This window comes from Cupressus sempervirens, chromosome 9 (assembly GCF_028749045.1).
Source record: "Cupressus sempervirens isolate cs-2001-9-10 chromosome 9, ASM2874904v1, whole genome shotgun sequence".
Lineage (NCBI taxonomy): Eukaryota > Viridiplantae > Streptophyta > Pinopsida > Cupressales > Cupressaceae > Cupressus > Cupressus sempervirens.
The window spans coordinates 14,358,150-14,430,238 of NC_143126.1; the positions used below are offsets into that span (position 1 = coordinate 14,358,150).

The 72,089-nt window shown below is 35.6% G+C and overlaps 2 protein-coding genes across 5 annotated transcripts; both read left to right on the top strand.

Moving 5' to 3' along the window:
• The first annotated feature begins 12,115 nt into the window (after nucleotides 1–12,115).
• Nucleotides 12,116–14,672, top strand: LOC149537406 (histone H2AX). Its single transcript, XM_089802899.1, has 2 exons — nucleotides 12,116–12,481; nucleotides 14,205–14,672. Exons 1-2 carry the CDS (start codon nucleotides 12,287–12,289, stop codon nucleotides 14,424–14,426), a joined length of 417 nt encoding a protein of 138 aa, XP_089659025.1. The 5' UTR covers nucleotides 12,116–12,286; the 3' UTR covers nucleotides 14,427–14,672.
• A 13,663-nt stretch (nucleotides 14,673–28,335) lies between these two features.
• Nucleotides 28,336–46,321, top strand: LOC149537407 (pentatricopeptide repeat-containing protein At2g13600-like). 4 transcript variants are annotated; one of them, XM_089802902.1, is made up of 3 exons: nucleotides 28,377–28,784; nucleotides 28,884–29,448; nucleotides 30,260–32,032. In XM_089802902.1, the coding sequence occupies exons 1-3, from the start codon at nucleotides 28,665–28,667 to the stop codon at nucleotides 31,456–31,458; spliced, it is 1,884 nt and encodes a 627-aa protein (XP_089659028.1). In that variant the 5' UTR covers nucleotides 28,377–28,664; the 3' UTR covers nucleotides 31,459–32,032. The 4 variants fall into 4 exon arrangements, 2 of the variants coding, with proteins under 2 accessions (XP_089659027.1, XP_089659028.1); XR_016356570.1 differs by adding an exon at nucleotides 45,898–46,321 and having other exon boundaries at nucleotides 28,378–29,448; nucleotides 30,260–31,874; XR_016356571.1 differs by adding an exon at nucleotides 45,898–46,321 and having other exon boundaries at nucleotides 28,378–29,448; nucleotides 30,260–31,870.
• Nucleotides 46,322–72,089: the final 25,768 nt, after the last annotated feature.

Below are 72,089 nucleotides of genomic sequence, written 5' to 3' on the forward strand. Positions count from 1 at the left end.
GAATCATTGGCTACTACATGAGGTAAGACATGTTCCAAGGCTAAGTAGGGATTTAATTTCAGCAGGACAACTCGGTGATCAGGGTTGTGTAGTTAATTTTAATGATAAAAATTGGAAGGTTTCAAAAGGTTCCCTTGTAGTAGCAAAAGGTGTGAAAGTAGGCACCTCGTATCTTTGTATAGGTCATATTGTTCCTTCTACTTTGATTGTTTCAAAGAGAGATGAATATTCAGGAACAATTGTTGCAGTTGAGCATGGAGAACAGATAGCTATTGTAGATTCTGTTACAATGTTGTGGCACAACAGACTTGGGCACATGAGTGGGAAAGGTATGAAAGTACTTCATTCAAAGAAAGTTTTGCTAGGTCTGAAATGTGTTAATATGGATTTTTGTGAAAATTGTGTGTATGGAAAACAAAAGAGAGCGAGTTTTGTGAAGATTGGGAAGGAAAAGTAAAGTGAGAGATTAGAGTTTGTGGATACAAATTTATGGGGACCAACTCAAGTATCTTCCCTTGGTGGCTCTCATTATTATGTTACATTTATTGATAATGCAACTAGAAAAGTATGGGTTTATTTTCTTAGATAGAAATCTGATGTATTTTAGACTTTTAAGAAATCAAATTACTTGGTTGAAAATGAGACTGATAAGAAATTAAAATTTCTCAAATCTGATAATTGTGGTGAGTATTGTAATCATAAATTTGGAGATTATTGCTCCACTAATGGTATTTGTAGATAGAAAATTGTTCCAAGGATTCCATAGGAAAATAGAGTGGTTGAACACGTGAATAGGACTATGATGGAGCGTGCAAGGAGCATGAGGTTACATGTTGGGTTTCCCTTAAAACATATGGTAGAGGTTGCCAATACTATTGTATATTTGATTAATAGAGGTCCATCTACTCCTTTGGGTTGTGGTATTCCAAAGGAAGCATGAACTGGTAAGAAGGTGAGTTATTCTTTTCTCAAAACCTTTCGCTGTGAAGCATTTGGTCATATGGATTCTAAAAATAGAACCAAGTTGGAAGCTAAGTCAAAGAAATGTATATTTTTTGGATATGACATTGATGAATTTAGTTATAGGCTTTGGGATTTTGAAAATTGTAAAATTATAAGAAGTAGGGATGTCATATTCAATGAGAAAGTGTCATATAAAGATATGTTGCAGCAATATGAGAAGAAGGAAAATGATTATGTAGTGTTGGATGATACTCCAAAAGATGATGTTCCAACAATTTCTTATGATGTGCAACAACTACAACAATAAATACCACACACCCCAATGAATGTTAGATGATCAACAAGGCTAAGTATTCCTCTAGAAAGATTTGCTCCTTCCTTGTATTCTATTTTACTTATCGATGTTGGTGAACCTAAATGTTATGATGAAGTTGTGTAGGTGGATACCAAGATTGAGCGGGAGTATGCAATGAATGAAGAAATGGGCTCTTTGTTGAAAAATAAGATATGGGATTTAGGCAAGTTGGCTGCAGATAAAAGGGCTTTACAAAATAAATGGGTTTGAAAGAAGAGGATGGAGTTAAGAAACAATTTAAAGCCAGGTTAGTTGTAAAAGGATTTGCACAGAAAAGATGCATTTAATTTGATGAGATATTCTCTTCTGTTGTTAAAATGGCTTCTATTTGCATTGTTTTAATTATTGTGGCTACTAAAGATTTGCATTTGGAGTAGCTTGACATTAAAAAAAACTTTCTTCATGGATGAAGAGATATATATGGCACAACCATAGGGATTTGAGGTCAAAGGTAAGGACAACTTGGTGTGCAGATTGAAGAAAAGTTTATATGGTTTGAAGCAAGCACCTCAGCAATGGTATTTGAAATTTGACAGTTTTATGCATGAGCATGGATATAGCAGGTCTCACTCAAATCATTGTCTTTACTTTAAGAGGTTAGATGATGATAGCTACATTATTTTATGTTTATATGTTGATAATATGCATGTAGATGGGTTTAACATGGATCACATTGAGGGGTTGAAATGCCAGTTAGCATATGCATTTGCTATGAAGGATTCAGGGGTAGCAAAACAAATCTTTGGTATGAAGATTTGTAGAGATAGGAAAAACAGGAAATTGACATTATCTTAGGCTAATTATATTGAGAAGGTGTTGCAATGTTTCTCTATGGAGATGCTAACGTTGTCAACACACCTTTACCTAGTCATTTGAAGTTGACTAAGAAGATGTGTCCAAAGACACAAGAAGAGGAGGATAAGATGTCCACGGTACCTTATGCTTCAATTGTAGGAAGCTTGATGTATGTTATGGTATGTACACGGTCAGATATTGCACATGCAGTGAGAGTTGTTAGTAGGTATATGAGTCATCCAAGAATTGAGCATTGGAATGTAGTAAAATGGATTCTCAGATATCTAAGATGAACATCCAGTAAGTATTTATACTTTGGGGGCTCTACGATATGTTGACTAAGATTTGGCAAGGGATACTGATACCAGGTGGAGTACTAAAAGTTATGTATTTACTATTGGTGGGGCAACCGTGAGTTGGGTTTCTAGGTTACAGAAGGTTAATGTTTTATCCACTACAGAGGTAAAGTATGTTGCTGCTATAGAGGCAACCAAGGAGATGATATGGCTTCAATTCTTCCTAGAAGAATTGGGACACCCTTACAAGGATAATTATTTGTTTATAGATAGTCAGAGTGCCATTCATCTTGCAAAGAATTCAGCTCTGCATTCAAAGACAAAACACATACAGTTGCAGTACCATTTCATTTGGCCAGTTTTGGATGATGGACAGTTAAAGCTGGAGAAGATACATACAAATGACAATCTAGCAAATATGTTTACAAATGTAGTGACAAGGGAGAAGTAGAGTTTCTCTTTAGCTTCAATTGGTCTTCTCGACTAAATAGAATAAAAGAACAATGAAGTCCATGTTGATTTGATATTCTAGTGGGAGCTATAGGTTTAGTAGTGCTATGATCAGTCTCCAAGTGGGAGGTTATTATTTTGGAGCTTGATTAGTCTCCAAGTGGGAGATTATTGCGATGTGGAGCCTAATTAGACTAAGAGGTTTAGTTGGTGTGATTTTCTCCCCATATTATTTCTACAGGGGTTTGGAGGCAGCAACCCTAAGATAGAGTCAAAGGGCAGAGCCCTTGCGGGGTCCTGGGGCAGCACCCCAAGTGCCTACAAGGGTTTTTTGGGGTAGCATCCCTAAAGCCAAAAATGACCTTATATTGTAAAAGGTGTCAGCTACTATTTTTCTATTATTCTAGACTTAATTTTGTAAGCATCAAGAAAAGTTTGTATAGAAAGGCTTAGGGTTAAGGATTTTCATAAGGTGTGATGCAAAAATTGGTTCTTGTAGTAGTATTGAGTTGTAAGGGATTACAGATTGTAATTAGGTTGTAATCACTGGATCATAATAATATTGGACTTCATGTTGGTGGATGTAGCCCAGAGATTGGGCAAACCACATTAAATCTTGGCGTCTTGTGTTCTCTTTTATGCGATCTACTATTTTCTAGTATTGGTTATAATTGCATGTAACTATTATTTCTTTATGAGGTTAATCCTAACAATATTTTTTTAGAGATACATCAAAGTGCCTATTACTAGGTTTTCACTAAGATGATCATTTTTCAACACATTTTCTGATTTTTTGAATTTTTACAATATATCATTTTTATTTTTATTTTGAAATACATCATTTTTTTGGATTTTTTTCAAGATCAATAAATATATACAAAGGATGCCTACAGACAGAACGAACCTCATGGATAGAACTTCTTCAGGTGCAAGATATTGATAGGATCAAGAAGCTGCTCTCCCTCTTCTGTAGATAGTAAATAAGCATCGGACCCAAAATTTGTTCTAATGATGTAAGTTCCAAGTCAATTAGGTTTAAATTTCCCATTTTGATATCTTTGTTGTTGATTATTAGGATTTTCATGTGGGAAAAGATCTACCACCTGGAATTCTCTAGGGCAAACTTTTTTGTTGAAGGCTTTAGACATGTGTTTTTGATAAACCCTCATATGGTCAAATGATGCTTGAGGTTTCTCATCTAGAAGTTCTAACTCTTGAAGTCTCATGGCATGGTAGTCTTCATCTATAACTAAACCTTTGAGAGAAACTCTAGGTGAAGGAATCTCAACCTTAGGTAACACTGCTTCAGCACCATATGTGAAGGCAAAAGGAGTAGCCCCCATAGGAGTACGAATATTTTTTTTATAGGCCCACAAAGCTAGATTTATCTATAAATGCCAAACTCTGCCACTCTTATGAACTATACTATGTAGGATCTTCAGAATTACCTTATTTGATGCTTCTGCTTGACCATTTGCTTGTGGAGAGTAAATGGAGAACCAATGTTGTTTAATCTTGAATCTCTTGTAGAGTTGTTTAAGGTCCTTATTTTTTAACTGGCCTCCGTTGTTGGTAATAATCTCAGAAGGCACTCCATATTGACAGATGATATGGTTCAAAATGAATAGAGAGACTATTTTTCCCGAGGCAACTGAAAGTGGGACAACTTCTACCCATTTAGTAAAGTAATTAGTAGAAGGGATAATAAACTTGTGTCCACCTAATGAGTTGGGATGAATCTGCCCAACAAGATCAAAGGGCTAGTGTTGAAATGATCAATGAGAAATAGAAGGAATGAGCTCCCTACCTAGAGCATGTATTAGGTTACCATGTTTTTGACACTTTTCATGTGACTTTGCAAAAGCTATTGCATCAATTTGCATCGTGGGCCAATAGTATCCTACCCTAAGCAACCTTCAAGCCATGGAAAGACCATTGGAATTCCCCCCACAGATGCCCTCATGGATGTCAACTAATGCTTGATTAGATTGTTCATTTTCTAAGCATCTAAGAAGTTTTCCATCTAGATCCCACCTATACAAATCACCAGAAATAAGGGAATGGCAAGAGACATTTTGGATAAGTTTTTTGCATTCAAATTGGTTAAAGGTTTTTGGTATAATACTATCACGAAGTTATGAATAGAAGCCACCATAACTGGGTGACTCACAACCAACAAGGGTATAAATAACATGATTTTCTTGGGAATCATAGATAGGGTGATGTAGCTCTACTAACAGGAATTCAAATCTGGATACATGTTGCTCTAACTGAAGAAGTGAAGCAAGTGTACCCATGGTGTTAGCTGCTTTGTTTTTTGATCGAGGGATTTGCTGAAATGTGACAAATGTGAAGTATCATCTCAAGGAATCAACCATCTACTTCTAAGGTACCAATTTCTCATTTTTTGTTAAATATTCATCATTGACTTGGTTGATTATCAGTTGTGAATCCCCATAGATGTGTAACTCTATGATTCTCCATTCTACAACATCAAAAATATGTACTAAAATATTGACACACTTCTATTGGTCATTATCCAAGATTTCTGGAGAATGACGTCTCAAATGGTGACTTGTAGCTCTCTATTAATGGAGTGCAAGGGTTTGTAATGGAGGCCCTTAGTTTGACCTAGTTTGTGCCCATGCAAGTAACATCATAAAATAAGAGATTGAAAGAGGAAAATCAAGAGTGCTAGTTTCCATGATCATAAAATATGCATGCAAATAAAGATGCAAGCTAATCTAAATGACGACAATGCAAAGCAATGCAATAAAGGAAATCTACTCTATGAAAGGAAATAATAATGCAAGATTAATCTATGAAAGAAAATATGACTATAAGCTGATATGAAAATATGAGGATAAAGCATGATGATGGAAGCCATGGATGCATAAGAGAATAATGCAAGAAGAGAGAAGTTGCAATGAAGATCCAATGTCCAAATCCTATGGCTCAAACCCTAATGCTCAAAAGCCTCCAAAATCACTCTCCAAACCTGCAACATAACAATACTATAGCAACTAGCTATCCAAATGAGAAGGAGAGGGCTCCTTATATAGTCAATTGTGGAGGTGGGAGGCTTCTCACAACCAATATGGGATAATAGAGTTTGATCCATGTGAGACAAAATTCCACCAATGAGAAAAGAGGAGTGTTTGACAAGAAGGTGGAAAGAGGAAATTAAGGAATCCCACTTAGAAATATTTTTACGTGCATTCAAGTGTAGAGAAAAAGGATTTATTTATATTTAATTTATTTATTTTTTCATACAAGAGATATTTAAGTGAGGATTTTATTTAATCAAAAGGAAGCAAGCTCTTTTTAATTAAATAGGAGCTATTTTGTTTAATTGAAAGAGAAGTAAGTTCTTTTAATTAAATAGGAGCTATTTTATTTAATTAAAAGAGAAGTTTTCTTTTAATTAAATAGGACTTAGAATAAGATGATCAAACCTCGAGAAATTTTGAAATAACTAAAATAATTACAATTTGATCAACAACAATGATTTGAATTGATTCAATAAAATATTGTAATGCATTGATTTAGGAAATTGACAAATTGAAGAATGGGGGCCCATAGTCTAGGTGACCATTTTAGGGTGCATATGTAGGTGACACAAGCGAAGATGACACTGGTGGTACAGGTGATGCTGATGGAGTCGTCATATGTTGTGATGGTTGAGGTGCCATAGGTGATGATGATGGAGTTGTCACATGTTGTGATGACCTTGGCGCCATAGGTGATGATGATGGAGTTGTCACATGCTTTGATGACCCTAAAGGTGCATCTAATGATAGTCAGGGTGCCACAGGTGAAGGAAAACCACCTAACTATGAGCCATTTTGAATGATAACATTTGTCAATGATGCAATCACATTAAGAGTCTGTAAATGAATAGAATCCTTTACAACTGATGAGCACAACATGATGCATGGTTTTTCATGTTGTATGTCTCCTCTCATGTTGTGGTACCACCCTATGAGCCCCAGGTCTATCTTGCACAAAGCCTCTCCCTCTACCCTAGAATTGATGGATGTAAAAGTAATTTGGCTTCTTGCCAATATAAATTTCTCAAAGGATGAACTCACAATATAGCTCTCTCAAAAAATATAGAGACATCTCATAATTATTACATGGTGGTAGATCAAATACCATATACCACCTATCCCAAAAACATGATCTCATCCTAGCATGAATGCACCAACGAATAGGAAAAGTTTTGGTTGTGTAATAGGGGGTTGCTGGATATAGGATCGATGAAAAGAGAACATATAGTACGTTTCTTTTTGTCTTTATCTCTCACTTGTTGATATGATAACCCATCGGTATAAAATCCATGACACCATCCCTCCATGTACCCCATCTAGTAACCTCCCTAGACACCTCATTTACATTTTGGGCCATTTTTTCAAGTGTATTTGCTAGGGTTGAGTGGTAATCAAGTGTAGATGACCGCAACCTATTGACCATTTGGGTAATGTTAACACTATTTTGTGAGACACAGTTTATGAGGTCCTCTTGTGTAGTAGTTAAATGATGTAATTATATGCATGAAGGGTTTATAGGAGGTGTTGATTATTGAACAAGAACATTGAGTGGAGGGTTTTGTGGTTGTGTCACTACGGGTGGAGGGTTTTGTGGTTGTGTCACAACGGGGTGAGTGTTTTGTGGTTGTGTCATGACGGGTGGAGGGTTTGATTATGCAGGAGGTGGTCTTTCTTCTCTCCCTCGTTTTCTTGGATTCCTTGATGCATCTATATTTTAAAAAAATAAAAATATATATATCTTTTTTAAATTACAAAATTTGATAAAAAATACATAAACGAAAAATAGAATGAAGACTTACCTTGTTTGTGGGGCACCATGGATGGAGATGCAATCGAAAATCATTTTTGATGGTAAACTTGATCAGGTTTTGGTGTTCTCCTGTGCAATTCACACTGCTTATGTTGTTTGAGGGTATACAAATGCTCTCAAATGCATATAGTAGTAAAAATATAAACTTTACAAAACTCAATTAGGTTTTGTAAAGTATAATGGCCAGGCTTGGATAACAAGCCTAGCTAACATTTCACTTTTAAATAATTCAATCAAATTTTCAAAAACCTGATTGGGTTATTGAAAATTTTGCTCTTTTTTTTTGGGGGGGGGGAGGGGTGTCCAGTTTTTTGTACACCATCTTGGTGCACTCACCCACAAAGTAGTCAATCATCAAATGGATCCTAAATCAACAGTGTTAATCGAGTGGTTAATCCCAGTATTAGCCAAGTATCAACATATTACACTTGTTAATTAAATGATTAATCGAGGCCAACTAGTTGGATGTTTAATGATTATTGGAAAAGGTATTCAAGCCAACTTGGAAAAGTTTATAATATACAAGAGAGATCAAGAATTGTAATGAAAAGTGTGTGAGATAAAAAAACAAAGAATATTCTGATCATCAAGGATCCAAAGGTCAAGCCAAATAGAGACCTAAATTTGCAAAAGAAGTTGCTTCATAAATCAGGTCAAATTACTTTACCTTCTAACCATTGTAGCAGTGAAGAAATCTTCTAACAGAGTCGACTTAACAGTCAAATTGTAAATCCTCTAACAAGGTGACATTTCAAGATTGAAGTGTTTGAAGATCTCTAACCAGGCCACTCCTAACAGTGTGAACTAAATCCTCTAATAAGGTCATACTTAACAATATGTATTGTAACCTTTAACGAGGTTGGCTTCTAACAGGGCTCACTTCAGAAGAGTGAAAAATATTGTAACTAGTTACATGGTGGTTTTCCCAAATTGGGTTTCCACGTTAAATCTTGGTGTCATATGTGTTCATGTTATTTTCTTTATGCTTTATGTTTTTGCAACTAAGTTACTAAAGGTTGCGTAAGATAAAAAACAAAGAATATTCTGATCATCAAGGATCCAAAGGTCAAGCCAGATAGAGACTTGAATCTACAAAAGAAGTTGCTTCATAAATTAGGTCAAATTATTGTTACCTTCTAACCATTTTAGTAGTGAAGAATTCTTCTAACAGAGTCGACTTAAGAATTAGATTGTAAATCCTCTAACAAGGTGACATTTCAAGATTGAAGTGTTTGAAGATCTCTAACTAGGCCACTCTTAACAACGTGAATTAAATCCTCTAACAAGGTCATACTTAACAATATGTATTGTAACCTTTAATGAGGTTGGCTCCTAACAAGGCTCACTTCAGAAGAGTGCAAAATAGTGTAACTAGTTACATGGTGGTTTTCCCAAATTGGGTTTCCACGTTAAATCTTGGTGTCATATGTGTTCATGTTATTTTCTTTATGCTTTATGTTTCTGCAACTAAGTTACTAAAGGTTGTGTAAGATAAAAAAACCAAAGAATATTCTAATCATCAAGGATCCAAAGGTCAAGCCAAATAGAGACCTGAATCTACAAAAGAAGTTGCTTCATAAATTAGGTCAAAGTACTGTTACCTTCTAACCATTGTAGCAGTGAAGAATTCTTCTAACAGAGTCGACTTAACAGTCAGATTGTAATCCTCTAACAAGGTGACATTTCAAGATTGAAGTGTTTGAAGATCTCTAACTAGGCCACTCCTAACAACGTGAACTAAATCCTCTAACAAGGTCATACTTAACAATATAAATTGTAACCTTTAACGAGGTTGGCTCCTAACAGGGCTCACTTCAGAAGAGTGAAAAATATTGTAACTAGTTATATGGTGGTTTTCCCAAATTGGGTTTCCACGTTAAATCTTGGTGTCATATGTGTTCATGTTATTTTCTCTATGCTTTGTGTTTCTACAACTAAGTTACTAAAGGTTAAAACAAATTAACAATCTTAAGACTACTTTGTTAACTGAGTTACAACAAGAACTTAGTTTTAACTGAGCTTCATAAAGTATTGCATTGTTAGTGAAAAGTTTAATTTGACATCCAGGGACAGGGAATTTTTTGGTAGTAATTGATTCACTCCTCCCCTCTCAGTTACTCTCTTCATTTCCAACATGTTGAACCAAGAGGGACATAAAGTACTTGAGCAGATATCATATGATAAACATATCACCAGAGCTAAGGTCAAGGCAAATAATAAAAAACCCAAGCAATGAGATGCACCTAATTGGGTTCATGTGGTAGCACCAGTTATTGATCCACCTCTAGGCACATTTGAGACATACCCCACTGGAGTTAGCAACAATATTGTGGGTTCATGGGACTATTAAACAAAGCTCTTTGCTTTTGCTTTTGTTTTATATAATCTTGGTCATATACTTGCAATGTAATGTAATTTATGCTATTGATGGTCTAGTTCTTGATTATACCCATTGAAATAGTTCATTGAGATTTTTTCTATAGATCTCGATGGTTAAGACAACTAATAGAAAAAATATATTAGTATGGTAGTTAATGTAATGCCTGCTCACAATTTTCCTTTTTGATGAATATTCCTTTTCCTATAAAGTTTAATATTAAAGTACATATTCACAAAAAAAGGACGGGGATACGAGATCACCCTGCGAGAGTCACATGCCTAACACATAATACATAATAAAGTTTTTATATTAAAAAACTTAAATAAAATAAACAAAGCTCACTATGGACTATAATAAAACCTCGAATAAAACAAATATTTAATTTAAAAATTAAGTTCTCTTTTACTTTTTATTTTTAATAGAGGATTTTTCATCCACAAAGTTTTTTAAATAAAGAACGCCAACCTTAAGCTCAAATCTCTTCGACAAAGAGCTAAGAATTGAGGGGTATCCATTCCATTAAATTCATCTAGGTGTTGATTGTTGAGTCATCCCTTGAAAGTTGCACTCAACAAGACTTGAACCATGATGAACTCACCAAGAACTATTCATCTTCATAAACATACCAAAAGCCCTTTGACTAAAAAAGAAGGAAAAAAACTATTCCATGTCATTGGTAATAGTTTCTTAATAAACATTATAAGGGAAGAGATCCAATAGCCGCCAACAGTACAATGATCGACACAGTAGCATTATAGATCCCCTAATTACTGCTTGTAACAAGCCCCAAAAAATGTTAACACATGTACTAATAGCCGATAACACATGAATTGATAACCGATCACACATGTATTAATACTTGATAATTTTTGAGCTTTCTTTGTTGCTGACTGGTTAATTCGTGCAAACAATACTATTTTTTAAGGTGAGCAACTATTGGGGGGTGAACTTTACAACTTTTAGGCTAACGTTTTGAAATGACACTTTTTTAAAATTTATCTTTGATGGAGGTCATCCACAAACAAGTTTTAGGTACCCAAAACGGGCCCACACGTGCTTGAAACCTCTTCGGCTAAGAGCTAAGGACTAAGGTGTATCTACGTTGCCAAATTTTCCTGGGGCACGATCTCGACCTCATCCCTTATGATGTCTTCGAGCCTTGCACTCATCAAGACTTGATCCCTGGTGGGCTCTTTATGAGCCATTCAACTTCATCAGTAGACCAAGGGCCCATTAAATGACACTTTTTGACCACTTCTCACTCTACGACTTCTACAAAAAACTCTGTAAATGCAGAAACGCCAAAACCCTAGGTTTAAGCTATCTAGTCACCTACAAAGATTCATCGAAAAAATTGATAAATTGAAGTAAAAAATAGAAATTCTAGATACACGAAGTTAGCTTGGACTACTATTGATCTCTTCCCTCTATGCAAGAGTGATCTTCTTTTGATCGAATCTATAGTAATTAATGTTCCCAAAATTTTATACCTAAATTTCTAAAAATTGATTAATATCGTAAAAGAACAACCTAAGTGAGAAAATTAAGAGCCAAAATGCATTATTAATTAACTTAAAAATTACGTATAATAATTTTACGAATTTTAATTTAAAAAAAATACAAACCAATTTAGTTATGTAGGTACATTTTGTGCTCTCCATATTGTGCTCCCGAAAAAGTTGAACCCCATTTGATTTTAATTGATCCCCAAGTAAAAGTAAAGCGACTTTGAATAATTCTCATGTGAAACCTTCCCATTCCGTCCGGAAAGAACAAACCACTATGCATACGTGGAAACCTACCATAACTCAAATTTCCATACAAAAATCTCTCCAAAACAATTCCTCTTAGAATGTGAATCCCCCGAAAACAAAACGCACCAATCAGAAAGCTACAAAAACAAATTCAACCAAAGCCGACGGATTCGCCACGTAATCGATCCGTGGTTTATTTCCTCCACCATTCAGATTGAACGGCCTAGAGCATTTATATACAGTCTTGGCCACATTGTAACGCATACATCTCAGAGGTTACCTCATATCAATCGGAACTGTTCGCTTTCTCTTACTAATATATTGATCTCCATTGCAGGATTAAAAAGAAATAAATTCAATACTCCTTTGCTGCGCGAGCCCAAAGGCTAGGGCTTTGCCATTTCCAAGGTTTTGAAAGTTTAGGGCTGTGAAAATGAGTTCTTCAGGTGCAAAGGGCGGTCGTGGAAAAGCCAAGTCGACAAAATCTGTGTCTAGGTCCCAGAAGGCCGGGCTTCAGTTTCCCGTTGGGAGAATCGCAAGGTTTCTTAAGGCAGGGAAATATGCAGAGCGTGTCGGGGCGGGTGCACCTGTCTATCTTGCCGCAGTTCTTGAGTACCTTGCCGCCGAGGTGTGTTTTCGAGATTATTCTGATTTCTTTGTGGGATTCGATCTTGTGCTTCAAATAACAACTTTAGGGCTTTATGAACATAATCTCATGGGAAATGGTTTGATAGGCGCTGTGAATGAAAAATGGGGTTGATTGTGGTTTGGGTTTTGTTCGAGTTGCCGTGTTTGAAGTTTGGGATTCAAGGCGGCGTGTCTTTGAAATGCTGCACTTTTAGGGTTTGCAATTGTCTTTTTGGTTTCTGGGGTTTGAGTTTCAGGGTGTACTGGTGATGTTTCCGGATGTTAGGTGTATTGGATTTTATTCTGCGTTTTTCTTATTCCATTTTTGATCGTAATGAAGTGTTGTTCGTATAGGGTTTATATTTGTTTCTGGGATTTGAAGTTTGTGCTATTGTTTTGTTTGGCTGCGTTTGTCTGGAATGTATTTTAGTTGTTTCTAATTTCTTCCGTCTCTTTCGTTTATGATGCAAGGATCGCGTGGTGTATACTCAAGCTGATGTTTTCAATTATTGATTTTTGAATGGTTTCCCCTGATTTCATTATAACTTTTTGTTTGTTTTATCCCGGATTGTATTTGTTGATCTTTGAATGCTTGTGATGTTGTCTTTTGGGTTGTAATGCTGTGTGGGGGTTGGTCTGAAGTCCAGATGTGGTGTTTGCAGGGGACTTTTTAAGTGTTGAAGTTTGACTCGATGGTTTTAATCCTAGCGTTGTGGATGATGTCCATAGGTGATCAATGCATTGTTTAGTTTATCAGTGCACTGAGAATATTGAATATGCTCTGTTGTAAGGGTTCTTTTGTTTTGTATGCTTGAATTAGGACAATGTTTTCAGGTTTTTAAAGGGGTGGCGTTAAAAGTGTTTTGTTTTGTGGTTGTTTCTACGGTTGTAGCTATCGTCATTTATTGTATTAGAGAATGATGCATGCCAGTATTTGGAGATATTTAAGGGCGTTAAATTTCAAAGCCAGATGCGGAAGTTTGTTTATTCCATTCTGCATTGGTTGATTTTTACCGAGAGTCATCTTTCTTATGTTGATGTCTTTTAGCCCGCAATTTATTGAACCTCATCTGATTGAAGAGTTTTTCTACTCTGTTTTCAATTAGTAAAATCTTATCAGATCAGTTTACATCCAATTCAACAAATCTTCCCTGTTTGGCCCACGGCATTGCCTGGGCCATTTTTTGTACATCGCAATTTGCATTGGTTGATTTTCAGGGAGTGGCATCTTTCTTATCTTGACGTCTTTTATCATCTTTAAAATGAAATTTCCTCCGGTGTATTGAACCTCGCCTGACTGAGGAGTTTTTCCTTGTCTATTTTCAATTATAAAATCTCATCCAGACCATTTTCTAATCAATTTAACAAATCTTCCTGTTCGGCACATGACATTGCTTGAAGCATTGTTTGTCCAGCCAAGTTTGTAAATAATTGTGTGGAAGCTATGTAGTTCCCCATTGCATCTGTGTCTATTTTGTTGTGTAAGGGTTTGTTTGTTAGTTGAAGTATTTCATTTAGATTTTTGTTTTCATGATGTGATCATGGAAGTCAAATTTCCCCTTTTTAGGTTCAAACTGTGCTAGGCTTTTTATTTGCCATACTTTCTGTTCCTTTACAAAAGATTCTGTTTTTAGTTGTTTAATGCCTTCCAAATATTTTTTGTTTTAAGCATTTAGATTTATTTGGGCTGGACATGATAAAATCTAATTACTACCCTTATCTAGGTTCTGGAGCTTGCTGGAAATGCTGCCCGAGACAACAAAAAGAATCGAATTGTGCCTAGGCATATTCAGTTAGCAGTCAGAAATGATGACGAGTTGAGTAAGCTGCTTGGCACTGTAACGATTGCAAATGGAGGAGTTTTGCCGAACATCCACCAAGTTCTCTTGCCTAAGAAGGCTGGAAAAGATAAGGGAGATATTGGATCTGCTTCTCAAGAGTTTTGATCTTGTGACTTTCATGAAGTTGGGTTCAATGTTAAGATTCACCTAGTTTGATCATTCCAAACTATGCGTTCGCATACGGTTCTGTTTTTTGGGAATGTAATGGCCATATTTTGTCAATTTTAATTTGTTGACTGTGTAATGGTCACAGAGACTATTATGTCTTGAAATGTACTGATGATAAAGAGCTTGTGCTGTCATGAACTTTACCAATTACTTTATTAGTAAAATTTATTTTACTCTTTGCAATGGTGTTCATCAGACAATGATCGTTTCTGTGGTAACTGTTAATACAAATTTGGACGTGCCTTTATGTGGTACCTCCATGTCTGCTTAAACATGGAAGCAGGGCATATATCATCAGAATCAGGGGATGCGCTTATATTTGAATGCGCTTCTATTTGAGTAGCTTTCATAATCCTATTTGTCTGAACATATGTGAGAATCAAAGGATTTGTTTTGCGAGTAGATTTCATGTTTGTTTGTCTGATTTGCTGTGCGAGAGTAGCTTTATATTTTTAAGGTAGCACTCGGCCTTATTGTGGGTGGCTGCTCCAGTTTTTCAGAATGTCCATTTTTCTCACATACCGCGGTGTTGTGTTTATCGAGGCTCTATTCAATCAGTGCATTCAAATTTTGTCGAGTGGATAGAAGCGCGCTGTAATGGCATTTAAATTTAGAAGGGTATTGTATATGTATATCTGGAAAAGAAAATGGCAAGGCTAATTTGGAATGAATGATTTTAATAACATCCAGTGTCACAATTATAACAGCATATGGGATCTGCAACCTTTCTTAAAAAGGGGAAAATTTAATTAAGCTGTAACTTTTTCATCGGCTCTTATAAGTACTTTAGTGTAATTCAAATTCTCTTCTCTTAAATGCTACTTGTAGGAGGGACCAAAAGTTTAGTATGGTTCACTAGTGGATCACGCTCTTGTGAATATATTAGTCTTGTGATATTATATTTTGTAATTAAATAATATACATGTAAATAAAAAAGAATATAAATGTTGATAAAATAAAGACTAATACTTTTACAAATGAAAAGTGGTAAATGTTATAAAAAAATGTTAAATTTTATTATAAATTTGTTAAGTCTTATTACAGTAGGAATTTCCATATAAAAATTGAAATTCATTTAGGGCTTGTTTGGTTGCTGGCATAGGAATTGAAAATTAGAAAACAAAATAAGAATGGGAATGGAAATGAGGGATGGGAATATAAAATAGTAATTCTAGTCATGTTTGGTTCACCTTGAATTGATTGGGAATATGTCAATTGTTTGGTTCACATTATTCAGAAAATTCAACAAATTCAAACTTGCTATGACTTAGAAATCAAAACTCTTTTCATTTGCTTGAAGGAAAATCTTGTTTATAAACAAATCATGGCCTTGTCATGTGTGACAATAGTTTCCATGCACTTGATTAAACATTCTCTGCTGCATCATATGCGAGAGAAGAAATGTTGCTTGACTTGAATTGGTATAGGAGGTATTCAAAATTCTAGAGATGGAATTGAAATTCATTTATGATACCCTTTTCTCCAAATGCATTGATACTAAGTTTAGGAAGAGGGTAAGACTATTGTGCCTTGTCAATACTACTCTCATGGGAGTAGTTAGGTTTTTGATACTAAGAAAAATAACACATAGAAGCAAGGTGAAAGTCACATGAGTATGAGAATTTCTTTGTTGAGCATTGAGTATGTCTAGAGTTTGATGCTCTTGCTCTTTGATGCAAATATGGTGAGCAGTTGCAACTAGAGCTTGTCTTGGTGTCACATTGCAGTTTGCTTTAGCAAAAAGCTACACACACATAGCCATTGATTTCAAAAAATTATATAATTTGAAAAAATTAGTATGAGAATTTCTTTGTTGAGCATTGAGTATGTCCAAAGTTTGATGCTCTTGCTCTTTGATGCAAATAGGGTGAGCAGTTGCAACTAGAGCTTGTCTTGGCGTCACATTGCAGTTTGCTTTAGCAAAAACTACACACACATAGCCATTGATTTCAAAAAATTATATAATTTCAAAAAATTATATTGGGAATGGAAATGGATCATTCCAATTATAAGTAAATTTTGGAATGGACAAAAGGTCATTTTGAGCTAAAATAGGAATACGTAATCCTATTCTCCATTCCCATTCCATGCACCAAACAAAGAATAAAAATCATAATCTAACTCTCCATTCTTATTTTGGTTGTATTCTAGTAACCAAATGGGCTTTAGTCTTTTTGAAGTGGCTTATTAATGAAGTGCTCATTTATTAATAGATATTTTCGCCACATGTTTATTGTGAGTGTCTAGAAAAGTAAGTCATCATATATTCATATAGCTTGATTGTTTTTAGTTTTAAATAATATGTTATATTCAATTATGAATAATCTTCATCAATATTAACAATTTTCTCCATTAAGTAAATATAAAGGTAAACATGTTTTTTCAATTACTATGTTGTTCATTGATGGAAGGGTTTACATTTTCTTTATTTTCTTTTATTGTGTCCATCTAAGATTCCTCTTATAGTGTGGGTTATTTCAAATTCAATTTTGATGGGGATTTGAAGTTGAGGTCTTGGCCTTTTTGGTTTGGAACTTACAAAATTACTCTCTATATCTATGTTATATGTTAGAAGATGATTCAACCATTATTATTGATGTGTATTAAATGTCATGCAAATTATTGGTCTATATAGTATATAATTTAATTGATTGTTTAGCTAATTTGGGTATATTGATGGATTTATATTAACTCTTTATTTTCCTCACTTAATTTGCTTGTTTTACTCAACTTTATTAATATTATGACAAAAGAATATGTTTGGAATAATGTTGAGTGCTTTTCATATTTTATTTGATAATAAATCATTGTTTTCTTCAATTTCACATGTTTTTACTTTTATGAATCTTGTTCTTTTGAGATTGTTTGTAGTTTAGGGTCTTGGATTGCATTTGCATCAAATCACTTTCTAATATCACGGTTTCAATTGGAGTTTTGGATGTAGATTAATGATGGAAATTTGTATGATAGTTCTTGGCTTGACTCTTGGTTTTGTCTTTGACACTAAACAATGAATTGTATTTATATGAGTTTTGGATTCTTTGTAATCACAATATTCTCAATTTGGGAATGACGAGAACAAGATTCATTATTGTAGTTAGATACTCTCTCTTGTTATAGTCTTTCTTCTTTTGTATCAGGCTATGATTGGAGTTTTTCTTCTCTAATTATTTTCTCTAGGAGCTATTTTTGAACTAATTATTAATATAGATATAATGTTGAGCTAATAGTTTTATAGGAACAAGATACAACCCAATTTGAGGGGGCACTGAGAGATTAGAGTTGGCATTAAATCTAGATGAATTTAGAATTTCATACACTTAAAGATACAACACAACTCAAGGAGGCATTGAGAGATTAGAGTTGGCATTAAATCTAGATGAATCTAGAATTACATATACGTACAAGATCTCTAAAGGGTTCGTTTGGTTCATGGAATTAGATGGGAATTGGTGTTTATAAAAATTGGTTTTGAAAAATGGGGCTGTTTTTGTCAAAATAGAAAAATAGAATTAGAACTTTTGAATTCTAATTTTGCCTCAAAACTAGGTTTCAACGCTTACTCCAAATACCTAGAATTAATCAAAACCTAGTTACACATCTCTGGTTGTTAAGCTTGCATTGTGTTAGATGAGGAGTGTGTACATTTTGTGGTTGCCAATGAAAGTAGCATAATGTAGTGGAGTGTTGTTTGGTGCTTAACACCCATTACCCCCCCAGTCTACATAATCATTCTCATCATTACTTTCTATAGAGGTTTATATGCCACTCTCTAGGGGCTGTTTTACCATTTTTAAATCTATGTTCTTTGCTGCCCAAAGAGGAGAGATGCTTAAAACATCAAGCTTGTCTTTATAGCTGAACACTGGGAACCAATGCTCACATAAAATTTCATCAAACCACTTGAAATCGTCATTTGCCTAGTTTGCCGCTGCTTTGAGGCCCTCTAAAAATTCTTTTAGGGTTTCTCATAAGATATGATAGGCGTTGCAAAGCAAGAATGTTAGAGATGAATTGGAATGCACCACCACTTTATGATGTAATTTGGAGCACAAAATGTAGAATGTTTGTCGAGCCATGCTTTCAACCACAACATTCTAGACTGTTTTGGAAATGACTTCCTCTCCAAATTTGTGAAAAATCTCTAAATATTATTTCACGTCACTCTGGTGGGGAAGTTTTTTAACAATCTTAAGTATAATATTTTCTTGATGTGAGTTTTCACCCTTGGTCTAATTTTTGGAGTCTACTTGCAACTCTAAGCTTATGTATAAAAATGTGTCTTCACACTCTTTAGAGTAAAACAAATGGTTCAAGTAAAATCTCAAAAATAGGAATGAAGATTTGCAAAAGCTTGATTTGGCAAAACCAAGATTAGGATTTTTACAATTCCTCAAACCAAACGGACCCTAAAGTAAAATTAGAATAGCCAAACCTACATTCTAATTGTTCTTGTCTAGATTATGTTTTATCAAAACTTCTACTCAAGAGTAGTAAATTTGTTTTCTCCTAATTTTTAAAAGCAATTTCCCTTTTAAATTTGAAGCACAACTTTAGACATGAAGAAGACTTTCTTTTTGAAAGAAAAATTTCGTACGTCCTCAATTTGCTAGCAAAATTGCTAAAATAACACAAGCCCCAAAATACGCGATCCAAAATACTCTTAAGCTTTGAATTTACTCTTTAACTTAAATGTTAAATCACCATGAACTTTTGTGTAAACTTATTAATTCTAGCTTTCCATCCAATTGCTTTCCCAAAACTTGTTTATCTCTAAAATGACTTAAAAACCTTTAATAAAAAGCCCTAACAAGTTTTTTATTTAATAAAAAATAAATATTAAATAATTTAATTTATTAAATATTTTCATGCATACTCAAAGCATTTTTAATATAAAATAATTTTTCTTTTTTCTCCACATTGTTTATTTTGCATGACATTTTTAAACCATAGTTTATTATTTCAATTAATAATAGTAATTAAAGTTCATTATTTAAATCCAACTTTAATATAATTATCATTAATTAAAAAATTATAATAAATCAATACTCAATCCAACACTTTACTATTACCGGATCCTATGGTTTCGTCCTTATCAATAAAGGGAGGGATTTTGAGACCTAGCTAGCGACCTTACATATTTCCATCCTAATGATTTATAACTACCATTTTGCGGATAGAATTCATCAATTAATTATTAGTTACTTCAATAATATATGTTTTTATTTTGTTGACAAGGCATCCAACTTCTAGTTTCCTATCCTGAAAGATTCTTCTATTCCTTTCCTTCTATAAAAGGAGAGAGATCCATAGGCTTTTGTAGATACTATCTAATCATTAAAGGGCCAGACTGTGAGCACGCTGATAGTAGAGTCTGTGAAGGCTGAACTCCATTCTAGCTAGGAGCATAACCATTTCCAACAAAAGTTAGAATAAGGACAATTAAAGATCAAATTATATGCAAACCCTAAAGGACATCTATTGGTACCTTGATATCCCATTTTCTTGAATCTCTCTATTGCAAGGGCCTTCTTGTAAAGGACAATCCAAGTAAACACCCCTATCTTGGGAAGGTAGAACTTGTCCCAACCTAGATTTATAGGTAGCTAGCTCATATAATAACCTAGAGAGGATTCTATCATTTTGTAACCCACTAAATGAAATATTCTTAGAAAGTAGCAAATTCTTCTAGTGGTCTTTCTTCCTAGAAGGAATATCCTCCCTATCTAAATCTTTCTAATGCCACCTAAGCCTGTCCACTTCAAATTCCACATAATCCTTGGCCTTGGATCCCCACCTGGACTCCAGATAATCAATAGAGTGGGAAAGCAATAAGTATTTATCTAGGGCCTTATAACCTCCCCATTGTACATGGTGTGACTTCTTTGAAAAAATAGATAGGATCAAAAGAGGACAAGCATTTGTGAGTCAAAATCTTTACCTGCTTAAGATTGGAAAATTTAAGCATTCTCCAGACTAACCTAGCTCCTAAAGCTAACCCTTGAATTTTAATATTCTTAATGCTTGTCCCTCCTAGATCCTTCAACCTACAAACTTGACCCCAAGATAAAAGAGAGAACTTCCTTTCTCCTCATTGCCTTGCCAAAAGAAGTATCTAAGAAGTTTATTGATTTTAGTAAGTTTGCTGCTTGGTAGGTCTATGCAAGAGAGTTTATAGATAGGTTGGGTTGATAAAACTAATTGAACTAGGGTCTTCCTAGCTGTTGCCGAGGGCTATTTACCTTTTTGGCCAACCACTTTTCTTTGAAGCTTTTCTATAATATGATCCCAAAGCTCAATTCATTTGAGGTCAGAATTCAAAGGTATCCCCAAGTACTTACTAGGGAGAGAGCCTTTGTTAAAGTCCAAAATGACACATATATGCTCCTCCATTCTTGGCTGAGTATCTAAGAAAAATTATCTGATTTGTCCCTATTAATCTCTTGTCCAGAAGCTAGAGAGTATTGTTTCAAAATACTTTTCAAAGCTAAGGCTTCCTCGACCGAACTATGGTCATAAAGCATGGTGTCATCTACAAAACGTTGATGAGTAGTCGGATCTAGAGTATTAGTAATATATATGCCCTTGACATTACCCAAGGATATGTCCCGAGAGATAGATCTTTTGAGAGTGTTTTCCATAAGGATTAAAAAGAAGGGGGAAAAATACTAAAGAAGAAGCCTAATGGAGCACTATTAACCAAGATACATAGTTTCAAAGATAAACTCTATCCATTGCTTAGAAAATTCATAGGCTTCTAGACATTTATGTAAAATATCCTATCTACTTTGTCATATGCTTTCTTAATATCTATTTTGATAAGCATGCTTAAAGTTTATTATATTAAATTGAATGGATGGCCTCTCGAGCTATGATAATACCATCATATATAGAACATCTTGGAATAAAACTAGATTGTTCCTTGCTAATAAGGTTAGGTAAGATTGCTTGAAGTTTGATAGCTAAGATATTGGTAAAGAGCTTGTATAGGGTATTGCAAAGAGCAATAGGTCTAAAGTCATCAAAAGTTTTTGTCTTCTTTTTTTTAGGAATGAGGGAAACGAAAGTATTATTGGCTTCTTTTAGATATTTATCGAAGTTCCCAACTCCTTCCAACGTTTTACTTATGTTGTCTCCTATACAATCCCAACATTTTTGAAAAAAGATAGTAGAGAAAGCATCCGATCCTAGAGATTTATCTGGGTTCATTTGGTTGAGAGAAACTTCCACCTCTTGCTTAGTGAATTTCTGCTGTAAATTTATATTTTGTTCCGGGGAGACAAGTTTGAGGATATTAACAAGGATATTCTGCTAGGCCTTAAGGTTATAACAAATTGAATTGTTATAGATATCTTCAAAGTAAGAGATAGCTTTTGAACTAATTTTTTCTAGGGATTTCTTAATAATTCCATAAACTCTTTTAATGGATGTTATACGGTTAATCATACGCCTTTGTTTTGAGCTATTGTGAAAGAACTTAATGTTTTCACCTGCCTTTAGACACATTTCTCTCAACTTTTGTCTCCAAAAGAGCTCTTCTTTGACTAAGATATCTTCATTGTTTAGAGACTCTATTTTTTCTTCCAAAGTAATCTTATTCTTGAAGATATTTCCAAAGTAGTCTGAGTTCCATTCTTTCAATTTTCGCTTAATTATCTTCAAATTGCTCACTACTTGGATGAGTTTGGAGCCAATTAAGATATCCGTTTCTTCCCAACATTACTTTATCATATTAAGGAAATTGTCATCTTTAAGCCACATTTGTTCAAACTTAAAAGGATAATTATTGGGATGCTTATCCTCAATAATTTTGAGTTCAACAAGAAAATGATTTGACCCTGAAACTTGTTTGATTTTTGATAGGAAATAAATAAAATCAACCAATATGTCCCCATGGATAAGGAAACTATGCATTTTTTTGTAATATTGCTGAAACTCTTCCTTCTATTATTCCAAGTAAAGGCTTTTGACGAACACTTTACTTTCGTAAGACCCATCTTGTTAACCCAATCAACAAAAACCCTAGAAGTAGAGGAGAGGTGTCTTCTGCCTCCCCTCTTCTTTGAGGGATGAATGATCACATTAAAATCTCCTCTAAAAATAGAAATCCTCTCTCCTACCATACTGATCATTTCTTCAAGTTCCTTCCATACCCTACCTTTTTCTTGATAGCTAATTTAACCATAAACTTTAAAGAAATTATAATAGATATAATATCTAATGCCTTTATCTGATCCATAGATCTAATACTTATCAAATTCCAGGGAAGAAATAGAAACATTCCCTAGGTCCCATAATATAGCAAGACCCCTCGAGGCTCCATCTGTTGGGGAGTCCCTTACTTCTTGCTGGCCTAAAGACTTCCTAAATTTGTCCTTGTGTACTTCAGCTAGTTTGGTTTCTTGAAGAAGAATTATATTAGCTTTAGTAGTTGAAATGCAACGCTTAAGAAGCCATTGCTTATTAGGGGCATTGAGGCCCCTAACATTCCAAGTTAGGATATTCATGATGTTGTGGGAAGGACCTTCCCCTTCCTAACATAAAAAAGATCGATTAATTTTGCTTGACCTCTAGCTAGACCATCTCTAGTCCTAAGCTCCTAAAAGGATTTGTGCCCATGCTTTTCTAAAGATTTGGATCAATTTGGATTTGTCTTACTAGGAAGAGAGGCAACAAGACCTAGAGTACCTAATTCCTCCACTGATAACAAATCCCGATCTAAATTTTCTAGATCTTCATCTGGGATTAAGAGGGGATCATTCCCTTCGTCATCTACACTTTTAAGTATCTTATTAATCATGATTGATTTCTATTGCTTAACCTCTTCTTCATCACAATTCTTATCCAAAAACTAATCCATGAGATCATCCACCACCATATTATTTAGAGCTTCCACAATAATATTCACTTCTTATACTTTATCGAGAGATTGACATGTTTCTTCCCTTTGAGGATTGATAGGAGGCTCCAAATTTAGATCATGTTCTATGTCCTCCAAATTCATCTCTACTGAGTCTTTACAAACTTGATTAGATGGTTGATTGGTTTGTAATGAAAAGGGATCCTCTTCTCTAGGGTTCTCTGGTCCAACAATTACCAACTTCAAATGAGGAGGACAGTCCTTGATCTCTCCTTCTGAATATTCCTCCAAAGAGAATCCACCTCCTTTCTTATTAAGGGTAATATGGACACTAGAGGTATTTTGATGAACTGCTGGGTTTTTGAGGGCCGAGGACGAAAGATCAACAACATTAGTTTCCTCTCGAAAAAATCCTTCTATAAATCTAGGTTCAACAGAGATGATTTTTCCATTAATGTTTATATTTATAGGTTTGAGGTTTTAGATATTAACATCTAATTTCATTATTGGACTAGAGCTTTTGAAATTTGATTCAACAAATCCTACAAAAGACCCTACTTTGGTACTTATGAGTATGAGTGTGTCCTTTACTAAGAGTTCTATCAGAAGGTTTGGAAGCATAATTGCCCTCTCAAATTCAAAGTTAATAGAATTTTTGGGATAAAAAGGGTCTCCAATCAATAAACTTAAAGGGGTAACCATAAAAAAAAGGGACATCTCCATTCACAGGAATTTTTTTTAACTCTAAACTATCACAAGTTATATACAAGAAATCATTATCCATAGCAGCTAAATCTACATGATTACCTAAATAATCCTCAATCCATTTAACAATTGAAGATACATCCATACTTGGACCAGTTCATCTGGAAAATAATCCATGGTTCTAGCGTTGGCAGTTAATATAATCAATTGTGTTACTTGGTAGATTAAAAGACAATAGATATTGATTGCTTTTCTCTAGATTATCTTTTGTAGGCTATCATGGTCCTTGAGTTGGGGACGCCAAATTTGAGCAATCTGAAGGGTTAGGGCCCAAATTTGAATTTGTTGCAGTCTTAAGAAGATTAACATTCCAAAGAGGGGCAAAAGAGTTTATCCTCTTTTCAATCTTCCTGTTGGTATTCCTCAAAGGAACCCTAAGTTGAGATTTAAGATTTCTTCCATATGTTCTTCTATGAATTTTTGTTTCTGAAAGATTGTCTTCTTTTGGATCGATGAGAGAGAACCTCAATCTAACCATTTTCCTCTACATCCCTAGCAGGTAGAAGATTCAAGGATTGGAAGAGGCTAATGCATAATGAGTTCTCTAGAAATGAGAACACTGCCTATGATATTTAGTAAGATCGCCTTGAGAGTAGAGATTCATAGAATTGACACAGTTTATAGAAGCATATGCCATCACATTTTTTATATGACTTAGGAACTCCTTGCAAAATAATACCAGATTGATCTTTTTGTCAACGTGTCTAGTTCATTGATTAATGGCTACCGATTCTTGATCAGTTGTTACTCGAAATGTCACCACAAAGCTCAAATCTACTTGGGGGAATGGCCAAATCAACAGGGGGCACTTCAATTGCAAAAAGATGATGCTGTGGGGATCTCTATGTGTTGGATTGCATGCAACTATCGTCCAATAATACAAATCGTGCTTGTTATTTGGAGGGAGCAGATCATGCAAAAAAGCTCAGATTTTATTGTCCAACAATGCTCTTAGAGTAAATGATTAATTTAATTTAATTTATTAAATTACCTTTACTCCCTTCTTAAAATTTCACTTTATGCATATGAGTTTTCATTCAATAATTAAATATTAATTATTAAATGTCATTTACCTTTTAGGCTTTTCCTTCTAGGGTTTTACAATATCCTTTATTAGGATTGATCCATTGTATTTTCATTCATTCTTTTTAGTATGATAATACATTCTTCCATATTTTGAGAGCCAAACCCTTGTCTTCTCTCTGTCTTTGCTTCTCTATGATAGATTCTTGCATGTAGGTGTTCTTTGGGTTTTGTGGATTTGTATTGCTCAAATCCTTCAAAGGCAAATCTCCACTTGAATTCATTGCTCTCCAATTATAGTCTTCTGCTATAAATTATTCTCTGTGATAATTATAATATCCTCTGCAATGTATATAATGTCATCTGTATATAATCCTCAACAATGACAATATTGTCTTCTTTATTATATTATGCAATTGTCTTCTGCAATATCTTATTGTCGCTGCTACATGTTCTAATGTCCTTTGATGTGGAGATTATGTACTTAACATAAACACTAGTGCCATTATGTCCGAATGTCCATGATGTCTGACTACTATGTAGATTCTTAATGAAACAATGCCAAGATGTATAATTCTCCTTGTCAGATATTATCATTATATTGTTTATAGATTTGACTACTTCAAAATTTTTATTGCTTCAATGATTTAGACGAGAATCATCATTTTAGTTTTTGTTTGATTTGTTTTCTTCCTTGATTCATGATTTATATCAATTTCATCCCATTTCTTATTTAGTAGCAAAGATCTAAACCATGTTCATAGTTGATGAATGCCATGTATGTTACTATAATTTTTTTAATCAAAACTCTTCATTGTTATCATAACTTATTATAACATATAAAATTGAAACATACAAAATAAACAATGCAAATTGGATTTGTGCTTCTTAATGTCAATTAAAGTCTTGTGTTATTAATTATAAAGTGTGATATGAAATGTTGAAGGGAGCAAAAAACTCCTTACAAAACAAAATTTAGAAATAAGGCAATGTTTTTATAAATTGTGGAAATGTACTCTTTGCTCTATACATTTTTTTTTTAATGTTGGTTTCCTTTACTTTATTTAAAAAAAAAAAAATCAAAACCAAATGTCAATTTTAAAAAAAGGTCTGTTGTACAAATAAAAAATTTCAAAGAACAAAGGTAAAGATCAATTAGCTTTTAGGAAACATCACTAGAGGAAGGTAGTAACAATTAGGGGGTCTAATAATTGTGATAGTTTTGTCTCTTAAAAGAATCCCACAAAATTAGTCTATCATTTTAAAGCTTTTTTGGTTAGTGATTGACAAATTTGGGCATCACTGTTCGGACTATACTAACATTTTTTCAATGAATGACTATTGGTGCATGAACATAGTGGGGTATTAGGCAAGCATCTGAAATGACTTTTTTTGACCACTTTGTGCTCCAAAATCTCTATAGAGAGAATTGTGATTCAGAAGTCAAAAGACCAAACCTTAGATTTATGCTCTTCACTCATCTACGAAGGTACACCAAAAAAATGGAAAATTCTAAATTATTTTTAGAAGTTCTAGGTGCACAAAGTTAGCCCAATTGGTACTGGGTTTTTTCCCCTATACACTCAAATTCCAAGTAAACCCTTATAACATCTTCTTGAGGATTTTGTGCTATTGAAAATGATGGTTTGTATAAAATTCTGCAATCACCATGTGTAAGATCAAGTAGGTGGATTTGTAGGTCTCATGAATATTTGAAGTGTTGAAAGTAGTGCATTTTCAAAATTTGGGATGTTGAAAGTTGAATACTTGTTCTATTTTATTGTTTATTTTTTTTTCAAAAGTGTGGAACAAAAGTAATATTGTTATTCAACATTGAATAGAAGATAAGATAAATTTATTAATGACCAACAAGAGACTACAAAGGGTCTAAGAGACTGAAAGCAAAAAACCAACAACAAGAGCAACAAATGGTGTTTGAGAAGAAATAAAAAAGGAAAACATAACAACCAAAGTAGAAATATAAGGATCCTTTTTGAGTGCGAATATGTCTAGCACCAAAGGATAGGGTCCAAGGTTGGGAAGAGCTTTGGATTGGCGTAGAGTATTGCTGGAAATGGAGTGTTGTTGTCAAAAATACTGGTTGTGAGGCCTCATACACTTGGAGTGACTAGAAGTGGGAGGGTCAAACTATCTCTTTGAGTCCTCGGCATAGGATGTCAACGAGAAAAAGGAGGTGATAAGATGATTAGCAACTTGCCTTGAAGGGAAAAGGACCTGCAAGGTGTGATCATTGAACCACATGGCCTCTCGAAGGTAAAGAGCAAGGCACTGTTGGTCCCCTAATCTCGTAGTAGATGGGACACTGGAAGATAAAGTGAAATTAGTCTGGACCTTGGCTAGGGTATAAAGGTGACATATCTAATTGACTCTATCAATTTGGTGGTTAGTCTAAATGTAGAGATGATGGGAGTCGACACATAAAGAACCCAAAGCGATGCAAAAGGCATGATGCCAACATTGAGACAAATAAGGGGGTTGTACAATGACACCGTCCTAAATGTCCAAAAAGTGCTCACATAGAAGGAGCTCTTTAGAAAAAAATACGTTTATAAAAATGAATTGAGATGGAAAGGAGCTTTTTCTAAAAATTGGGTGGGTGGTGTTTAAATGTTTTAACACTATTTTAAAACAGATCTTATAATTTTTGTGCTCTAGTTTCTCTTTAAATTTTTGAGGAAGAGGGCTCCTTAATTTCATTTATGAAAATAAACAATGAAAAAAAGGGAGGGTTAAAATAAAAATAAATTCAATCTCTTCATAAATTTATTTCCCTCTTTTATTTGTTTCTAGATTCTCTTTTTCAAATCATTAAATTTTCTTTCCAATTTTTATATAAAAAAATAAATACTAAAATAATTGTTTAAAAAGAAGTAATGTTTACTAGTCAAAAGGATATTGGTAGGATCAACAAAAGTGAGGGAAAGAAAACGACAAAAATTGGGGTGCACAATTATGTTGGATGGATAGGGGAAATGACCCAATAATGGTAATGGGCTCTAATAATTGTAAACATTTTTTGTTTGTTTTACTTTTCAATCACTAAAGAAATCTTAAAATGATAGTATATGCACTTATAGTCAATCATATAAGACATCTCTACATAAAGCCAAAAGCTTAATTTTTAGTGTTAACTTATATATAGAGATGCACACCATTGAAAATTAGGTTATTGCATATTGATAATTGATATTATTTTTTGAAGAATGCTGACATGATGAAGTTTTGGAGATTAGAAGGAACTTAGGAGTGGGACTTGAAGGACTTAAGGAGTGGGACTTTTAGTGATATAATACTATGAAGGAAATTGTCTATAGCGATGAATTTGAAGATGAACGTATCGTTGGCAATCACAACTGTTGATTTATTAAAATGTTAATGAAGACGATTTGCCAACATGATGAAGTTTTGGAGAACATCTACAAGAGAAGGCACTAAAGGAGTGGCACTGTGGTGACTATAATGAGCAAAAGGTTGTGTTTTTACCCACATTGCTATGTCAAAAACTGATGAAACAAGCAATGGCTCTGTTGAAGCCCTTAAAACCTTCACAGAAAAAGAAGCGGCTGGTAATCGCAATTTTCGTTTGTACAAGAGGAACGGCCACAGTCTGCGAGTTTGAAACGAAGGTAATCAATGCCTACGAAAATAAGTTTTATAAACAGACAAATCCATGGCATAAATTGCACAAAATTATGGATTCTTCTGGCTACTTTTCCCTCTTACAGGATTGCATTGCGAAGAATTCCTTTCCGGAGGCAAAATTAATTCATGGCCATATGCAAAAAACAGGTTTAATCTGTGATGCACATTTGCAGCATACACTGATTAATACCTACCTCAATCTCAGAAAATTAGATCACGCATTCCAAGTGTTTGACGAAATACCCAACCGATTGGTGCGCTCGTGGAACATTATGATTGCAGCGTATGCAAGGCAGGGATTCGCGGAGAAAGCATTGGCGCTCTTTCGTCTGATGCAAGATGCAAGGTTCAGTCCAGATGAGCATACATTTTCTACCATTCTTGTGGCTTGCGCAAAATTGAGGGACCTTGAGGAGGGTGCGAAGATCCATGGTGCGATAGTAGAAGGTGGTTTTTTGTCTGATGTTTTTGTGGGGAATGGTCTTATTGACATGTACGCAAAATGCGGAACTTTGGAGGCTGCACGCCATGTGTTTGACCAAATGCCTAAACGAGATGTGGTGTCCTGGACGAGCATGATTACGGGCTATACACAAAATGGGTGCGGCGAGAAAGCCCTTGAGCTTTTCCGGCAGATGAAAACGTCAGGTACGACAAAGAGCTTTTTTCGACCGTGTTCGGAAATTTGTGATTTTTTGCAGTTTCCATTAATCGGTAGAATTTTCCGAGTTAAACTGAACCTCCACTTGATTCAAAGTTAAAAGAATTGGAAGTGTTGACAAGCATCCCGATCAGATGTTATGGTGTGAATCTACATATGCAAGCCAACACAAATTGTAGTTGTATCACCAAACACCAAGTTTGGTGTTTTGGTATGGCGGTGTATGTGTAAGTAGATTTTTTTGGGTTAATAATATTTCATGTCACACTTCTCAACGTGTCACACTTCTCAACGGTGATTAGAATCGTTGCTTAAAATATGCGTACATGTTGTTTACTACAGATAAATCTATTGAAATTGGCTTATTTTTCTCAAATTTTTCTGAAAATATTGAGATATTGTCAAATGACAAATCCACTTCCTGTTTTTTTCGTTTAAGGAAAACTTGATTACCTACCAATAAAGAACTCATGGAGAGATTCTCAGTTCTGTGGTTTGTATTGCTTGTTAAAGTGCTATCTTTTTAACAATAGATTTATTCTGTGCCTTCTGCTTAAGGAAAACTTGATTACCTCCCAATAAAAAAATTCATGGAGAGATTCTCAGTTCTGTGGTTTGTATTGCTTGTTAAAGTGCTATGTTTTTAACAATAGATTTATTCTGTGCCTTCTGCTTCCGGCTTGGATGCCTTTAGTGTTGAACCTTGGCGATTCTTTGTCTTTTGATTAATTGCATGTAACACCTTAAGCCGAATTTGTAAACATTTTATAGTCTATAATTATTTCAAAATTTTCCTAGGTACGAAGCCAAATTTGAAAACCTTTACTAGCATCTTGCCAGTATGTGCCAACTTGGCAGCTCTGGAACAAGGAGTGGAGATCCATGAAGAGATAATGAAAAGTGGACTTCAATGTGACGCATTTGTGGAGAGCTCCCTTGTAGACATGTATGCAAAATGTGGGAACATAGAGAAAGCACGAGATCTATTTGACAAAATGCATAGGCAAGATACAGTCTCCTGGACGGTGATAATAGGAGGGTGTGCACAGAACAGAATGGAAGAGGATGCTCTGAAGCTTTTTCGACAGATGAAGCTTGTGGGAGTGAAGCCTATTGCAAAGACCTTCACCAACGTTCTTCCAGCGTGTGCTAGTTTGGCAGTTCTAGAATATGGTATGGCAATTCATAACGAAATAATTAGAAGTGGATTCGAGAATGATATCTTTGTTGCAAATGCTGTCATAGACATGTATGCAAAATGCGGAAACATAGGACAGGCACGTGATGTTTTTGATAAAATGCACCATAGAAATGTTTCTTCTTGGACAGCAATGATAGCAGGTTATGGAATGCATGGCTTTGGCAATGATGCTCTTCATCTCTTTGAACTGATGGAAAATTTGGGCTTGCACCCAGACAGTGTTACCTTAGTTTGTGTTTTGGCTGCGTGCTGCCATTCTGGTCTAGTAGAGGAGGGTCAGCGATACTTTGATTGCATGAGTGAAATTTATCACATAGAACCTGGAATGACACACTACAGCTGCATGGTTGATCTTCTTGGTCGTGCTGGACGAGTAGATGAAGCAAAACAGTTAATTGATACAATGCCAATAACCCCTGATGCTAATGTGTGGAAGTGTTTGCTTAGTGCATGTAGAACACATAATCATATCGAGCTAGGAGAATTTGCTGCACAACACCTTTTTGTGTTGGATCCTAATAATTCTGCACCATATGTGCTCCTTGTGAACATGTATGCCGCAGTTGGAAGGTGGAGTGACATTGCAAAGATCAGGAAAATGATGAGAGACAGAGTCGTGAAAAAGACACCTGGGTGCAGTTGGATTGAAGTAAATAAACAAGTACACACTTTTTTGGTTGGAGACAAATCACAGCCACAAACAGAGCAAATATATGCAAAACTGGAGAAATTGGCTTGTGAGATGAAATCTGCAGGATATGTTCCCAATTTATGTTTTGTGCTGAATGATGGATAGGATGAGGATAATTTATGGCCAGGGCGAGAATTTTTTGACTTGGTGAACTTGACAGGCCCCTGCCATGGTTCTTTGAATTAATGAAAAGCATTCAAGCAGTTGATGATTCCCCCCCCTGGCAACAAACTTTGTCAACAAGGCTGTTGGAAAAACATTTACCGAAAAGAATTCCACATTTCTCCACTGGTCTTCCAGTCTCTGGCTTAAGAAAACTCTAAAAGAGGGCACACCAAAATTCTGGAGGAAGTAATCGAAGTGGATTTTTTTCCGTGTCTTTAACATGAATGCTATTACAGATATATTTGAGGCAGTGAGAATGCAGACAATGTGTCTGAAAAAAATTCCAAATGAGATGTGGTGTCCCAGACAACAATGGCTACTATACCCGAAGATTTTGCAGCAAATAAAATTGGTAGGTATGAATCTAAACCTGACATGTAAGTTACTATTATCTGTTTTAACTTCTGGGATGAATCTGTTTGGAATTTGTTTTACTCATTTCTTTGGTGGACTCCATCCATTATCAAAATTCTAATAAATCTATGAAGCCCCACACTTACAAAGTTGCTCACAAGTTTTTGTACTCACTCATTTTATGGGTCGACATCCATCAATTCTTTCTCTCTCTCAGACACACACTGCACACACCCACCCACAAGTGCACACAAACATGAATCTGTGTGAAATTTTGACTACTCAATTCATTTTCTGATTAACTCCAATCATACTCTCTCTTTCACACACACACATGGATACACCCACACAGACACACAGATGCACCCATGCACCTACAAATGCATATACACAACAGCTACATATCTCTACATGTACATTTATTTATGTACGTATAAAGCTTCCATATATCTTTTACTATTAATAAGCTTAGTGTCAACTTTCAATTCCATGAAAAGGTTGCAGCTGGTACCAAGCAAGACCAGTGTTCTAAACTTATAAAAAATGGGCTCTTGGCTAAATAGCAGAAAATATGCACCAGATTTGACCATTTCTGTAATTTATTAATTAATTTAAAAGTCACAGAATCACTATTCTGTGACTTTTAAATTAATTAATAAATTACAGAAATGGTCAAATCAAGTGCATATTTTCTGCACAACATGCACACCCTATTGTGCGTGCACACATGCACCTGCACCCTCACTCGCACATGCATGCACACACAGACACACACACACACACTCACCCACATGTACACTCATGCTTGCACACACCCACACAGACACTCACACATGCTCACATGCACACATGCACACACATGCACAGAATTATTGTGAGTGTTTTTAAGGATACAAATATATACATAGTTGTATATTGCATATTAGAAATTTTTGCTATGCATTGAACTTTTAATAAATCAAATTCTGATGAGAGTTCTTTATCTCCATTTTCCTTTGTTTTATGTGGATGAATCTAACATATTTGTAAAGGAAACTTGGCAATAAAGAATATAACCGTTTCCACATAACCCATAATAGATCTAAAATAAACACGGAATTAAAATCCACATGCAAGAGAATAGACAACATACCCACAAAATTGTGACACAAGATATACCCTGGGAAACCCTCATTGAGGGAAAAACCCAGCCTCCAAAAGCATCCATCATCATATATTATTCAGCAAAAATACCATTGCCATACAACCATGAAAGCTTTCATGGCCATAGCCACAATCGAGCAAACTATGTGAATAAGCATGAATTCACACATCCCATGCCATGCTTCCAACCTTCACAAATGCTCCCTTGGCTAACCTGTCAAGCCTTGTCCTGCTTGACTCTTGCCTTTTGTCTTCTCCTTGTCACTCTTTTTTTTTCTCTCTACAACAACTACCCTTGTGCCTGCTTATATAGTAGCAAGTCTTACAAAACCACCAAGTGATATTACATAAACCATGTGCTAAAACCATGTGCTACCTAACCCGCTGACCCCACATTTAATTCTTTTTCCCAATATTAAATAATTACATAAAATATTTTTACAATGTTACAATACAACTCATCAAGAATATTCCATGGGAATCATGCAATGTGTGCAACACCCATTATCTCAACAATCTCCCACTTGTTGTATACATTGCATAGGGTCAAATCCGTAGCCACATAAATGAACAAGGGAACAATCCCTCCCAGCACATCCACCATCATGGATCAAAAAACACCAAGTGCTCCATCCTGGTACCCGCAACAAAATCAAAGTATCCAACATCTCGAACATGAATAATCTCACCTCCTATTATGCCACTCCCACTGGACATACATAGAAGCCATCCAAAGAGAAAGCCACCCAACCTGTTGCATTAGAAGATCATAAAATCTTGTACCAACTAAAATTCCAAGCACAAATAACCTGATCCAAAGGTAATCACATGTATTTGTAGTTGTCAAAATATCCATAGCTGAAATAACACCCACAACAAAGTGCCAAACCCATTCAACTATCCATACCTCAAAGGTATAACAAGTGAATCTTATATCACCGACATATCCAATCTATAACTTGCAATCACAAGCCTCAAGAGCAATACCTGCCACATATATACCAAGAAGCTCCCACTGCAAAAGATAATGTTAAATCTATAACCAATCCACTCACAACATCTCAAAGAAGTGAATCCATGTAGTATCAAGGACATCCATAATACATAATCCAATATCCTGCAAGAATAACTCTCATAACAAGTCTCCAATAGTTTCTCAAATTCTCCACAACCAACAAAGGAAAGAGATAAATAAATAACCATGTCATCTCTCACATGACAAACATGAGCACAAACCAGTGATCACAATCTCAACCAATCTCAAATCCAATGTAGGCAAAACTAAACATCCAGGAAGATAACCAAGACTGGAGAAATCATGCAAATCATAACCTGTATCATGTCCTTCTACACACACCTCTAGATGTAAACCGTGCAAGTATGATCTCCTCCATAAAACCCCAACAAGAAGCCTCAACAACACCCAAACCATACCATATAACTAATCATGGATGTAAGCCTCTCACAAGAAGATCAAACTCAATAAAACCATTCCTAAACCAAGGAATAACCATTCCTAATCCAAAGAAAATGCCCAATATAAAACCATCTCCCAAACTCAACCATCATAACAACATATGCACATGGAGATAACCAATGCTAAAACCATCTCTCAAATGAACCCTCCAGAACTAACTCATGTACCATAGCTCAAGATCCATATCCATGAAAGACAAGCATAAATATAATGCAACTGAGAGAAACAATGGGCTATACCTCTCAAGTAGCAAACCACTGAGTAGACCAAGAGTGGGGAATGAGAATGCTCATCAAGATACCCAAGTCTCCAACTAAGACTCATCTAAGAACAATCTCCTCTCAAGTCCATATCAGGTGACTGCCCCTCGGACTTCGTGCTGAAATCATCAACCGTCCCAACAAATACTTCTCTAATCCAAGAAAAATCAACGTCACCACCGTCTCTAAGTATCCATGAGCACCTGTAACCAATCAATCCATGCCAACTCCAAATGCAACATAGCAATATCATGAAGTATCCAGCTTATGATCAGTGTACTCAATACTAAGAAACTAAACCAAGATCAATGTCAAAGTTCCAACCATGGCCTCAAGAACATAAACATGACAACATGCTCTTACCATCTCAACTAAAGAGATAACATGTTCCATATGAACACACCATAACATGTCACAACTCTAAACACGTATCAAGAGTATACCATGGCATAATAATAAAATCATCCTCACACCAAGGATAACATGCCAAATAAAAGCATAAACCACACCTTTGCCAAGAACCCTGTGAGTCCTCAAGATGCAACCATCTCCACACACCATGAAGAAAACCATCTCCACATACCATGAAGATAACCAAGAACTCCATGAGTCCTCAAGATCTAATCATCTTCAAGCACCATGAAGATAACAAGTGCACCATGCAAATGTCAAAGACGCTTCTGCAGCAACAAGATCTAAGGCAAACCTCCAACATCTGCAAACACTCAATAAATATATCAATGCCAACAACTCCCACTCAACTGTGGTACCAAGTCACCTATGTCATCATAAAATCCATCTCCTATATGAAGATCCAAATCAAACTAGGAACTAATCCTGCACTGTCACCCCATCACTGTCACAAGCTCCCACTAAACCGTGTATCTAAGCTATCCATGACATCATTATGAAAAACCATCCTCTAACCATGAGAATCAACCAAGGCATCAAACTATCAAAGAACTCAAAGTGCACATCATGAGCTCCTTAAAAGAAACCGAATAACCATGATCCTCAACCAAGAAGATATACCACCATAACTATATCAGAAATCCAAGCTAATGAACATCAATGATGTACCTGTATATCCAATCATGTCATGCCAAAATCCATGACACCATGATCACATCCATGAACCGAGCATCTGGCTCTCAATATGTCCAACCTGTCAGCATAGAATAGTCAACCACAATCCTCTGCCATGACTGTCCCTGGTAACAACATCTCATCCCTTCTACATGAAGAAAAAAATTAGCAAATCATGTGACTCAGGGCATAGACAACCCAAATCCAAGCCACCAATCTGAATATGCATCAATAATGAAAGATCAATGGGCAAAGACAACCCATAACCAAACTATAAATGCAACCTGTAAGTATAGACCACTTACAACACTGCACAACTTGTAGACCCAACAAGTCATCATGCATATCCAAACTAAACACTGATAACCATATCATCATGAGACCAATCTGAAATATGAACTGAGTATACAATGACATCAAATCTTAAATCTCCAATGCCATAAACTCACAATGTTACCATAGTCAAAATATACTTATAAACTGTTCAGATCAATATATCAACAAATAAATCATGCCAAACTTGCACCAAATCTGAACCCATGTGTAGAGCTCTTCAAGAGCTTTCCGTTGACTACTCAAAGTCTAAAATTTGACTCCGTATGCCCAAGTTATGCCCTAATCCGTGCTCAAAATAAACAACATCTGACTTTAGGGCTCCTAAAACCTGACAAAATTTCAAAATCACAGAACCACACCTACACCATCTTGTAATGCTCTGAATTAGCTTTCCAACGCCTGTAAGAACTCTGAAATCTGATATTCTGAGAGAAAGTTATGGCCGTTTTACTAAGACAGTTTTTTTACCATTTTCAATACGATTTTTCATTTTTTATTTTTTTTCAGTGACAAAAATTCCGACGGGATTAAATTTGACGGCCATCATGGGCTGAAACCAAAAAACTCTTTCATTTCCTTTGAACATGGCCAAACTAGGGCATATTATATATCAAATTTTATGGAAATGTCAACTCGGATCCAATGGTGAGGTCTGTTTTTACCCAGGAGGTCATTTCTGCAAGCTACCCCCCAAAACCCTCATTTAAATGAAACATCTGAAAAAATCCTTTTTGTCCAACAATTTCACATGCCCAAATCTTTTAACATCCCATCATAACAGCAAACCCAAAACCCTCAGATCTGCAATAAATCATTCATATATCTTGTCATTTCTTTTATCCTTTCATACATTCCCATGGATTCAATCTAGGGTTACAATAATAAAACCATAGCTCTGATACCACTTGTAAAGGAAACTTGGCAATAAAGAATATAACCGTTTCCACATAACCCATAATAGATCTAAAATAAACACGGAATTAAAATCCACATGCAAGAGAATAGACAACATACCCACAAAATTGTGACACAAGATATATCCTGGGAAACCCTCATTGAGGGAAAAACCCAGCTTCCAAAAGCATCCATCATCATATATTATTCAGCAAAAATACCATTGCCATACAACCATGGAAGCCTTCATGGCCATAGCCACAATCGAGCAAACTACGTGAACAAGCATGAATCCACACATCCCATGCCATGCTTCCAACCTTCACAAATGCTCCCTTGGCTAACCTGTCAAGCCTTGTCCTGCTTGACTCTTGCCTTTTGTCTTCTCCTTGTCACTTTCTTTTTTCTTTCTACAACAACTACCCTTGTGGCTGCTTATATAGTAGCAAGTCCCACAAAACCACCAAGTGGTATTACATAAACCATGTGCTACCTAATCCACTGACCTCACATTTAATATTGGGCATTTAATTCTTTTTCCCAATATTAAATAATTACATAAAATATTTTTACAATGTTACAATACAACTCATCAAGAATATTCCATGGGAATCATGCAATGTGTGCAACACCTATTATCTCAACAATATTTGCACATATCTACAATTTACCAGCTGAATGTATTCGACTCACTGCACATTGAATTTTTCAATATAGGGTCTAATCCGCCAGATTGCTTCCAGACTTCGATCAGTGTTGGAGCTAGATGCAAGTCCATGATAAAAAAAATTGTTCTTGGTTGGGTTTGCTTGTGGTTCTAGGTATGGAGGGGTTTGTTCAACAATTGGCAATGAATGCCCTCCCAATAGCTATTCATTTGTACAAATCTCTCCGACTAACTCTACATTAAACTTTTTTACTTTACTTGAGTATCAATTTTTAAGGAATCGTGTGCATTCATGTTTAAAACCAACAATAGGACTATTATCTTGTGAATTAACTTTTGGAATGAATTTCTCCTTTGGAAGGCAAGAACAATATGATTTTTTGGTTAGTTTCGGTCTCGTTGTAAAGCGCATTCCTTTCTCAAATTTGTGATGTCTAAAAAAGAGTAATCAAAGTCTCACTAAAGTAACTACAGTCCAAATTGTAGGTCATTCAAATCACTTTTTGAGAAGATATAGCAAAGGGTTTTCGCCCTTGCCCAATTCTCTCTCAAGGCTACAAAACAATGATTTTGTTTTGAAATTGGGAGAGTTATTCAAGGGCACACTGAATTGGTTGTAGTCTAGATTTAAGGTCATATGTAGTAGTCAAGATTAGGGCTTTAACCCAATTCACTTCTAAGACTACAAAACGTCAAATGTCGTAGATATTTGTTTTAGCAATGGGTTTTATTAAGCAAGTTATAGCAAAAAAATTGAAGATTGTTTTGATTTGTTTTGAGTAAATTATGAAAATGATATTGTCACTATCATGGTTGGGGTTTCAATAAGAGGCAAGGGAAGGAAGTTGGTACCATTGGCTTTGTGATGTAAGAAAAAGAAGATGTCTTCACATGGTCTATTTTCCAAGAGCAAGGTATAACACATTATTGCAATAGTCTTATGGAGAGCTACTTAAGTGAATTGACCAAATTAAAGCCAACAAGAATAGTCAAAGATTATACTCAACAATTTTAAAGATTGTTTGGACAAGTGCAAGTTTATCTATTTGCTATGGATCCCCAATCCGACTTAGTCACATTCCAACAAATAGTTGCTCGCTTGACAAAAATGGAGACTGATAAGAAGGCCTTGCAAGACGCAACTCTTTCGTCATCTTCGCTCTCTCTTAGTCTCGGTGATAGGTTAATTAAGGTTGAAGTTGAGAATCAATCTCTCTGGGGTACTGTGCAGTCCCTACGTGAGACACTTTCAGAAACACTAACTGATTTGAAGAGTCAACTTGACTGTCATATGCAAAAGAACCTGGATGTACCTACAAAGCTAAGTACAACTAATATGGATATTGCTGAACTCAAACTTCAAATCATCAATTTGCAATTGTCTGATATCGACCAACTGAGGAAGAAACAGTCTGAACTCGATAACAAACAATCCTCCTTGAAAATCAAAACAGAACAATAGTTGAAATCATGGGCATCTATTTGTAACAACCCCATCTCCACTTCCACTTCTCTCCCTGGAGTGGAGAAGCTGGTCCAAACTAAGATAGTAGATGAAAGGGTTAGGCGTGCCCATGAGCTCAACTTGCCAGTTCGTGGTCTCCCTCTTCCTTCTTTTTCAGAGCCTCTTGTGGCGAGTTACTCTTTCCTCAAGGACCAATTGGATATCATTGACATCACACTAGACTATGCTTGGGTTGGGCATGATAGCAACCTCTTTATTCAGTTCCTCTCACTTGCTGACCGCCTTCAGGTTCTTAGGGCAAAGAGGAAGCTTTTCCCTCTCTCTGCCAAGATTTATCTTGATGAGGATTTTACTAGATCAGAAGTCATAGAACTTAAGTAGGCTCGAGTTCTTGTTCTGGCTGCTTGGCAGGAGGGTAAGTGGGCAATGATCAGAAACCTCAAGGCGGTGATTTCAGACACTTTTCCCCTAGGTTGGGAGTCGAGGTCGACCTCTAAGGATAATTGATGTGCATAGTCCGTACAACTTCATCACACACATATCCTCGCTCACTCTCTCTCTCTCTCTCTCTCTCTCTCTCTCTCTCTCTCTCTCTCTCTCTTCTTCCTTTGTAGCTTGACTTTGTTCTTGTTCTTCTGCGAATACCGTTTGGTGTTCTTTTATCAACATCGTTTGGTGTTCCATCTAGTGCTATCTTAGTGGTTGTAAGCTTCCAGTCCCATAGACCAACGTTGTGGTCTCTCGTTGGACATTAATATATTTATCTTATCTTTAAGCGAGAAACATGTTACAAAGGAAAATTTTAATGAGCTACTTGGGGGGTCTTAAGGATCACATTAAATACTAAGGAGACTGGATGCTTGGATGTCTTGATGATTGCAAGGAAGTTGGCTTGGCTTGATATGAAAAGGGCATCAAACATGTTAGGTAAAAAATGAGCTTATCATGAATTTGCAAACATCACGGTCATCACACATAATTTACGTTCATTACATGATTCATTCATAAAATGAATTTGATTTTTAAAGTTGTGTGACAAGTTCCCATTTGTTTTGACAGATAAAGATATCTTGCACAAGGTTTATGCATATTTTTGTTGAAGTCTAAAAACATTGATAGAGTTTTGAAGGTTTCTTGAAGGACTTACTCTAGGTAAGAAACTACTTAATGATATTGATACTAGGTGGATGTGGTTACATGGATTGCAAAATAGATTGTTGCAAGAGTTCTAATCATTGATGGGTGTGTTCCTTGAAATCTACTCAAGTCATGCATATGCTTTACAAATTTGTTTTAGCAGTGGGTTTTAGGCTTTAGCAAGTTATAGCAAAAAAATTGAAGATTATTTTGATTTGTTTTGAGGAAGTTAAATGAAAATGATATTGTCACTATCATGGTTGGGGCTTCAATAAAAGGCAAGGGAAGGAACTTGGTATCATACGCTTTGTGATGTAAGAAAAATATGTTTTGACATGGTCTATTTTCCAAGAGCAATTCATAACACATTATTGCAATGGTCTTATGGAGAGCTACTTTAGTGAAATGCCATTATTATGGCCAATAAGAATAGTGAAGGACTATACTCAACAATTTCAAAGACTGTCTTGAAGAGAGAAACAAGTCACAAATGAAAATTTGAATGAGCTATTTGGGGGGTCTTAAGGACCACATTAAATACAAAGGAGATTGGATGCTTCAATGTCTTGATGATTGCAAGGAAGTTGGCTTGGGTTTGATGAAAGCATTGTCATTGATGTCAAAGGTAGGTCATTGATGTCAATAAGACTATAAGGAAATTGTTGGTAAGAATGTATGAACAAGAAAGTTACACTGAATTGTCATTGAGAGTTATAAATAATCTATGAGTGATATGGCTTGATCATATTCAAGATTACCAACAAGTAATAAATTAGGTTCTTTGGAGTTCCTTACATTGCTTGGAATATATAAATGATAGGAATGCACTTGATTATAATATTAAATAGTGAGAATGAGATATATATGAAGTGATTACAATTACTCCTTGAAAATACTGATCGACTTCATATATTGTTCTTTCAAATTTGCAATTACGTAAAGAATATAAGGTGAAGCATACTCAGTAGCCATGGAAGATTACACAATCACTAGAAATAGAGATGATATTCTTTATACATAGTGAACATAAACAAAAATCAATACACAACAAATATGATTACTTTGGGTGTCAAATGAAGAAATCTAATGGAGATTGTGCTACTGTGAAGTGATTGATAAAATAAGAGGAGTATATGTCAACGACTACACCAAATAAGAAAGTTGTAAACTACTATATGGAGCGACAATCAAAGAAGTCAATGAAATATATTTGGCAAGTAGTGATAAGGGGTGAATACATGGCAGAAACTAGCGACGATGAACATAATCATTGAAGTGAATCGAAGACCAACAATGTATGAATTTTTTTTGTGATATGGACACATATTTACAGAGAGAAAATAATGTGATAGCAAAAGTTCATATTATTTCATGGATACAATAGTACAATACATCAAAGACCATAATTGAAGGTGATATGGAAGCTTAGGGTCAAAGATCAATCCGATTCAGTGAATATATTATTACACTCTAGCATTCGTACAAGGATGTTCATCCATAGGGGAACAAAAGAGAACAATGATGGATTTAGGGAAGGATCAAATTAACTCTCTTATATTAGGGTTAGAACCAAGCAATTCAAATAGAAGATTTCAAGTATTAAGGTGTAAAAATATAATTGCAACGTCTATGTAGCAAAGGCGAGGTTAGCTAAGAAATCAAGCATTAGTGTGTGATGTTTAAATTGTCGGCCACCCTTAAACATCACACACTAAGGAAGAAATTAAGCTTGGAAAAATAAGTCAACTTTGACTATTTAACACATTTAGCTTAAGAATCAAGCTTCAGTGTGTGATATTTAAGCTGTCTGACATGGTAGTTTGTCTTATTTATCAAGAAGCAATTAAAGATAAGATAATAAGACAAGATAATTTTATTAATGTCCAACAAAAGACCACAACTTGGTTCTATGGGACTGGAAACTTACAACCAAGAAGATAGCTGACAAACGGAGCACCAAACGGTGTCCACAAAAGAACAAGTACAAAAAGTGAAGAAGAAAGCAGGAGACATCACGGAAAAGATTAGGTATCCGTCTTCAAAGGGAAAAAGTCCAACAATGACTGATATGGCTGGCGGCTACCAGAGGTCTTGTGGTTTGACTAAGTGCTACGAGAGGAGTGTCGCTGGCAAAGAGGTCCACTGCGGGGTCTCACAGATCTGGAATGGCTCGTATTAGGGAAGCTGTACGGTTGCTTCACACCCCAAGCTAGAGTTAAGGGCGAGAAGAAGGTTGTAATAAGTTGTGCCTGGGTTTGACTCATGGGAAATGATAGCTGTAAAGTATTGTTGCGAAGCTGTAAGGACTCGTGGAGACAGAGCACAATGCAACACTGATCTGTGTATCTGAAAAAATTCGAGAGGGATCTGCAATCTCTAAACAAACAATAAAATCTCCCCCTAATCTCGTAGTATATGTGGCATCTAAAAATGAAATGGATCTGATATTCTGCCTTTGCTAAGGTACAAATTCTACACACTCGATCCTCTCTAGCAATATGGTGATCAACTTGGATCCAAAATCAGTGCGAGCCCACCCTGAAGGAACCAGGGGAGATACATAGGGCTTGTGTCCAATATTTGTGTAAGTAGTCAGGGTGTACAATGATCCCATCTCGAATATCTAAGAAGTGCTCGACATAGAATGCCATCCTCAGATGTAGTCCCCCTGGAGGATCAATCCAGGTCCGTATAATATACTGCCTGTAGATGTCAAGTCTAACATGCCCGTTCAACTCCTGCTGAGAGGGGAGGAGATGAGCAGGAGTGTCCAACGAGAACTGGTAGGGAGGGAGATGGTCGATATTGTTCCCAATTGATCTCACCAGGATAGTAGCTCGAGCATGTCAACATCAGGCTCTAGTGGCTAGATCAGAGTCTACAACAGCAACTAAAGAGCAATAGACTAAGTAAGGGTATCTATGTTGGCCTACAGCGGAGTCTGCAAAGCCACAAAGATGGTGGAGAAACCAGATTAGGTAAAAAATGACTGCAAGCCTGAATGGGTGAGCTCCAAACTCAGCTAAAATAACACTGTGGGGGGTAGATCTATGACATTTGATAATTTGATGGAGGAGCAGAGTTTGGGTGCACTCAATCATGACCCAATTTGAGTCCAAAAGGGAAGGACCCCATACCACCGAACCATATAGCACTGTGGGTCTTACTAAGGAATCCAGGAGGGATAGCTTAGACAATGTGTCCTGAAAGTGGTGTTTGAAGCACCGTCTCTCGATCATGGCAAGGGAACCCAACCCTTTATTGATCTGAGTCTGAATGGCTGATCTCAAGCTTAAACGAGATCCAAAAAACTTAATCCCAAGGTATGTGTAAGATGATGTAATCTCAACTTCTTGACCCTGTAAGTGAAAATGAAGATGTGAGGTCTTCAAACTGTTGAAAACCATAACTCGAGTCTTCTCTAGGTTCACAACCAGCTGTCTCATGTCAAAAAAAGAAGCAAGTCTATCCAGAATCCTCTAGAGACCCTCAGGAAAAGAAGTAAGGAGAACCACATCGTTAGCAAAGAGAAGGATGGAGATCAATACCTAGTATAAATGACAACCATCACCCGAAAGTGAGGAGTTACTGAGAAAGGCCTCGAGCTCATCAATGTAAATCCTGAACAAGGTGGGCGAGAGAGGGCAACCTTGCTTCACCCCAATGGTGCTCTGGATAGGGTCCGAGAGGCCCTCGGTGGTCTTGAGTCTATCAACCACTCTCTCATATAACCTCATGATAGTCGTCAATAAGATCTCAAAACTACCAATATCTCTAAGTCTCTGAAAAAGGGTTGCTTTGGGGATGGAATCAAAAGCATTACGAAAATCCACAAGACAATAGTAGACTTTCTTCGAGTGGTGCCGAGCATCCTTGATAATAGCATGTAGTGTCAAGATATGATCCATGGTCTGGTAGTTTGCCCTGAATCCTGCTTGGCCCTTAGCCCTACAATTTCTCCTATCAAGCTCACTGGATAAAATAATATTCAATGTTGTGGCATAAAGTTTGGCAAATGTATGCCCAATCATGATGGTCCTATAGTTTAAAGAGAAATCAACACCAAAAAAAGCTTATGAGAGTACCATTGGGAGTCTTCAACCCAGTCACAGGTTTACCACAATATATTTGCCTTGTCATCATTTATATGGAGTAAGTGACAAAAACATAATAATATCATTAAAAATGATGAGAATATAAAATGATGTTTATAACGAAGATTAATATCTCAATATTAAAGAAAGGTCAGACATCGATGAATGCATATAAGAAGCTATCAGAAACTGAAATGTCTCAGCCATTTAACCATGTCAGCGATGCTGGGCAAGGAGTTTATAAACAGAGTGGAAGCCGTATTTGCACGTCATCCATGTAGTCAAAGTAATGATGAGGACATGTCAAATTCATTACAATATTAATTGGTAATGAACTACCCAAACAAAATGATACATTGTCTACTCAGTAATTTGCAAACTCTTGGTTAAATTTGTTTTAAAGAGACGTGGCTCTTTGAAAGGTCACATTATAAGATATATAAAGGGATTGAAATATGTCTGAAGAAAGTGTGAAAAAATATTGAAAAAGTGTGTAATAGAAATGAAGAGAAAAGGAAGTAATTGGAAATTTGTCTGAAAGAGAGTGTGATTATTTATGAATAAATAATAGGAAGTGAAGGCAAAGTATACAGATCAGAACCGTCGAGCAAAGCAAATAAGAAAAATATATTAAAGGGTGAAGATATATAGAGAAGGAATGAATATATATTTGTAGATTGATTATTTGATACATATATCAAAGTGAGAATGTGATAAGCAAAGTAAAAAGCTGACTTCAGGTAGAAAAAAAGTATAAGTGCTGCAACTAAAGAAATCTAGAGAGATACAAGAAGAGTAATTGTGAAATAAAAATATCCATCATCACTTGAATAAGCAAAAAAGATAAAGGTGGAAAATAAGTTTGTGTGCAGTGGGTTGGTGCTCACGAAGACAACAATGGGGGTTGGTGCTTCCAGTAGGTCAAAACTTGCGAAGTGTGGGAGTTGGAGCTTCTAGTGAGTCAGTGCTCATAAATAGATGGGTTGGAGCCTCTAGTGGGTTGCAACCTAGAAAACATTGTAAAACAAGAAGTTTATATAAAAATAATTATTTGTCGTGGTTTTTTCCCGCATCGAGTTTCCACGTAAATCTTCGATCATTATCTTAATTTGAATAACTATTGTTTATTTCAGTTTTTGAAGTTATTGTTTGGATAAAAGTTTTAATTGGCAAAGTTTTTATTATATTGATTCACCCCCCTTTTAGTATAATCGTGTGCTCTTCAGCGTTGATATGAAAAGGGCATCAAACATATTAGGTAAAATTGAGCTTATTGCAAGTTTGCAAACACCATGTTCATCACACATAATTGATGTTCATTAAATGAATTTGATTTTTAAAATTGTGTGACAAGTTCCATTTTTCTTGACAAATAAAGATCTCTTGTACAAGGTTTATGCATATTTTTGAAGGTTTCTTGGAGGAATGACTTTAGGTAACAAACTACTTAATGATATTGATATTAGGTGGATGTGGTTACATGGACTACAAAATAGATTGTTGCAAGAGCACCAGTCATTGATGGGTGTGTTCCTCGAAATCTACTCAAGTCATGCATATATGTTAGCATTTCACTATGAATGTTAAGGTACAAGACAAGACAACTAACATTGTAATTTATTCATAGGCATTAAAAATGACATGTCTTAATCTAGATGATCTCTATGTTAATAAAACTTAGAAATTTGTGGATCCGCAATGTACAAGTTGGAAAGTGATGGTGAATATTGAACCCTTGAATAACTTCTAGAGTTTAAAGATGTAGTTGATTTATGCACTTTAATATGTGGATACATGGTATAATTGTAGAAAGTTGGACTCAACCGTAAGGTTAGACAAAAAAGTGTTAGATAGGAGGATTTTAATAATTAATTGTGTGGCTTCTCTATAGTCTACATTGTAGAAAATCATGAGAAGCATTTCTTAGAGGTTATATATCTTACATTCCTTATAACATGAACTTATAAAAGCAGTTTGTATCTTACTTGAATGTTGGAACACCAAAAACATGAATACTTGTCAAATTGTTGGGAAATAAATAGGCTCAACACCCAAGATTGTGAAAATTAATCTGTTTCCAATAAACTAATCAAAGGATGAGATACAAGGCTTGGACAACTACAATATGAAAATCTGTAACTTATATGCAAATTAAAAAATTATGTTGTCTTAATGTGGAAAACCATGGTTAATTTTTTTTTCTTTCTCAATGATGCAAATCTTATGTGAACTCGTTACAACAATAGACAATGAATAACATCATCATAATGTGGTAGGAAAGAGGTAGCAACATAAGAACACCAAATAACACAAGATTTACATGGATAAACCTTTGCTAGAGTAAAGTTTGCCAAGAAGAGAGGTTAGGTATGCATTATCAACAAAACAAATCTAATTAAATTATGTTGACTTCTATTCTCCTCTTTGCCACCAACATGGCAACCCCTGTGCACTTGCGAATGTTAAGGAAATTCGGATCAAAGATAGAGTTTTAATAACTTGAAATTACTTGACTCTTTACTGTTTATATAGTTTTGTAACTATATTATACTCACTGCTATATATATATATCATTGTATATTAAAGAATGAAAAACCTTTATACTTATATCGTAGAGATAATAGTACTGATATTTACTTATGTTATGGCAGTAGGTATATTGGAAGAATATGATAGAAGTTCTAGTAGTAATATGTATTTGTGATTGATATGTTTTTGATTAAGTAAAATAGGTTTTGAAGGGTGCTTGAAACCTTTTACACCACAATTTTTTTCCAATGGAGCCCAAACAAAAAATACAACAAACTAGAGGAGAAATAAGTCATCGACCAAAACAAGTGACCAGGGTGGCCTTATAGATAACACAGTTCACTTCTGCCACCAAATTACAACTTCATAAAACCATTTAGGACCCTTTAGTCCCAAAAGAGTGAGATCGAAGATGCCGATTAGAGGATTGTTGGGATCGTTTGTATTTTTTTTCTTTAACCTTTGTCTAACCTTCCTCCACCAAAGAAGCATCCTTCTCCCAAACCGAAGCATCGACATCAAGCCCATTCAGAGAAACATGCAATACCATACTAGAAAGATTACCCACAGGTTCTTGACCCATAGAGGGAGGGGAAACCATTATATTCTTATACAATAACAGACCAGAAGCTTGGTCAGATGGGGAAGAAACACAGGTACCCAAAGAAACCACAGGCATGGGGGAAACCAAAGGAGCAAGGTCTTTAAGGACAGAGTAACGTTGATCCAAAGCCCCAACACACGAAGGTCTTTTCTTTGATTTCCTCAACACTGCAGGGCAGCGCGCAACCACATGTCTAGTTCCAGAGTAGACCCTACAACGGAAAGGAATACCTTCATAGTCTAGAGTCTGAATCTAGGAACCACTAGGGACCTCAAGTTTAATCTTCTTAGGGAGACCCTTCAATATATCAACCACCACAAGAATGTGAGCATAAGTAGTATGAAAAATATCCGAAGATTTAGAATCCACCATTTGGAAGACTGATCTAATGACATCTCCCATAGCTTCAAGTATTGAATCCAACCATAGATAAAGGGGGAGATTTGGGAGCTTGACCCAAAGGGGCATATGAGAAAAAGATTCAAAAGAAGGGTCAAAACCCTCATGCTAGGGTTTGGCCAACAAAGTGTGATAGTCCTCCCAACTGAAGCGACTACACAAAATAGCCCTCCTATCTTCTACAACATCAAATTTTACTATGAAAAAACCCCTGGCCATAGGGTAAAATTGGATAGGGTAAATTTTATTGTGATTGATATGTTTCCAGACTTCAATTGAAGTCTTTATTAATACATGTGAAAAGTCATACTTCGTGTAAGGGCATGACCCTTACGCTACTTATGCCACATAGGGTCATAACCCTACATGGGTTATGACCCTCGATCATAAACAAACAAGCCATGACAATATAAGATGTCGTTTCAGCTACAAACACTAATCAAAGATTCTGATAAATACATATTTGTGTGTTAGGATATGTGCTATCAGTTTGGAATTGACTCAAGGCATTTGTTGAATAGAAAATGTTAGGACAAGTATTCACCAGATACATTAATGAACCAATAATTCATCTATAGTGTGTGGGATCTATAGATTTAGACTTATATGCATCACTTCTAAGTTTTTCAAGGTTTGTCTCCATTAGTGTAGATATGGGTTTACAGTCCATCATTTCTAACTTCTTCAAAATGTCAATAGTATATTTTCCTTGATTTATGAAAATATAGTTCTCTTTTTGCCATACTTCTAGTCCTAGAAAATAGTGCAAGAGACCTAGGTCGTTCATATCAAATTCAAAGGCAAGGTCTTGTTTACATTTTGTAATGAGATGATCTTCCCCTATTGTTAGTAAATTATCAACATAGAGAACAAGTATTAACATCTGACCGACTGATAATTTGAAGTATATATTTGGATCTGGTTCATTTTGGAGTATCCTAGTTTGGTAAGGTAACTATCTATCATTTCATACCATGCCCCAAGGGCTTATTTAAGACCATAAAGAGTTCTCTTCAATTTACACATATGGGAATTCTTGTCATGGATGACAAAGCCTTATGGTTTCTCTAGACATACTTCTTCATCAATAACACCATTTAAGAATGTACAATCTTTACATCCATTTGACGTATTGACAATGTAGTCTTCATCAATAACACCATTTAAGAATGTAGTCTTCTTCCATCCTTTAGATGCGACAATGGTAATTATAGTTCTTACGAAGTTATATCGAGCAACATGGGTGAATGTTTGTTCATAGTTAATTCCAGTTTTCTCAGAGAACCCTCTGGCAATGAATCTATCTTTGTGTTTTTCAATACTTCCATTTGGTAAATATTTAATTTTGAATAGCCATTTAGAGGAGACTGTTGATCTCATTTTGGTTTTGACGAGGCAGTGACAAAACACTTAGTCATACTCTAGTAGTATTACAGTGCAAGCCGAGTGATCAGAGTGAGTCGAGCAATCAGTGTGAGCCAAGTGATCAAAGCATACTGAGCATCAGTTGCCAGACAATACATGTTGAGGAGATAGTATATGCCAAGTCACTCAAGTGCCAAGCAGTCTATACATGCTGAGTGATTCAAGTGCTGAGTAAATAGTGTATGACGAGCCATTCAGAAGCCAAGTTACAACATTGAAAATGTAGTGATGGCCGAGCATTAGAGTCTTTAGATGTCGAGTAAACAATTTTTTACATAGTTGCTTGTAATGACATAAACTTCTGTGTAAACCATTTTTGGGCCGACATAACGATTGTTTTACATAGAAGATAAGTATGGAGGTATATTATGAATCCCTATACAGTACATGCAACCAATCAAATTAAGGGATAAATTAAGTGGCAATATGGATCAACCACAACCGTTGATTCTTACCTAATCCATTCCACCTATGTTTATTTAACAAGGCAAACCCTAAAGTGTTTGTATGAGTGCAGAGTGTGAAAGGAAATGAATGCTAAGTGCGGAGAGAGCATTCATGGTGGCTATGGAGGTTATGACAGTGTTCTGAATTGTACAATCAATTAGACAAAACAGAGGAAGCAAAGATAGGATAGAGGAGGCATATCTGATCAGAAGGATCAAGGATTTATTGGCAGAGAGAAGATTTGACATCTAGCAACAATGTGATAATCAAAGGATCATGGCGCTGAATCATTTTAATAGGTGATGCAAAGAAAATATCTTAACCAAGTAGTCCTAATAGGCTTGAAGTGTTAATAGGCTCTTGTAAATCTCTTAACCGAGTGCTTGCTTTATTGTAAGTTTAAGTCTTCTAACAAGGCACACTTTTAACAGGTTGTTGATATCCTTTAATAGGGTGAGACCTAACAGTCTTTGTAAGTCTTTAACAGGGCAGACCACTCACAGGGTAGATCATAATTTATGGTCAAACTCATTGTAGCCATAATAAGTCACACTTTACAACTGCAATAGTGAAGATTTTTGGGTGTCATCCCCACCCTAGTTTTACCTTCTCATTGGAGGGTTTTTGGGTAGCCAATTTATTGCGTCATGTGTTATTTGTTTCATGCTATGGATGCAAATGTGTAGTTAGCTATTTCAGTTTATATGCTAAATTATGAGATGAATTTGTGGTGAATGTTTTATGGTTAAAGTTTTGAAGTGTTGATTCAACCCCCCCCCTCTTAGAGTTTACTTTCACATTGTTATTTCCAACAGAGACAATTGATTTTTTCTAGGTCTAGGTATGATGTCCCAAACATCATTTTTCAAGATAAATTGGTGTTCCTCAATCATAGCGTCTTCCCAGACTTGGCATGTTAAGGACTCACTAAAACAAGCAACTATGTCTTTTTTTCTTGTGAGTTCTAGTTTGGACTTCTTTTCTTTGGGAACATGAATATATATAGGGCACAAAAAATTCTTAAGTGACTTAAGTCTGGTTTGTTTTATGTGAAGATTTCTTCATGTGTTATATTCTCTAGAATTGAATGAGGGCATGTGTTTTGAATGTATATTGTCATATTTGAGGCTTCAACCTAGAATGATGTGTGAAGGTTTTGATCGTGCATCATGGCTTTAACAACTTCAATAATGGTTCTATTTTTGTTTTCCTACTCCATTTTGTTGTAGATTATAAGGTACTACATACTCCCTCTTAATCCCAATAGAAGTGCATATTTTCTAAAAAAAATTAAACATATATTCTCCCCATTGTCTAATCTTAGAGTCTTAATTTTCTTTCAAGTTTGATTTTCAATTGATGCTTTCAACTTTTTAAATTTCAATAATACTTCATTTGATTCTTTACGCTTTAGAAAATAAATCTAAATTTTTTTGGAATAGTTATCAACAAAAATTACGTAATACAAAAATCCCCCTAATAAAGGTACTGACATTGGACCACACAAATCAATGTGAATAAGTTCAAGTACAATTTTTGATTTATGTTTTGACTACATGAAAAAAATCCTTTAGATTTCTTTCCTAAAGAACATCCCTTGCAAGTTCCAACATGTTCAGATTTTAATTTAGGTAAGCCCATCACGATCTTTGTTTATAGAGGGAAATGCACGAAAATGGAGGTTTCCTAACCTTCTATGCCAAATTTAATTAGATTTGGAAACTTCACGATTTAATGCTTGGTTTTGACTATTACAAGGTTTATATAAACTTCCATCTCTAAATCCTTAAGTAGTTGCATTCTTAATGTTAGAATTCTTGGGCCAAGATAGAACTTTATCTTCTAAAAACTGTGACATGGTACCCTTGGTTTGCTATGACAAAAATGAAGAACAAATTTCTCTTGATCTCTGACACAAATAATACATCTGTTAGATGTAATGTCTGGCACAAATCATACATCTGTTAGATGTAAGGTAACTCTAGTTTTTACTTGTATTGAACAGGTTCCAATTTCTTTCACTGGATAGGTGGAGTTATTCCCTATTTTGACTTCTTCAGTTGAGTGTCATTCAAAGGTTTTGAGCTGCAGTTATATGTTGAGATGCACCACTATCAATTATCTAAGTATTCTTGGTAGTGTTCAGTTCACTCGATAAGGCTAAGAAGAACAATGAATTTTTAGCTTCCTTGACTCCAACTATAACTATAGAGACATGAGTTTTGTACTCTCTTGACACTACATGTGAGTGTGTCTGAATTTATCACACTTGTAGCATTTTATTTTAGACATATCTCTCCTCTTGAAGGTTTTTCTAGGATTATTTTCCCCCTTTTTCCTTTGAAAAATTTCTTCCTTTTATTGTTTTTGTATGTAGGGCTTGTATTTCTCCCTCTTTATTTAGATTGATTCCTCTTGTAGTTCGTTTTCATTGGTAACCAATTTAGGGCTCTAAAGGATAATTCCTTTTCGTCTACATGATTTCCAATGGTCGATAGTTGATCCTTTAGTTCCGCAATTCTCATAAAATATGACATAATTGTTTTCCCTTTATTCATCTTAATATGAAGGAGTTGATGTTTCAAGGTGAGAATCTTGCTAGTCTTATTAATTTCAAACGTGTTTGAAAGAGTCATAAACATTTGATAGGTAGTTTTCATTTTTGATATAGCTGGTAGTATATGATCCTTTACTGCATCAATAATGATTTTCATTGCTATGTTGTTATGCCTTTTCCATATGGTTTTCTCTGGTTCACTATTCAATATGGTTTTTTCTTCTTCCATATATGATTCTATTTCAAGTTCTCAAAGAATGATCATTATTCTAGTTCTCCATGATACAAAGTTTGATGCACCTTCGAGTCTATCTTCTAATCTAACTCCATTCACCATTATTATTCTTTAGAATGGTTTTGATGTAAGTTTTGGATTTGAATATTAATTTCAATCAATATATTTATTTAACTCTATTAATTTATCTCTTTACTATTTATATAGTTCTACAACTATTTTATACTCACAACGATTTATATATATTTCACTGTGTATTGAAGAATGCAAAACCTTTATACTTATATGGCATAGATAATAGTATTGATATTTACTTATGTTATGACTGCATGTATATTGGAAGAATACGATTGAGACACCACATATCATACATGTGATAATTTATAGTAAATCTTAGAAAATATCTAGCGTGATTTATTGAATAGCTCCACCACATAACTTAATTTTACTATAACCAAAACATATTCTCAATATCCTTATCAACAAGGGATTTTACAATTCTTGTATTTATCTTGAGTACTTGGAATGGTCATTCTCATTCTAAGAAGATTGTATTGGCCTTGGGTACTTTATGGCTATAACACCCCCAAAGGTAGCCGTTCCTTATACAAAACTCACTAGTTCTTACACAAAATCCAACTTGCCTTCTCAACATAAATAATACAACCCTAGCCAAAACCCTCTTCGATGGGAGTTGGACACACATTTTGTGCCCCATCTCTAGATGCCTTATAGTCCACCATTCCACCACCTCCTCCTCCTTCATCCATGAGTGATCTTCATGCCCTTTCTAAGTCTCATATATATGATTTATATAAATTTTAAGGGGTGGTTACCAAATCATCACACACTTTTGGCAAGACCCACCCTATATTTATCATGTCATAGATATAACTATTCCTCACTTTAAAGAGAGTTTTCATTAATATCCTTAGTTATTCTTCTTTACATTAAAGGATTATAATAGGTTTTATTTTGATCTCCCTTTTTTAAATCTAAAAGGTTTATTTCATAACTCTATTTTCTCTTGGAGAAAAAGTCATATAACATTTCCTTTGTTGGCGCTCAAAATTGCATTCCCATTTTGAGCATCCATTTGAAATTTTGAGAAAGTCAAGCCCTATGAATGCCCATAATGGAATGTGCACTCGGCTGTCCATTTGAGATCCTTAAGGTGTTCAATGTCTCTAACACTTTTCATTCAGTTTGCCTAAGCCTTCCATGATGATAATTTGTCATTCTGAGTTATATGACAAAGTCTTATTTTGAACAAATCCTAAATCTGCTTTCTACCCCATTTAATATGCAGAATTCAGTCAAGAACCTATTTCTTTATACAAATCCACCACGTCCTTTGAAATCCTTTAACCCCTTCTCGTTTTCTTGCTCAGGGCATGCCCTTTTAAACCTTAGGCAAACTTGAAATAATGTTTTGATTAAATCTGTTTTAAGTTTAAGGTAATCAAGGTTTACACATTTTTAAATCCAAAAAGTTGCTTTTCAAACTTACCATGCAAGTCTCGGTGATCGTAGATCTTGTTCAGATCGACGGACCATGCATTCCCGCATTTTCAAAATGCGAGGCCGTTACAAAATGTGGGGAAGCGTGAAGAGGGCACGTAGCACAGGCTGATTACGTGGGTCCAAGATTTTTCAAAAGATTGACTCACCGTTGATCTTGGTTAAGATCACCGGATGCCGCTTGCCCGCAAGATGAAGATGAGCATGATTTAAATAAAGCGGGCAAGCGCATAAGTGACATCTGTCCTTTATGAAGACACAAGGAGATGTTCGTACGAGCGAAGAGGACAAGTTATGAACATCGTCGATCTATGTGAGATCGACGAATGAGGCATACCCGCATTTTCAAGATGAGAGGCAGATAAATATTGCGAGCATGCCACTTTGTGACGCGTGGCACATTGGGACCAAAATGCGAGGAAGTAACGATGTCATGGGCGCCGAAGTTTTGAATGCCGCGGTCAGGTTTGTCAAGAATACGTGCAATAAAAGGTATTTTCTCATTGGTCAAGATCATTGTGATGGGCCGCCTATTATTGAAATTCTGAATCACCATCGATCTAGGCCAGCATCTAGGGCTAGCGTTTGGCCGCATTGTTTTATTTCCATATGATTTTAAAATGCGGGTAAAAGGATTGTGGACCCGTATCGCAATTAACCAAGTCATGCTATTTTGAAGTGTCACGTGTTTTGTGATAAAGGAACAGTGCAATGGTTATTCAAGATTTTTTTCATCAACCGTTGATCTTCTTTAGATCGACGGAGGGTGCTGGCCCGCTATATCAACATGCTCGCAAGATAAGAAGTGCCGGAGTGTGCAAGCCTGACATGTGGGGCAGACTCAGGTCATTGATTCAATTCAGATCTGCGGTTCTTGCACGTTTGCATTTCTTAGAAGCAAGAAGTGCCCACTAAAAGATAAATTGCACACATGGCTAATTTTGATTGGGTTATTTCGGACCAGCTTGCCTAGTGGATTTCGAAGCCATCATGCTCACAATTTCAACTTATAAGATCTTCAAGATCGACGGTGCATATTTTACTATTGAAGGTGGTATCATTATGCATATTAATGAGACATGAAAACCTTCGCGTGTGAAAGTAAGGAACATAGTGTAACAAGTGAGATTTTCCCAATATCAACTTGTGCGAAGTAGAAATTCGTGAGTCATCTCTGAACGAAAAAAATTAATGCTGGGATTGAGATAAATTTGGCACGAGTGTCAAGTAGTTGGATCAAGGATAAAATGTAGAAGTTACAGAGATAAAAGAAAAGGCTTCAGGTAAGTTTGTATACCATAGTCTCTGCATTTTTCAGTCTTGGTGATTTATTCAAAAGATGTTTCTAAAGATTTCACTAAGTCTGAGGGTATGGATAGCGGAAGGATTGTTCATTAAGAGTAGTTGGTTCTGGGACACTGATACTTTGAAAAATGATTTATTTATTTTCAGAGGATGGTTCAGAAAAGGAAAATGGTTAGCTTCGTATGCCTGTGTATGGTTTTTTGACAAAGGAAAGCTAGTAATCAGGTGTAGTAGTCAAGTCACCAAGGTGGTAAGAAGAACAAGGAATAGACTTTGTAAGCTAACAACCTTTTCAGAAGAAACATCATCTTTTAAACAAATTTTCAAAGCATCTTAGTTTGATGCCAAGGTAGCAGAAATATTTGAGACCCTGTTCATGGTTTTGGAAGAGGGTGAAGAAGATTTTATACCCTGGGGTATAGTCTTTTTCACTTTTTGTGCGTGTCCCCGCTTTTTGTGTCAGTAGATGGCAAATTTTGGCAAGAAGTTGGTTAAGGAAGCAGACGTGGCTGGGGATCAGAGCATCCCTATTTTGTTATTTTTAATAACCACATTGTTTTTCGGCTTCTGTACTGCATGCTAAGTAATGATTCTGTTATTTCTGAAGCCTGGCATGATCAGTAAAGAGTGGGAGGTAAAGATGATTCTCATTCAGTAGTCATCTTGACAAAACCCACGGGCCTAGGTTGGTGCGTATTTTTCAGAGTTGATTTTGTCATTGATAAGGCGGTCTTAGCAATTGCGCATACAACAAATCTGTGGTAGAGCCGAATCATCAAAAAGTGGTAACAGAAAAGGAGCTTACAGGAGAATATTTGATCTACATGATGTTCTGTTAATCATTTTTCTTCTTTCTTCCGTTACAAACTTGTGATATCTTTTGTAAGGGACACTTGTCAGTTCTCTATGCCTGAAGCTTGTTGCATCTCACAGTATTTAAGTGAGATCCCAAGGCTAGAGAAGGGGGTTTTTGGTTGGTTTTCTATTTTTCTAATTCTTAGAGCTCTGCTCAGGCTGTGAAAGCCACATACCCAACATGTCTTGTATGAACAGCATATGGATTTCATAGATAGTTCTGATATACTAGTGTGATCTTGTATCTTGTTTTATGCATTCCTAATGTACTTATTTCAAGGAGATAAATACAATGTGTAGAAGGTTTTGAATTTCAATATAATTCTGTCTCCTTTCTTGTTGAGTTTGTAATGTTATATGTTCAAGAACAAAGATCTTGAACCTATTTGCAATTGCCCAGTTGTATGTTTGAAGTTTGCTTACCTTTAACTCAAGGAGTCATATAATTGCTTGTGGTTTCATACAAGGTTGCAGATTCAATTAAGAAGGATGTGAGAAAGTATGGGGTTATATTGGATATTGTTGTCTAATTCATAAGGTGAACAGACTGAACATGAATGTCTTAACGTATGCCATATGTTGATTGATGTTCAAGGATGCATAATTCTGGAGTATAGGATTGCCCTAATGGATAAGGCACTGGTCATTTATAGGATCATTAAAGTTTTTGTTGCATATTGAACATGCTGTCTTTTCTCAATATAAATCATTTTTTTCATGTTGAAGTGGACATAAAAGTTTTAAATCCTCACTCAGTTTATGAATAATATCAGTTTGCACCTAGCTATTGTAGAATCTATGTTGTTTCATAAACCATTAGGAGATATTAGGGGTTTCATCTGCTTTTCTAGATCCTGAAAGTGGTTACTGCACTGGTCGCATAGTCAGATCTAAAGAGGTTCACCCGACTAGGTTTTGCAGAGCCTGAAGTGCAGAAGGAGTATAGCCTTATAGTTGGCCTGGTGTCTGAATGGATGTGTTGATAATGGGAGTTAGCTGCCCCTAGATGCGTTTTGTTCTCATCAGGGTAATTGGAAATGGGTAACATTTTCAAACACCAACATCCTCCACTATGATATAGCTACAATACTCAGTAGCAAGATACATATCTACATCACAACTTAAAAAACACATAATCAATAATTGAAGATGCAAAAATTAAATATTTATACTCCATAATGTCACTATTTTTTATTTTGCTTCATCTAATTTCTTTTTCTTTTTCTTTTTCCAATTCATATGCATGCATCCATACATACATGAAATTGAATTAACAAATAATTCTGAATAAAACTACTTTGCCAATCAAAATTATGACAATAATATATACATCTCTTAGAAATTATATCACAAGTTTAATGTTTTTGAATTAAAAAGTAGTATAACAAGAGTGCTAACCTTTACAAACTAATGCCAGGGGCAATGCCATTAGGTTGATCATTTAGGAGGAACATAAGATTAACACTGGAATTACTAGTCTAGACAAACCAAGACATTAACAATAGAGAAACAAACAACCAACCAACAAATTGAAGAACACAACCAAAAAAGAGAAAAAAGAGAATAAACAAAGAAAAACTAGGAAGGAACCTTGGGCCACATGTAGCTTCTTCCAACACTTGGCATCCGTCTCTTTTAAGGAAGTCCAACAATTCCTTGTTCCCATCTTCTTCATTTTTCTAAGGGTTCCTTTGGAGAAGACTCAATGTCATCATAACACTATACACAAAATTTTTCCTACCATGGGAGTCGGATGCAGGAGCATCATGCATCAGCAAAACAAAAAGGTGGAAGATTTGCATGTTGGTTTTTTCTTGTCCCTATTGAGGTCATAGCTTGTGGTGAAGATGAAGATGGTGGTATATCATTATTTTCGCATCAAAGTGTGGGACACACTTTTCTATCTACCAAGGGAGTCTGATGCAGGAACATCTTACATGAGAAAATTAAATTATTAGAAAAAAAAAAAAAAAAATCTGGAGGAGAGAGAAAGCGACGAAAATTAGAGGAGAAATAATAAAAAAATAAAAAAGAGAAAAGAAAGGAAAAGGAGATTTCTATTTTCGAGGCGCATAGGTGGCGTAAAAAGAAAAATAATAAAAATAGTTGTCATTCCATTAATCAAAGTGTATAAGTGGCAATTTAGAAGTTTGTGGAAAGATCTTAAATCATGTATTTAATATTTGTTGGGTGCTTAGTTGTATTTGGGTGGGAATTTAATATTTATTTAAAAGTAGTTGTATTTACCTTTTATCCCACATTGCTTGTGTTTGTAATGTCTTGGGTTAGAAGTGCCTATTTAAGAAAGGCTTATAATCGTTTGTAATCAAGTTCAAGGAATGGAAGCTCTTCTAAAGGAAGTTGGAGAAATGGAAGCTCTTCTAATGGAAGTTCGAGAAATAGAAGTTCTTGAATTGTAAGCTCTTCAAATGTAATCTCTTCTAGTGGATTTCAAGTATTAATGGATGCTTTATGATGCATTTTTTTTGTCATCTCTCTATCTCCATCTTGTTGCATTTTTGGTTGTGAGTTGGTACGGGTGGTGTGGCCCGTCATCACCTACCCTATTTCCAAATTTAGCTACCCCCCTTCACCTCGTCCTCCAGATGGACAATTTTATCTTACAATAAATCCACCTTCATTGTCAAGTCTTGAACTTTCTCAAACAATACCAAACAACCAAGGTATCCATTGAAGGATGACAAATTATCCTTTAGATCATATGTGTTCTCCTCCATACCCTTGAGGCTGTCAAAAACATGGGTGACACTATTGTTGTTGTTTGAGCCCCTCATCTCATTCACCCATTTGACCTTCTTTACCTTTGGTTTGATATATCCAACAATCTCTTCTACTGTAAGCCCCCTATTTGCCCCCTTAATTGTATTACTTTATCAAGTGGGCCCTTTTCCATTCCACTTCCTTCCATGTGGCAAATTTGTTGAGTAACTTTTTCTTGTGATTCACCAATGCTTTGCCCTTATTCAACTCTCCAACATCCATCGACACCTTCCTCTTACACTTGACCATAATCAAGCAACTTAAACATCACACACCAAGGCTTGATTCCTAGGCTAAAAGTGTTAAATAGTCAAAGTTTCAACTTACTTTTCCAAGCTTAATTTTTTCATCAGTGTGTGATGTTTAAGGGTGGTCGACCACTATGTTGATATCTTTTCCACCATCGTCGCTTTTGATTCTAAGCTCGTTCCTTCTATTCTATCCAACATGCTCCTAATATACTCAATAATCATAGTTGAAGATGTGTTTCTCTCATCTCTAACCGCTGAAAATAAGGTTGTTAGTTTGAGTTTGGGTGATAAGTGGACTATTCAAGAAAGACCCCCTTCCCCTCATGACACTTATGACAGGTACTACATACTTTCCATGAAGGAATTGATTACCAAAAATATTATCTTGAAAATTTTGAGCTCCTCGTGTTATGTTATACCTCATCACCAAAGGGTAATTGTTGTCCCCAATAAAAGAGACATCATAGAGACACTCCTTCCATAGGCTCATATCAAGTATAATTGATTGTTTCCTTATCCCCTTTAATGAGGGATATTATGTCAAGGGGGATGCTCTCCTCACTACTACATTTAACATCATTTTTCGACCAAAAATTTTGACCATCAACTAAATAAATTTAGGGTGGTCAAAATGTAAAGGCAAAAATTTTGTTTTTTTACATATAAGACCTGTGTTGGTTGAAATTTCGACCAACACAGGGCTTATACATCCGCAAAGTTTAAAAAACATTTGCCCAATTACATCTGTCGTGCCCGGTTTCATTTGACGTTTTTGGAGCATTTTCGCATGGTTATCTCTGCATTTTCGTATGGTTATCTCTGCATTTTCACATGGTTTTCTCTGAGCCTAGTTTCATTTCAGGTTTTCTCCACCCACTTGATTAATGACGCCTGCTAGCCCTGGGAATAATATGAAAGGGGGCCCTGTATTTGCATCAATATAGGGGGGGCAGAATAGTAGTTCAAAACTCTCGATATTGTCTTTCTTTCATTCTTCCTGATGTGCTCGACTTCAAAAGCTCTTCCATTCACGACCTCCAATCACACCTGCATCTCTGGTGGTCGAGGAGAGGGATTTGTCTTCGAGCATATTTCCATAGGTACATGTGTATTTTTGTTGTAGGTTTTTATGATAATATTGAAGATGGAAGTGAATACTATTACTATCATTATTATTTTTTATGCCAAAGTTTAGCCATTATTGTGTAATATAAATGGGAGAGTCTCTGCTCATGTGTTTTTTCTCAGTGATGTTTTCATAATAAGTGTTAAAAAGATTCTAGTTGCAAAAAGAATGTAATGTACTTGTTTCATTTTATTGAAAGTGCGTAGATGCAAATTTATCATTTGGAATGTTGGTCTATTGTAACAACTATTATACTTTTTGTTATAGTAATGAAAGAAAAGAAAGGAAATGTATATGTAGAAGCTGTCGTTGTAAAAGCTTAGAAGAAATAATAATGATTTTTTTTTAATTTTATAAATATAGTTGTGTTGGTATCATATTTTTCTTGTATTTTTGTTTTAATAATACATAGTTATATTGTATCATTTAGACAATAGTTTCATATTCAAAAAAAGAACAAAAAGAAAAAAAAATTGAGTGTGTTTCTCTCTTCAACTCTAGAACATTCAACTTAAACATCAACACATAAATATAATAATTTGAAATCTGGTGTGTTTAGTGCTTGGAGTTGTACCCTCAATACCTAGGCCATGTGGGCTATAAAACATGATAGTCATGTGATTCTATGTTAGATGATGATGATGATAATGAATAATCACCATCTACTATTAGCTCATGTAGTGATAAAAGGTCTTCAATGCACCTCTAACTACAAGTATGCCATGGAAAACTTGTGATGGAGATGACTCCTCAAACTAATAGACTATGATGGAAATTTTGATGAAGATGACACCTACAAATACTGGACTATCTTCAAAAACTTATGATGAAGATGGCACCTAAATTTACTAGACTATAATTGAATTGATGTACTTTGGATCCTTCACCAAAAGTCTCTGTCATTTTCTTAGAAGATGATTTATCTTCTAATTCAACCAAAAGAATCTCTCTCCTATATTTCAACATTACATCTAATTGTTGCATTGCAATTAGGTCTTCCTACAAGGGTTTCCATTTGGATGAATAACAAACTTGTTGGTGTTTAAAAACTATTAAGCAACAAAATGCTTAATACCAAGATGACAATATTCATACAGTCTAAAGACTAGCCAATTCTTATTATCAATTGTATGTGCACACCATTTGGGCCCAACTTCTACAAAACCAAGGGTGGTTTTCTACTCTTTTGGCTCTGCAAAACTAGGGTGGGTTTACCTAGGGATGATACAAGACTGGGAAAACTGTATGAGAATTATCTTAGTTTCATTCTGATTCTCATCTCAAATTCTCCAATACATGTGCAATTCTTGATACTTTAATAAACACATCCCATATAATAGATATGGCCAAAAATATTCTATAGGTCTACAGATGTTCTCAGCAATAATGGCTAACTAAAGCTAAAACATTCCATGAAAACAAGTAGAGGCCAACTTTGAAGATCTACAGGAAATAAAAGTAAAGTTGATTATAATTTTGCATTTTGACAATCATGTGTGACACATTTCTCTTTCAGCTAGATTAAATTTGATCAGTGCCTAATCCATTGGGGTTTAGAGTCTACTACAAATCTCTAGATCTAATTTTTTGCCTTACAACAAATTTTATCAGCAATTCTTATCAGAAATCGTCATTCAAAATCCTTTCCACTACTGCAACAACCTTATCAAATTCATCAAAGCTTTTACTTAATCCATTGAATTAACAGCCATGATAAACAGATATACAACCTAATTGAACTGCATTCAATTGCACAAGCCTTTACTTATACAACATCAAGATAGCCAAGTAATCAAAAGGTGACAAAGTTCAGAAAGAACTGATATGGGGACAGTTCATAATTTGTATTCATTTTTCTTGAAAATTATATACAATTTACAATAGACTCAGAATGACCTTCAGAAAGAAACACAGATTCTATATTCATGTATTCTCAAGATCTGACAGAGAAAATACATCACAAATTTTTGCTCAAAAATGGTGGACCAAAAACAGACTAAGTGTATCACTTAGCAAATAGAATTTGGACCTTTTCTCTTGCCTTGGAATTTCACTTATATAGTGTGAAATGCAACAAGCGTCAGGCTAAGAGAAATTGACAGGTGTCTTTTACAAGGAATATCTACATACACCTATCACAAAATGACAAAACTATGGGTAACAGAGATATCGAAATCAAATCATTCCTTTCAGTGGGTCAGCTTCTGTTACATGTTCTAATGTTGTTGAGTTGTCTATTGATTTGATTTATCTTCATATGTAACTGCTAAATTAGCCAATGATGAAGCTTGTTCTGACGAGGGCACATTAACCTCCACCTATAGGCTTCCACCACCTTCACTCTACATGGTAAGGACAACTTCTACCTTGTCCTTTTCTTTAATTGTATTGGCATCTTGTGGTCCTGGTTCTTCAATTGAAAGTGACAGGTTTTTCTTGTCTTCTTCTTCTGATTGGGTTTGAGTAGTGATGGTATCAATGATTTGGACTTCCTCACCCTGCACCTCATCACTGTCAGTTTCATCTACATCAAACTGTTCAGTAGAAGCCATTTCTGCCATCCACCTGTCAAATAATGTGTCATCTGGCCAATTGAATTGCAAAATATCCTTCTGTTTCTTTATTATATAATCAACCTCATTATCAATATCAACAAATTCCTGTTTTAAAGAATCAAAGAATATTTTGGCTTTCACCATTTCTTCTGTTGTGGTGGTCCACCGTGCATGCCCTGTTTCATTTATGACTTGATTCATTCTTAAATAGAATAAATCATCAAGTTCCTTCGCCCATTCCTCTTTGCTTTTCAAACTATTTTTCTTATCTAGGGCATGAGGAAATAAATTGAATTTTTGGCTCTTATATTTGTCTAAGTAGCCTATTATTATCTTCTATAAATGTATCCTTTTGCTATCAAAATTAGCAAGATCAAAAACAATGTCAAAGGTTTTATCAATCTGATCACGAGAATTATTTATAACAGATAGACACAAGAAGGTTATTGCTTTCTCCCTTCTCACCCATTTGTTCACAATAGGCTTTAGAGCCTCATCATCTGCTTTTAACTCCTCCCAGATGTTAATCACCCTGGCCAATTGATCATGGATTAGTGGCCATTCAACCTTGTCTCCTAGATATGTAAGAGTTGTTCTTAGTTTATCTTCATATTTAGATTCCAGCGCTACATGTAAGGCCCACAGTTTACTCTTTTCTTCTTCAAAATCCTCAGTAGTGTAATATTGTGGCCCTTGGGGTGTGTCTGGTATTTTAATGAGGGGGGTAGATTTGAAAGGTTCAACAGGGGGGCGAGGGTATGTTATTTTAGGCCTGGTGGATTTTCCCAGTAGCTTGTTTTCAAGCTCAACTCTCCTTTTTACCTCTTTATTGTAGGCATCCACAACTGCCTCATATTTACTTTGTAATTCAAACATTTCCTTTTCCTCCCTTTTAGCAGTAGCCAAGGCAAACTGAGAATAATCCACATTCATGTGGGCTACCTGTACGTGTGAGGTATCAACAACTCTCCTCACAATAATATTCCCTATCAGTCCTGAACCATCAGGATGTGCTGATACAATCTTGGATCCTCTTCTTAATGACCACATAACAAGAGCAACTTGATCATCACTAAAAGCAGTCCCTGCAAATTCCTTTTTATTTGGGTCTTGTAACTCTAGTCTATTAGAAATAGAGTTGAAAATCAATGCATCTGCAATATCCCAATTAAGCAACAATAGTATGTTATAAGTTTTTACCATTTGCCTTCCCTCCTCAGGGGTAATGTTTTGGAATTCTTGCATCATTTGCTCCTTTATTTGGTTTTGGATGGAGGCTTCATCCATTTCTAGATGCTTTGTTTTCATGTTCTTACATCTTTCCTCAAAATTGTGGATGTTTGCCCTCCAAGCAAATTGATGGAAAGCCCTAGACCTTACAAAACTGTCATTTGACAAAAATTGCTAGCTGGCTTGTTCCAAAATAGGGTCCAATTCCCTTCCCTTAAAATCAACTATAGTCAGCTCGAGGCTTGGCACAGGAGGTTCCTGGGGGTTCCCTTCATCGATCTCTGCTTGAGTGACAAAAACTCCCCCTTGTGATCCAATTTGTTCAATTTGCTCAATAGTGAGCTGCTCCTCCCCGGTTCTTAAAGGGATCTGTGAAGGTGAATACTCCTCAACATGAGAATCCTCCTCTCTTATTATTTTCCTCCTCTTAGGGGAGGGCTTAGTAGGCCTCTCTTCTAAAACCCTACTAGTGGACTCAATTATTTGTTTGCCTTTGTCCACTGTATTCTTTTTATTTTGAACAATAGTATATCCCGACCTTTTTTGGACAGTTAATTGACTTGCCCTTATATTGGGAGTAAAACCCAATCTTCCCATTACTTCCCTGGCCTTATCCGGGTAGAACCTAATAAAGAATTGCTTCTTTTCATTCATTGCCTCTATTATTTCAGGAAAATTATTTATAAGTTTTCTCATCTTATCTACATTTGTAAATGCATCGTCCAAAGGACTATAATCTGGATCAAAACAATGAATGAAATCCAAAATTTTAGAAAAGACTTTCCACTTTTCTTTCCTAGTCTCTTGCTCCTGCAAAGAGTACTCATTCCTTATTAAGTCTTCAGGAAAATAAAATTCATGCTCAATTTTACCAAGCTTAATTCTCTGCCTCAGAGCCAAATGATAAAATCCTTCATAATCACAAAAATGAGGATGGGAAGTGGCCATCTTATAAGGATTCAAAATCTTGTGCAGAGAAAGCCAACCTCCTTTTGTGATTACAAAATGAGCCACTATGCAAGTAGGAAAAATTGACCCCGTTTGTCTTTTCAATAGAAGGGTTTCCTCCACTCCTCCCAGCTGCCACAATATCTCAGCAACTCCTACCTTCAAAGGCACTTGGTAGGGTAGTACGTGAGGGCTTCCTTTAAAACCATATATTCTAAATATAGTAGAAACAGAATATGGAATGACATCTCCCCAATTATGTCAAACTTTCAAATCACTCAGGTTGTCCATAGGCCTAATGAGATTCATTAATGCTTTGGGGATTCTGGGATTGCCCCTTAATAGGAGGCATCTCAGCTTTGAAGCGAAATACCTATCAAACCTAACAAAACTAGCATTCTCTGCATCCCAAGTCATATCTGCACTCCACAATTGAACTGGTAATGCTTCCCCACTCTCTTCTCTGTCTAATTCTATTTCTTTACTAAAATATGTTACTACCTTGAATAAGAACATGTGCATTAACAAAGAATAATGGCCAAAAGTTTGTTCCACCTTACCCTTAGCAATTCCAATCAGTCCAATGTGAATCTCCTCAGCTAAGTAAGAAGCAAAATAAAAAATTATATCCACACCAAAAGAGGAAATCTGAGTAATCATATACATAAAATCCATAGGCATGAACTCTTCTTCATCTCTCCCAAAAACTTTACACAAGGACCTATATATTTCTATAGCCCTAAAATTGAAGTATGCGCTTTTGAAAGGCTCCCTGGAGGATGCTGTTATTGCTGGCAGTGTTCCAATTCTACCTATGTGTGCACTCAACGCTCCTTGCCTAACTGCATCTCTCTTAGACATATACTCATTTTCTAACCCTTTCAAATCAATGGGCACATGATAATCAGTGATAGGCCCTAAACTGAAAACTTCCCTAATCTCCTCTGCGCTGATTGTAATCAAGATTTCACCATCAGTTCTCCTCACTACCCTAAGGGCTTGGTTGTAATTCTTAGCTACAACTTCCAAAAGATCATAATCCATGAAAACACTGGAAACCACTGATTTCCCTAGACCAAAATTCTAGATGTTGGCATGTGGGGCAAAAAGGTTCCTCTCTGAAAACCATTTTTTGAATAAAACAAGACCAGTCTATGAAGTTGTTGCATACCTAACCTAGTTTCCTTTTTCATACAACCCATCTACTATTTTCAGCCTAGGGTTTAATGAAGTTAGCCTCTTAACTTCTACAGTTTCAACAGTGGAAGAAGGGAGCAGTTCAAGCAAATCATCGTGGACATTCCTATCCAAATAGTTCTCTTGACTAGAAAATGCTTTCTGTTTTGGAGCCATTTTAATTAACTCTTGAAGGAATTGAAACAGCAGAAGGATTATAATGCAAGTACTTACTTTGAATTTCGCTCTAGTTCTTCTCAGTGTTACTGCAATCTTTCTGCGAACAAACTACTTCACAATCTTACCAAATCCAACACGGTCCTCTCAACAATTGTTTCTGCTTAGAAATGCTCTGAATCTTTATTCAAGTACGATGGAATTAAGAAAATCTTTTCCGTTATACTCTATTTTTCTTCACATGCGAAGCTTTCATCTCTCATAAATGCACAGGGTGGCATCACCTTCTATATTCAAATTTACACTGTGGATTTACGAAAAATCTTATGATCCAGGGATGCAAGCAAAGACGACTCATGTTCCTCTTGACAAGCTAGCAGTCAACCCAATGAAAATTTGCCATGTGTACCTTTCCTTCATTGTTGGTGCCTCTAAACTGGACCCACATAATTCTGAGGACATGTGTCACTTAGGCGCTATCTCGCTATACATAAAGAGTGAGCACCTTGCCATAGCGAGATAACGCTCGTCATTGATCCTGATTTGATCATGCGGATGACATTTGATGCATTGCTCAAAAGAAATATGGTGGGCCCCTTGTCGCCATGTCGCTATTTGTAACCTTCGTGCAACTCGCCATAGCGAGATAGCGATGATCATGGATCTGAGATAGATCTGAAGATCATAGTCTTTCATATATTTTGTGAATAGGGCGTGGGTCCAATCATTGATGACGTGATGAAATCCTTCCCTGCTGGCATTTGGATTCAAATTTTTGAAGACTTGGCTATATTACCATGCTGCTTGGGGCCCATATTTGTTTATTTCTCGGCCGGGTGCTATGTCGCTAACGACGAGAAGAACAAGTTCTCGATAGCGACATAGCGAATCTCGGTGTCTTTGCTTTTCCCGACGTATACGTGTAGCCCATTAGATGCCAGCGTGTTCCAAAGCTTTATAATTGATATCTGATGAAGTACTTTCTGGGACCCACTTACTCTGAAAAGTTTTCGTAGTACTATTTTCCATCTGGGTGCTATGTCGCTAACGACGAGAGACACCAATTCTTCGATAGCGACATAGTGATTTCTGGTGACTCATCAAAATTTAGGGTCGAAAAGATAAAGGTGAGTGAAGTCATAACTACCCTCATTAATGCATCTGACACATAATAAAACAACACGTGCACCACGTAGCCTGAAAAAACTTACGATCATTGGAAAATTTAAAAGTGACTGCCGACCATTATTTTTGGTGAAGGCGTCATGTTGCTAATGGTGAAGTGCCCAATTTCTCCGATAGCGACAAAGCGACTAGTTGAAAAAGCTAAGATTTCTGTTGACGCCTTTTGTACCGTAATGTTGCAATTCATTTTCAGGTTCTGACATGCCTGTTATAAACGTGATGAAATATCTCTGAAACAATACAATCTCTGGTCACTGTATTTCCACTTGACAGTACCGCTTTTCAACTTAGCGGTGGTCGCTATGTCGCTAAGGGTAAAATACTTGTATCTTTTCATAGCGAGATAGCGATTGCCGTAGATCTTTTAGGGATCGGGCGGTCAAAAACACAAAAGAAAAGATGTGACTCAGGGCGCGAAAAGTTTGAAAAGGATGGGAATCTTCGCATATTTTTAGTTTCGCGCCCAAAAAATTTAAAGAAAACAAGACCTAGGGTTTCGACAAAAATTTGCTTCAAAGACCTACAAAATATGACTTGGCTAGAAACCCTATTCACCATAGGTGGATTCCAATCTGAATTCTTCTATATCGTGGACAAAGGAATTCGATTATGCAAAAATTCAGACCAACAAAACTATCTTGAAAAAATTGTGACGAAGATGCCACTTGCAACTATTAGACTATCATAGAAAATTGTGATGAAAATGACATTAAAAACTATTGGACTATCATGTGTACAAGTCAAAAAATGATTCCAACATATGAAATTAAGTGTACTACATAGGATAGTGATGACTAAATTTCCATGCCCTCCAAATTTGGTGGTTGTAACATTTATACCAATTCCATTTGTGGGATACACACTCTTGATAAGTTAGTTAGCCTTGTGACTAAGGTCGATGGGGAATGTTGACACATGCAACCTGAGCATGAGTTTGAATTTGGTATTTCCTTGGAGATATTTACTTATTTTTCAAATAGAAGGTATCATGATAAGTTATTACAAGTTTTTTGAATGAATTTATTTTCTTATGTGTATTTCTTCTCATAGAATGAACTTAGCCGAATGAAGCTGAACATGTGAATGCTTGATGACCCGGTTCAAGAATGTTGTGTATATAGAGGCCTTGTAGATTCTAGTATAATTTCTCCCTCATATAAGGTCACTTATGGATTCAGGAAAATGCAAGATGCATTTTCAAAGGGTGTCTTTTGTTAGTTTTGAGACACCAATAATTATTGAAATAAATAATTTATCCTCAGCAAGATATTACTTCAAATTGTCATTATCTGTGACTTTTGTTGACAGGTTTAGACATCTCTCTCACAAGTAGATCATTGAAGCTAATTACAGATGATACCAATCCAAATAATACATGCTCAAAGGAATTTACTACTATCAACATTAGGAGTGGATAAGAGTAGGTAGTTATTAAAACCATTTCAAATGAAGTGGTGATGTATGAACTCCCATTAAATTTCTCACATAAGCATGATTAAGATGTTGAATTGAGATCTCCAATCGAACATGTTCATGGCAGTGAAGCTTGCAACTTCAACAAGACTTGTCATACTGATAAATTAGGAGTACATCTAGAAAATCATCCTAGGTGGAAAGGGAGACATAATGAGAGTATATGTGCAGATATAAACATTAATCACAACAGTTCAATTTATTTGTAGGTATATTTTCCTGTGAAGAAAGACCACGCCTGACAATATGAATCTAGAAGAATATAATGAGACAATGGCTGCATTGTGGGCTCAGTTTTGAAGAAAACCTGATAAATGTTATTGTCCTTGCAAAAAGTGTAAGGGTTTAAAGAATCAAAAAATTCTAATCACAACAACCCAGAGTCATTATAGGCAATATGGTCATGTTGAAGGGGCCACGATTTTTGTCCATTGCTGAATGTGGATTTCCTACTGGAGGAACATGGAGGTGTGAATATCCAAGCTGAGGATAACACTCCCATGGAAGAAGATGATAATGTGCCAGAGGACATGATTGAAGAAGATGGTATTGGGACAAGTGATGAAGAGGCTCACAATGATGGTACTAGCGAATCTGATAATAATGATGAAGATGGTCTTGATATACCTTTACTTGAGAAGGCACATGAGCCCTTATACCCAGGCTCCCAAACAACTCTACTGTCGGCTATAGTGTTGTTGGTGAACTTAAAGGTTATGAATAGCATATCCAATGTAGCAATGTCACGTATGCTAAGGTATGTCATTTTTGTCATCTTCAATGTTAACATACAATTACTATTCATTATATTAACAATGCATATTTGTTGTTGTAGGTTGATTAGTGAGTTTTTGTTACCACCATCAAATATTTTGCCTCGTTTGTACCGAGAATTATCTAACATTATGGATCAGATTGAAATGAAGTATCAGATAATACATGCATGTCCCAATGATCACATTCTATATCATAAACAACATGAATTTGCAACAGAATGTCTTGATTGTCATGTTAGTAGGTATCGGTTAGATCAAATAAAAAAAAAAGTGCCTCATAAGGTTCTTCGGTACATTCCCATTATTCCACATTTGGAACGGTTATTCAGGTGCACTAGCTTGGCACAATTTATGGATTACCATGCACGCAATAGAAGTCAGGATGACATTATGCGAATGCCTGCCGATGATTCTGCATTTAAAGAGATAGAAGAAATATGGTCACACTTTAAAGAAAAACCTCGTAATCTGAAACTTTCATTGGCGGCGGATGGTGTCAATCCATATGGAGATATGAGATCTGTTTACTCAGTATGGCCTATTTTTGTTATTAACAATAACATTCCTCCTTGGATGTCCATAAAGAGGGAGCACATAATGTTGTCAATGATTGTGCCAAGTTTTTTTTAATTTATAGTTATCTAAATTAATTTATAAATAGTGCATGAAAATGGTTATAATAATTACATAATGTTTATGTTCATTCAATTGCTAGGTAAATACCAAGTTAAAGATATGAACGTGTATATTGAGCCCCTAATTGACGAGTTGTTGAAGTTATGGAATGGCATCACTATGTATGACATCTCTAGACCGATAGGACATCGACAATTTTAATTCCATGCAATGCTTGTATGGACAATACATGATGCCCCTGGGCTAACTCATTTTTGCGGTATGTTATATTGTTAAGATCACATATTTTTGGTTTGTTATAGTGCTTACACATTACTATCGAATGCTTAAGTTGTGCATGATAATTGTACATGATCCAATTATACATGATCTTTTAGGTCTTCAGACAAAGGAAAAATTTGCATGTCCAGTTTGTGGTCCGAAGATGAAATATCATCATTCGAGAAGTTTAGAAAAGTAGGTGTTTGATGAGTTTAGACATTTTTTCCACAATAATCATAGGTATTGAATTTTCGAAAAACATCTTTTCAATGAGAAAGAAGAGACATCATCAAGGCCACGAAGAATGACACCTCATTTATGGAAGTTGGAATACGATCGACTAAATCGTCGAGGTAATGTCCAATTTGTCGTCCAAAATTTACAATTTGTATTTTGATATTGTCTTATATTTATTAATGCTATAACTGATGCTCGTGAAGGTTGTCAAGGCATCAATGACCAACTTCCTAGAGGAATGAAAAGTTATCTTACTCAATTTAGTAGGTTACTATACTACAAGGATCTTTCAATTGTGCATTTGTTTGATGCTATGCATATTAGAAATAATGTAACAGAGACACTATGGAAAATGTTGGATAGAAGGCGTGATAGAGAACAAATTGCTAAAATTTGTACTGACATTCATGAATCTAATCATGCACTAAAAGTTTTCATTGAATCAAATAGGAATGGAGATCGCATAAATACAAGTGCCCTTCCTTGGTTATTAATGGAGCAACAAAGTGATGCATTAAAATAAGTTATAAAAAAAACAAAATTTCCAACAGGATTTGCTGCAAATATAAGCACTCTTCTATCAAAGAAAGGTGATTTTGGGCCAGGGTTGAAGACACATGATTGGCATACCTTCCTCAAGGTAAGTCATGTTTTCTATTTACAGTTTATTTGTAAGATTGAATGTAGTACTAGTTGCATTATTTAATAATATATTGAAATGATCATTTTTTAATGATTGCAGTTCGTCCTACCTCTATCCCTTCCACAACAGTTTGACAACAGTATTAAACAAGTTATATATGATCTTGAAAAATACATGAGGTTAGAAGAGTGTTTTTTTAGATTTGTAACTTTTTATCTGAAATCTATTGTATAATTTTATTTGAAATCTTCTCTATGTGTTTTTGCGTGTTGAATCTCATTTAGGTGATTATCATCTAAACAAATTCATATAAAATATTGGAAGAG

Bases quoted from the DNA above. Each gene is read 5' to 3' on its own strand.
- LOC149537406 (XM_089802899.1), top strand. From the start codon at position 12,287: ATGAGTTCTTCAGGTGCAAAGGGCGGTCGTGGAAAAGCCAAGTCGACA. The intron at 12,482-14,204 runs GTGTGTTTTCGA...ACCCTTATCTAG, and splicing joins TTGAGTACCTTGCCGCCGAG to GTTCTGGAGCTTGCTGGAAA.
- LOC149537407 (XM_089802901.1), top strand. From the start codon at position 28,665: ATGAAACAAGCAATGGCTCTGTTGAAGCCCTTAAAACCTTCACAGAAA. The intron at 29,449-30,259 runs GTACGACAAAGA...AAATTTTCCTAG, and splicing joins CCGGCAGATGAAAACGTCAG to GTACGAAGCCAAATTTGAAA.